Here is a 72089-nt window from a genome sequence, read left to right on the forward strand (position 1 = left end):
GTAGGCCAGCTACATAAATCACACTGGGGGCTACATGCAGCCACGGGCCACATTTTGGACAGCCCTGAACTAAACCATAACATTCATAGCAACATCCTTAAGCAAAACATCATTCAGTATCATTCCCCAAAATACTTGTTTACACAAGCAGGGGTCCCAGGCCAGGGTCTTCCATAGCACAACATATCATCCATAAGGGGTGACAGAAAATACAAACACCATCCACTAGGTCACAGAGAGTTATAATCTCCTCAGTCAAAACAAGGCATCCAAGTAAATTCCTATTTTCATCTTGACTCAAGGTCAACTTTCAAGTCCCATGTCTCTTCCTCTATGGGCCAACTACTCCCTGATCTTACCTGGATTCACACACAGGCAGCTCTCCACTCCTGCTCCTTGTCTCAGCTCACAGGGACTGCTCCACTTCAAATTCTTCATTTTCCAACATGAAGGTAGGCTCCAGGGGCTCCTGTCCTAAGTTTCTGTTTCTGGGAAAGCAAGCCTCCACATGCAGACAGCTCTCCCCTCTTGCTACAGGCTCCACAGAATCAAAGTTACCAGAACTGGGAAACAGTGAACAAGTAACTCAGGCCCCATGCATTCCTTTTAATTTGCAGATTCTGCCTACAATGCCAATTTTGTAACAACAATGTTGCTTGCTGCTCCTGTGTCTGTATAAGACCAATAACGCCAGCACACAGAAGGGCTGCTAGCACAGATTCTTTGATCTGCTTTTCTAAGGAAAACAACTTAAAGGGATTAACAATCTCACTTTTATTGAGCATACATATGTCATTCACTTAGTTTAGAGGAAAAATTCAGCACTCTAAACTTCAGAACAAGTACAAATAGAAATTACAGATACCAAAAATACAAACAGAATAAATAATACATATCAACAGACAGGCTTCTAGCAGTCTGAGCAAAGCTATACATACATAGTTAGCAGAGAGAGAAGCCCCAACATCTGGGTTTTCAAAGGGGGAAGGGGGGGCCCTTAATGACTATCCAGAGTCTCCACACCATTACTCTTCCAATGAATGAGGCCCAACAAAAGGCTAACCTCAGAGTATTTATATCTAAGGACTTTACACCTCTCCAGGGCTTCACATCTCTAGAGGGTTTCACACCTCTCAGGACCTAACTAGCAAAAGGGTACAAACAAAGGCAAGACTCAATCAAGGACTCTTGATTGCCTTAGTGCTTAGAAGCACTCCAAAACAAAAGAAAACAAAAAGTCCCACTTTGCTTGCCCTTACATTGTCCGAGATGACAATCAATTTTAGCTAAATTGTGAAGGAGAGATAAGTGTAGTTAAGTGGAAGAGTTGATAGAGCACAGGCCTGGAATCAGGAAGACCCAAGTTCAAGTCCAAGATACCACTTACTAGTTGTATAACTCTGGGTAAGTCACTTAAGCCAGCTAGCCTCAGTTTCCTTATATGTAAAATGAGCTGGAGAAGGAAATGGCAAACCATTCCAGTATCTTTGCTAAGAAAACCTTAAATGAGTTCATGAAAATTTGGACATGACTACACAATAAAAAAGGGGGGGGGAGGTGGGATAAAAGTCATAAGTACAAATAAATCTTAAGTAGTGACATTTCAATTGAAAAACACAATTTTTTCTTTTATTTTGAATTACAGTGTTACCTCTCTAGCAACAACTTTCTTTTGGAGGCCTTCAGTAGGTGTAGCTACTGATAAAGTGGTGACTATCAGTCCTGCAGAGTAAGTGGTTGGGGCATGTCTCCCTCCATAGGACTTGTTTTCTTGCATAAATGCTAGAGGTAAGACTGGTGGCCTGAGATACACTGGTCCTCAAAGGGCTCTTGGACACAAGGTCTTGGACCACCTCTACCAGGGTCTGAAATGAGGTGATGGTGATGGCTTCACTTTCTTCTCTCATGGAGTCTCTAATCTCAGTGTGTTTTACTACTTCAGCCTGCTGGCAGATGCATCTACAATCAATCAATAAGCATTTACTATGCACCTGCTATGTACTATAACTGTGCTATGGTTTGGGTATACAGATAATAAAGTGACATAGTCCTGTGCTAAAGTAGTTAATAATCTGCTGGATTACACATAAGGAACATAAACAAAATGAGTGCACAATTAAGGGAGGAAGAGAAATAATTGGGGGGGATAAGGAAAGGCCTATTGTAGGAAGTAACCTCAGAGCTGAGCCTTGAAGAAAATTATAGATTCCAAGAGGCAAAGGAGACAAGGAAGAAAGTTTTGGACATGGAGAAAAGAGTATACAAAGAAATGGGAGCAGAAGTTGAATTTCACGTACCATGAATAGCCAGCAGCTACGTTTGGCTGGGGTGTGGCAGCGTGAATGGGAGTTAATGGGTACTCATCAAGGAAAGGTGGGATGGAGCCAAAAAGTAAAGGGCTTTAACTTTCAAACATAAAAGTTTGTATTTCAATCTTGAAGATAAGGGAAATTGCAGAAGTTTCCTGAGGAGTGATATGGTTAAACCTGTAATGTAAATACAGCAATTTGCTTTGTATATTGGGTATAGAAAGTAAAAGATAGAACTTAGGGATCAATTATGAATCTATTGACATAGCCTTAATTTGGAGGCAATGAATGCCTAAACTAAGGGAATCATAGTGTGATTATATTAAATAAGTTTCTTTCAAAACTAAAATGGAAATGCCTCAGTTTATGGAAAAAGAGTTTGGACAAAGAAGAAAACTGAAAACTGTTTTACATATATACACACAAATGGGCACGTATATGTATATATATATATACACACATATGTTTATATGTATGTGTATGTGTATGTGTGTGTGTATGTGTGTGTGTGTATGTACGTACATATGAAATTGGATGATTTAACTCATAGATGAGACCCCAGGTTTTTGTTTTATCATTAGCAATGCAAGTTATATTGGTAAACTCTTATATATTTTATAAAATCATGGAGTGGTTTTGTGTTATAGAAATCCCTGCTTCTGCTCTGCATACCTACATTTTACTTGATAGGGGTATATATAAAGAGAAGTACATAATTTTAGTTCATAGATTTAGGGCAGGAAGGACCTTAGAGAAAATTTAGTCACAGAATCACAGAATTGGTGATTTGGGAATGGCCTCAATAACTATCCATTGCAACATGTATACAAAAGGAATCTCTTCTTCAAAATTGCTTGTGTGACCAGACATGTGCAATGTAGACAGGAGGTATCTAGCAGTGTGCTTCAGAGAACTGTGATTGACCCTGTGCTATTTAACATTTCTATCAATAACTTGCGTAAAGGTATAAAATAGTGTATTGTTAAAGGAATGCGAAGATCTTTCCCATTCATTAAAAGGTCCATGTGACTTGCTTGATTCACATGGAAGCCTGAGTCACATGAGCCTATGGTGAAGGAGCTTGCCGAATGAAGGAAGGGATGGAGCAGGAAGTTGGAGTGAGTCAGAGTTGGGAGAGAGATACACACAGAGCAGCTAGCCAAATGAGAGAGCGAGTGATTTTGCTTAAGAGAGCTTGTTTGTGGGAAGGCCCTAATGGAGGGAAGCCTTGGGAATGGTGATGCCCCCTGCATTGGTAATGTGAATAGACTTCTTAGTTACTATGATGGATTTCTTTGTTACTATAATGGACTTGACTTTCTGGTGTTAGAATAAATGTTTTGTGTGATCTTCCATGGATAGAGTCTGTTATTTTCTGTGATTCAGAAATATGCTGGAATATCCATAGCAGCCACTGAGGGTTTTGCATTGATGCAACAAATATATGCTCATTAAATTTTCAGATGATACAAAGATGAGAATTCAGAATCTAAAGAAGATCTTAAAAGGACAAAAACTATAATAAATTTAATTTTAATAGAGATAAATGTAAAATCTTTCACATTGCTACAAAAAATCAGTTTCAAAGAACAAAAAAGGGCAGATATGGTTAAACAACATGCTAAAGAAAAAGATCTGAGACTACAAATTCATTACAAATCAGCAATTTGGTGTAGCAGCTAAAAAAATAATGTAGCCTTGGGCTTCATTAAAAGAGGTATGGTTCCATGAATAGAAAGGGGATACTGTCCTCCTTCCTGATCAAAGCTAACCTGGATTGCTGTTTTTCATTTTGGGCATCAAAACCTACAGGGGGAAAAACATCGTTAAACTTGAGAATATCTAGAGGACAAGGATTCTAAAGGGTCTTAATTCCATCTCATACAAATGTCAGTTTAAGAAACTGCCCATGTTCAGATTAAAAAAGTAAAGACAAACAGAATATTAGTATGTTCAAATAAGTGAAAGACTTTCATTTGGAAGAGGTAATCAAATGTGGGGTGAGGGAGTTGAAAATAATAATAGTAATAATAATAATAATATCTAATGTATACATCATTACAATTAGATTTGTCCAAAAGCAGAATGGGCTGCCTCCAGAGTTGGTGGGTTCTCCCTCCTTACAGGAAAAGTGGAGTCTAAGTGACAACTCATCAGATGTTTCATGTGGTTTAAACTGGATGGCTACTAAAGTCCCTTCCAAGAATTAAATTCTGTGAAAACTAAATATTTACTTTTATTTCAAATTGATGACTAAACTTCATTATAAAATACTTTAAAAAAAATGAAACAAAATACTTCTTTCACTGCACTGAAAATAGAAATGTACTAACATAATCAATCTTTATTCTGATAATGAGGTAATGCTAATTGACCAAGTCTGAGTAACTTCAATTTATATTCTTGGCCCAGAGAATGAGATGTTGTTCACCAGGTAGTATAAATATAACTTTTTCAATCATACCATTGCAATTAATTGAAAAAAACAATTACTTTTTAACATACAAAATCATGAGTCCATCAATGCACTCTGGGTACACTGTTCTTTATAATTTTTTAGAAGTTCTAATTTTGATAGTGTCTCTCACGTGATTGACAAATAATAGGTAAGACTGAAAACCACCAACCAGATTTATAAAGAGCCTACTACATGGAAAATCAATCTGATTACAATTGAGATACTCTTCACAGTGCTACCCTCAGGAACAGATTTATCATAATACCACAATATTCTGACTTCTGTCCAGCTCATCCATCTTCATTAATTTGTTGTCAATGACTCTCATATCATCCCTGCACATGTGTGAGTTCAGCAATTATGCCATTACTATCAGAATGTGAAAAGTCTCCTGTTTAAATCACTGGTCAATGTTGGTAAACATGGACTCCAGAGTAGGTAAAATGAAGTTATTTTATCCTTCTCCCTTTTTTTGTACCAAGGTGATGCTGGGACTCAAATATGTCATCAAGGAATCAATAATTTTTTTTCTTAAATTGGAAAATTGGTATATCACTCTCTATGCACATTTTCTCATTATCATTGAAAAGAGACAGAAAATATTCTGGACCACTCCTCACTACAAAGAGTTATGTGATTTTTTCAACTGTCGCTGCAGCAAATGAAGACTTGGAGATTGAAAAGCCTTCCTTACTTTTACCACTATCTGGAGAATAGGGTACATAGCTAGAAAGAACATATATACATACATATAGATGACATACACATACAATATGCACAAACATTTTACATATGCGTGATATATACATATGATATAAACATATTACATACGCATGCATACACATGTATATGCATATACATATACACATACAAATGTATGTGTATATGTATATACATACACACATATATATGTATGTGTCTGTGTGTATATATGTACGTATGTATGAGATTGGATGATTTAACTCATAGATGAGACCCCAGGTTTTTTTTTCATTATTACCAATCCAAATTATATTGGTAATCTCTTGTATATTTTATAAAATCATGGAGTAATTTTGTGTTATAGAAATCCCTTCTCCGGCTCTGCATAACTACATTGTACTTTGTGCTAAGTTCAAACTGGGATCCTATTTCTTGTGAAATCTTCTCCTTTATTATATGTTGCATCATATTCCCTTCTGTCAAGGCATAATAAGACTAAATAATGCCAAAAGAATAAGGAACAGTTCTTTTCATTTACTTAAAACATTTGTATCTACTAGGAGAAGGCTAAAAAATGTACATGTAAGGGTACACAAAACATATTCATGGTTCTTGACATTTTATTTGAACTCACATAGTCCATGCAGACATAGTAAATATACCACCATAATGAAAAGATATTACTGATGCTTGACTTGAAGAATACCAAAGATATAATTTAAGGGATCAACGTTTAAGTGTTTATCAATAGTTTCTGAATAGACACATGTCCTACTGAACTGTGACTCTGTCAATGACATTTATTAAGCACTCACTATGTTCCAGATACTATGCAATACACCAGAGAAGAAAGGCAAAAATATGATTTTTATCCTCAAGGAGCTCACATTCTAATAGAGGAAATAACTTTACCTTTTAATATAATTGTACATTTGTATTGGGAGCCTGGAGCATCCTTGAATAGTTTGTCATGGAGGCATTCTGTTTCTTTGCATTTCTCTACCACTGGGTAGGAGTGGACTCTTGTAATTTGGCAGTGTAGCCAGATTGTCTTAAAATGTGTCAGAACAGCACAATTCTCTCTTCTGTGTGTTCTTTCCTACTGCATTCAGAGGATGAACATCATCCACATTTCAAACATATTATGAGCTCTGTGAATTGACCCAGGAAGGGGGATACATTCCCCACTCCCCACTGCCTCTCCTGTTAGGACTCATAGTTTTGGGTATTCTGGTTTCTGTTCTATTTGTCCTCAGTTTCAGGTGCAAGTAGCAATATTCACTGAACCCAGGTCAAGACATGGCAACCTTGGAGACAGAATTCCAGGCAAGACATTACTGCCAAATGTCCTGGAAAAGAAACCTTTAGAACCTGGGGTGTCTGGAACTTGAGCTCAGAGTGGAGTTTAGAATTGAAACTGAGACTGGGCTATAAAGGAAGTGAGCTTAACAATGAACCTCATCTCTTCCCTCTCCCCAGAGATTGAGTAGATGGGAGGTTGGGATGGGGATTTTGCCTAACATATTGGAATAGGGGGTGAATGTTTATATATCTGTTAATGGACCTTGGGAGCAAACATTCCTTTGTGAAAATTAATCTGTTAGTGACTAAACGTAACTGTAGTAAGGAGCCTCATCAGTCAGGGTTGGGGCAATTTGCAGATAAACTAGACACCGTTAAAACTGCTTAAGGGTACTGAAGAATCCTGGAGGTAGGGATGAAATGTTACATATAAGGTCTTCTAGCAGTGAGATCCAAGGTAATGTAATGTTAATGGGATATGAAGATCGTCCCTGACCATTAATAAGCCTCACATGGAGCCCATTAAAGGAAGCTTGCTTAGGAGAGGCTTACTTATAGGAAGGCTTTCAGACCTTTTGGTAATAAGTTGATTAGGCACTGAGTCAGGAGAGTTGTGATGCCTTCTGGTTCTGAGAAGTGTATATATACTCTGCGTTGGTATTTTGCTTTGTGGGTTAGCTCATGAGAAGGAACTTGTGATTCCCTGGTCAAGACTCTGAGTAGCCATATATTCAGACCCCCTCACTACTCAGATGTAAAGGCTTTCTCGATCTAGTGGTGTATGTAAAGTGTATATCAATATTGCTTTGATTCAGGCAGTTAAGAGCCCTGTCTGTTGGTCTTTATGCTAATTTCTCTGCTTGTATTTTCTCTGATGTTCAGGGTGTTGACTTTTCCCATGAACTAGTGAATGTAATTAAAGAAAATTGTTGACCCCTTACAAAGCTATCTTTCCTAGTAAAGCCGATGAAAGAATCTATGCTAGCAGGCCATCGTAGGTATACTAGGATGCTTGCTGTTACAGGTAATCATGCAAGATATAGAGAGTGAAAATGAAAGATAATCTCAGAAGATATATACTACTACTATGGGCATATATATGTGAATTCCAGTCCATTATGTCACCAGCACTTATTGGGAACTTTTTTTTTACACTTGTAGAAGATAGTAGCATTGTGCGATCTTGTGTAGTATCACAATTAAATTATTTTGGATACAACTACTCAGGTAGAATTTTTAGGAGAGTCATGTGGTGTTATGGGATCATAATTTTATAGAATATAGACAAGATTTAAAAATAAACCTTTCTTAAAACTATCAACTTTTTCATTGTGACCCCTGAGTGGTCTGCAGCCTTTTGCCAAACACAAAACAATGTCAATAAGTCACTCCATTATGCCTAAATTCTACCTCTATTCTTCTTCTTGTTTAAATAGATATTGCAAGCCAACTTGCTCTCATACATCAATAGGTTTGCCTTCGTTAAAGCTTAACCGTGAAGAACAGCTTAGCATAGAAATGTTGACAGTGGGTGGTTTAAAAACACCCATTAGGCCTATGTCAGTTTCCAAATGTTTTATCAATATAAATACAGGATTAGCATGACTTTTTTTTTTGGCTGAATCATTGGTAGGGAAGAGACAACAGTAAAAGCAAAGGCTACTTTGTTTTAATGGGTTGGATTGTAATGACTGGCACTTTTCTTACCAATTGGAAGGAAAATTTCTTTCTTTACTTTCTATTCTAATTATCATAAATAGTCTCAATTTAATCTGATAAAGACCTCCAGAAATTCAAAAGTGGTATTCGATCTATTTTTTTGAATATCACAGGTAAAGTAGGAGATAACTGATGGTTTTGAATAGGCACTACACTAATCTGAACTAAATGATAAAGTATTTTTTGTTATTGATGTCTCAATTTATTGCATGTATTGAAACCTTGTTTTCATTTAAGTTCTTAACGGAGAACTGTGAGATAAACAGCACATTCATTATAACATATTTGAAATGCTCCTTATATTAATAAGAATAGCTAACATCTATATAGCACTTACTGTGTACCAGGCACTGTACTAAGTGCCTTACAATTATTATCTCATTTGATATTCACAACAACTCTGGGAGATAGGTGGTATTATTATCTCCACTTTACAGATGAGGAAGCTGAGGTAAACAGTGGTTAAGTGGCTTACTCAGGGTCACAAAACTAGTGAGTACCTGAGGCTGGATTTGAATTCAGGTCTTCCTAATTCCAGGTCCAGCGCTCTATCCACTGAGTCACCTAACTGCCATATCTTAATAATCAACCATTTTGTTTAAAATATATAAAAGGAGACTGAAGACTGAATTCAAATATAAAGTCATGCAACAGGTTATGCTCCTTCAGTAGAGTGCAAGGGTGAAAGACTAAACATATTGTAGTTACTGCCTAGGCTACACTTAAGACAGCTGATTTAAAAAAAAATAGTAGTTGCAGAGGAAGAAGACTATCCATGGTAAAGCAACCCTTTCGTATTGGATGTAAGTAACGTAAGCAAACACAGGTTTTCCTTATGTTTCTATAGTGTGTGTGCGAAACAGAGAGAGATGCCCCCCAGGAAAATTCAATGTTTCTTAAAATAGGAGTTCCTTTTTGTTTTTTCTTTGCATTCCCAGCACTGAGCAAAGAGTGATTTCCTGTCTGGAGTAGGTAATTATTAGATTGAATAAAATCAAACTCTAACTGTACTTATATTCTCAATTATATCCTTAGGTTGAGGTTTGGGGTTGAGGGGTGCTTGAGACCCCAAAATACCGGACACACCAAGTCCTGCCAAATGAATTCAACTCAAGCCTTCTCAACCAAAGAAAAAACAAAGTTTATTAAAGATTTGCCATATTGTGTAGACTTTTAGGGAGTCTAATCATTTGTGATGCTTATGCCAGCTGGCCAGATCAATCTGAGCTGAGCTAGATTAAATCTGATTGCCTTCATGGAGGCAAGATGGAGCTTATATACAGAAAGATTGTGGGAGGGATCTAGGGTGGTCAAGTAGTCTGAGGTGATGAGAGGAGGGGTTTAGGGCAGACTGGGGTAATGGGGGTGAGGTCAGACTCCAGGGTGGGAAACAGCTGAAGGCTACCTGGAGATGACAGACAATAGAGAGCTAGGGTAACAGAGCTAGGGTATAGATATTATGATACAATGAAGGGTGGGAAAAATCCAGAAGGCAATCCAGACATAACCAGAGGATGGAAGGCTAGGCCAGGCTATTTGGACAGGAAAAAGCCAGAAAAAGTAGGAAGATTTGGGGTGGGGTTCATGGGGGTTCCCACAGTCTAACTCCTATCACTTTAACCTTTCGAATCATAGATTTTGATCATTTTGCCCATTTTCTTTTTAACGGATACTCCCTAGAGCTCTTGTCTCTCTTAAATTACTCTCTATTTTTTTTAATTTACTTAAACGTGTACCCATTCCTCCCCAAAAGCATGCAAGCTCCTTGAAGCAGAGTGTTTTGCTGTTGTTCATTGCCATATTGAAATACCCCACTATTGAATTATTTCCTGATCTTCTTTGAAGACAACTGAAAGTAGCTGTCAGATTGGCCTCTCCATCTATGAGAAAGTCTAGGCTTAACCAATTGTGAATTAAAAATTGTTTTGATTTATTTAAAAAAAACCCCATTGTTAGTAAATTTCTAGCCATATCCAAGAAAGGGAAAGACTTTATTTGAAAGACAGAAGTATTGTAGTTACTAGGAATGTGTAATCTATTATAGAATAAAGATAACTTGCCAGATATCATTTCAATTCAATTAAATAACCTATAAGATTAATTTTTTAAGAAAAAGATGCAGAAACATCTGTGTAGGGGGTAGAGTGCTGAATCAATAGTAAGAATGACCTGAGTTCAAATTTAGCCTCAGACTCTTACTTGCTCCTATGTGACTCTGAGAAAGTCACTTAAGATCTCTCAACCCCAGTTGCCTCAAGTGTAAAATGTGGCCTGTAATATTGTTTACCTTTCATGGTTATTCTGAGCATCAAATGGGATAATATATATAAAGTGTTTTTCAAAACTGAAAGCACTATTTAAATGCTATGATAATGATGATGATGCTAATCTTATATTGCTAACAAAGTGTATTTCTTTTGAAACTTCTTATGTTAGTACAGATGCCTGTATTTTAAATCAGGCATTGTTTTTCACATTCAATAGACAATGAGCTTATTCAGTAAATGCAGGCGTCAGAACATTATCATGTGTTACACTTAACACCATGTTAGTTTCTACAGCTGAATGTGGGACTTCTGCCATGTGAATATACATAGGAGACAGATAATTACTATATATGGCTCCTGGAGAAAAATCTTGTGACACAGTTGGTCTCCCTGGGAACTATGTTCACATATTACAATGCTCGTTTCTTTATTTTAGTGCTCTTCATGAACCAGGAGTTTATTGGGTTTTTTGAAAGAAAAAGACATCCTTTTTCTATTGCTTGTGCCACCATAAAGATGACTCAAAGGCATAAAACATTTTATATGGAACAAGAATCAACAAAAACACAAGTTGAACAATAAACTCTCTGCTTCCTGGCATCCTATTAACCTGCACCCTATAAACCAGCACTCTCAAGCATCTACAGCACAAAGATGTGTGATGATACAGCTTGATCCTGAGACACTAGAAGGTACTGAAGGACCTTCTGTAGGATCAAAGATTAAATTATGTTCCATATAGTTATACTGCTAATTAAATATTTACTGAGTAATGGCTATGTGATCAGCACTGTAGCATGGATACAAGAGAAACAGAGAATATCAAACTAAATGCAGCCATAATTTTAGTCATTCTTTTCAGTTTAGTGCCCTCTTCCTTCCCCATTTGTCATACCCTGACCAGGAAGGTTTTCATGTTTTCTCTGCTAAATCCATCATTAAAACCTATCCATAGGAAAGAGTATTGGATTTGGAGCCAAAGTCTGGTTTCATATTATAGAGCTCTTTATATCATTTTTGTATCCATGGGCAAGACACATCATCGATCTGGCCTTCCTTTGCTTAATTGGTAATAAGAAGGGTATGTCACCTCCAATGTACCTTTACCTCTAAATTCTGTAGTTTTCTTTTCACAATGAAGTACAACTGACAAAAATGAGTTCAAAGTACTATTCCTAATAGACCTGAAAATTTTAAGATCAAAGATCTTAATGTGAGCAGCATTTAAAGGAATAGTACGAGTTAGAGCTTTATATTACCTGAAATAACACTATGGAAGTAATGAATTCTTCAACTTATTCATTTGTAGGCATGTCCTATTGACATTTCCCATTCCCTCAAGTAGGTTATAGTTGAGTTGGGAAGATAAACTACGTAAAAGCAGAAAAAAACAATTGAAGAAATATCTAATATTTCAAATATCTATGATTTTTTAAACTCTTCAATCACAGTACAAGACCCATTCAACATTAATAGCTGGCTTCCATATGTTTCTATGCATCTCTTCCTGCTTATTTTTTTTTTGACAGATGAACTTCTGGTAATGAGTCCCTTGGAAAGCAGATAGAGTTGTAGACAGTAATATGAAGCATTCTATTCAAATCACAGAATTTTTAAATTGAAAATTCATAGGATAAATGAGGCAAAGATGTTCCTCTCAAGAGAAGACCTTGAGATCATCTGGCTCTGAAACTTTTGTTGTTTTTGTTGTCATGAATCTTGTTAGCCATCTAGTGAAGCCTATGGACTTCTGATAGAAATGAGTGCATAAAATAATAATAAGATTACAAAGTAAACAGTGAAATACCATTATCATTTTTAAAAAAATGTTCATTAACTGGGGCAGAGCCAAAATGGTGGCATGAAAACAGGGACTTGGTTGAGATCTCCCCCAAAGCCCACCAAACACCTGTAAAAATGACTCTAAACAAATTCTAGAGCTACAGAATCCACAAAATGACAAAGTGAAACAATTCTCCAGCCCAAGACTGTGTGGATGGTCACTAGGAAGGGTCTATCCTACTGTGTTTGGAGCAGAGCAGAGCCCATGGTGTTCCTGGCCAGAAGAGACCAGGCTGGAGCAGACTGGGTGGAACGGGCCTCAGGGCCCTGAATCACTGAGCGGTGGCCGTTTCTAGACTTCTCAACCTACAAACACCAAAGACAACTTAGGTCAGTAGGAAAATTCTTTTGGACCTGGGTGAGAGAATGGTGTGGTCTGACTAACCCCAGGGCATCAGAGGTCACTGCTACTGCTGCTTCCAGAGGTGCAGGCCCACAGACACTGGGGAGAATCAAGCTGCTGATCAGAGCAGGAGTTCAGAGATCTCCATGCTGGCACTGAGGCAGGATGAACTTGCTTTGCCCTGCTTGGATCTGGGTTGCAGTCCTGGTTGGCAGTTCATGGGGGAGGGAGAGTGCCGGTGTGGTAGAGTTTGTGATGGACAGGGAGTGTTCCTGGTAGTTGCACAGCAGAAAGGAGTGCTTGCACTCACAGACCAGGGCCCAGTCCAGGAGAGGAGTATCATACCACCTCATGATAGAAGTAGTCCTGAAAACAGCAGCACAAAATCCCAGAAGTTTGGAACAGAGCACTCTCCACTCTGGAAGCAGTCGTACCCAGACAAAGAACTCAAAAGTCAAGTAATTGGCTGGGAAAATGAGCAGACAGCATAAAAGGACTCAGACTATATACTCTTACTTTGGTGACAAAGGACATCAAAACATACAGCCAGAAGAGGTCAACAAAGTCAAAGACCTTACATCCAAAGCCTTCAAGAAAAATATGAATTGTTCTCAGGCCATGGAAGAACTCAAAAAGGATTTAGAAAAGCAAGTAAGAGAAGTAGAGGAAAAATCGGGAAGAGAAAAGATAGTGATGCAAGAAAATTATGAAAAACAAGTCAACAGCTTGCTAAGAGACCCCAAAAAATTACTGAAGAAAATAACACCTCAAAAAGTAGACTAACCCAAATAGCAAAACAGCTCCAAAAAGCCAATGAGGAGAAGAATGCATTAAAAGGCAGAATTAGCCAAATGGAAAAGGAGGTCCAAAAGATCACTGAAGAAAATACTACCTTAAAAATTAGAATGGAGCAAATGGAAGCTAATGAGAAATCAAGAAATTATAAAACAGAAGCAAAAGGATGAAAAAAATGAAGACAATATGAAATATCTCATTGGAAAAACCACTGACCTGGAGAATAGATCCAGGAGAGATAATTTAAAAATTATTGGGCTACATGAAAGCCATGATCAAAAAGAAGAGCCTAGAGATCATCTTTCAAGAAATTATCAAAGAAAACTACCCTGATATTCTAGAACCAGAGGGGGGAAAACAGGGAGGGTGAAGATCAAATTGGAAAGAATCCACTGATTACCTCTTGAAAAAGATCCCCAAAGGAAAACTCCTAAGAACATTATAGTTAAATTCCAGAGTTCCAGGTTAAGGAGAAAATATTGCAAGCAACTAAAAAGAAACAATTTGAGTATTGTGGACACACAATCAGGATAACACAAGATCTAGCAGTTTCTATATTAAGGGATTGAAGGACTTGGAATATGATACTCTGGAGGTAAAAGGAGCTAGGATTAAAACCGAGAATCACCTAACCAGCAAAACTTAATATAATACTTCAGGGGGAGGGTGTAGTCAGGAGCACTTTTGAAAGGGGACACGGTCAAAGGAGAAAACTGAATAAAGGGGACAGGATAAGCAGGAGGGAAATATAGTTAGTCTTTCACAACGTGACTATTATGGAAGTGTTTTGTTTGCATAATGATACATGTATAACCTATGTTCAATTGCTTACATTCTCAAGGAGGGTGAATGGGGAGGAAAGAATGGAGATAATTTAGAACTCAAAGTTCTAAAAACAAATGTTAAAAAAATTGTTTTTTACAAGCACCTGGGAAATATGATATGCAGGCAATGGGGTATAAACATCTATCTTGCCCTACAAGAAAGTAAGGGGAAAGGGATGGTGTAGGGGAGTGAGGTGATAGAAGGGAGAGCAGACTGGGGAAAGGGGCAATCAGAATACATGCCTTCTGAGGGTGAGGGGAAAACTGGGGATAAAATTTGCAACTCCATATCTTGTGGAAATCAATGTTGAAAACTAAAAATATATTTTTTATATGTCAACTGTGCTCTGAAATTTTAAAATGTTTATTTTAGTGCTATAGATACAAATAAATCAATATGTACTATTTACTTTTGACAAGAAAGAAAGAAAAAGTTCATTAACCCCAAGTTAAGAAGTCTTAATCTAGTCCAACTCCCTCATTTTACAGATGAGGAAACTGAGGTCCAGATAGGTAATATCATTTGCTTAAGGGCCTTCAGTAAGAAAAGCTGTAATTTCAAAACAAATCTGATTGCAAATTTAGTGGCTTATTTTTTTTTCAATTACACAGATGATTTGATAGAAGTCCAGACAGAAATGACTTACCCAAGGTCACATAACTAGTTAATGGCATAGGCATGGGACTAGAAACTTTATTTAACCTTATCTCATTCTACCATGTCATCAGTATATTTTACAATATTCACGTTCTTTGAACCCTGGGATTCCATGTACAGTATATAGGGTAATTATTTAACAGACTAGCTAATTAGCCATGACTCCTCATTCCTTAGCTATGTTGTATATGAGTTTACTCTATTATGAAACAGGGAATTTATGTATTAGCTCTTCCATTTCTAAAAACAAGGGCGCTGGGGAGTAGCACAATATTTCCATTTTCTTATTACTTACCCTGTAAGATAACAAAAATAAAAATGTACTTACTTTAAAGACATGTTCCTAGTTCATTTTAACTGCTAATCTAATGATTCAGAGGTGGGGGTCAATTTCTTTTTACATGCTATCAGAGATAATCTATTTTAATCCACAATTCACTGTGAGAATTTCAATTTAAATAGATATAAATGACAAGAAATAAGATACAACTCATTTCTACAGAATCAAAAGCAAATATTCCAACAATATATAAAAAAATAATACAAAGGAGTGTGGGCCACTGTTTCATAATAGATTAGGACATCTACTACAATATTTTTCCTTCATTCAAAAAGTATTTTTCAATGATTCAATCTATATTTTGTGATATATTTTATTTGTTTTGTTTGTTTGTCTTGTTTTACTCAGGAAAGGGAGTTTTCTAACCTCTCTTTTTTCATTTTTAACTACAGCTATGTCCAGATAGTACAGATAATGAATCTTGAGGAAGTGGTTGAATTATTTGAAATCACACTGCTTATCTCCATTAGACTATAATCAAATACTATATTTTACATAAATAGAACTTTGGATACTGTGACTTCAAAAACATGGGACCACTTCATTGTTTTCATTATTTGAAATATCTGAACCAAGCTTTATACAAGATGTCCCCATATTTATGAAGATGACTCTGAAGTTCTAAGTTTAAGATGCTGAGAGAACGATAATTTCCCTGATAAAGAATGATCATTATGAAAAAAAAAGGTGTTGGGGAAAAATGAGTTTGGTTTCAGACCTACTGAGTTTGAGGTAATGGTGGTATATCAAAGTGGGCATTTCCAGAAGTCAGTGGAAAATATTGTTAGGTTTTCGTGGCCGTGGACAACTTTGTGAATCATCCATAGAGTTGATATTTAAAGCTATAAGAAGAGATGAAACACCTGAATGAACGACTTTAGAAAGAGAGGGCATTTCTAAAACCTGAACCTTGGATGTTTCAAACATTTAGAGTAATGGAGGAAAAAAAAACCTTAAGGGAAAGAATCAGAGATAAAATGCTCTGATAACGAGGAAACACAACATCAAATAGCATTAGAAAATCAAAGCAAAGAGGGTTTTTACAAAGGAAACTGACATTGTCAAGTGTTACAAAGAGGCCGTGCATAATAACAACTGAAAAAAGTGATGCTTATTTGTTTTCCAGCACATTAATACTTTTAATATTCTATTTTTCTAATTAAATATAAAATATTTAACACTATTTTTTTACATTCAAGTTCCAAATTATCTCTCTCCCTCTTCCCCCTCCCCTTCATTGAGAACACAAGCAATTTGATATAGATTATATTTGTGCAGTCATGCACACAATATTTATGTATTAGTAAGGTTGTGAAAGAAAACACAGACCAAAAAATAACCCAAGAAAAATAAAGTTCAAAAAAGGATGCTTTCATTTGCATTCAGCCTCCATCAGTTCTTTTTCTGGAAGACTCATCATAAATCCTTTGGAATTATCTTAGATCATTGCATTGCTGAGAATAGCTAAGTCATTCATAATTGATCATCATGCAATATTGCTGCTACTATGTACAGTGTTCTACTGGTTTTGTTCACTTCACTTTGCATCGGTTCATGTAAGTCCAGGTTTTTCTGAAAGCATCTTGCTCATTATTTCATATATCAAGATTGTATTCCATCAAAATAATGTAACACAATTTGTTTAGCAATTCCTTGATTGAGGGCCATCCCTTTAATTTCCAATTCTTTGCCATCACACTCACACACACATACACACACACCACCACCCCCCCACGCACACACACAAACAGCTGCTATATAAATATTTTTGCACATACAGATCCTTTTTCCTCTTCTTGTTATTTCTTTGGCACCTGGTAGTGACATTACTGGGTCAAAAGGGATGCATAGTTTTAGAGCCTTTGGGCATAGTTCTAAATTGCTCTCCACAATGTTTGGGTTAGTTCACAACTCTACCAACAATGCATTAGTGTTTCAATTTTTGTACATCACCTCTCACATTTCTAATTTTCCTTTTCTGTTCTATTAGCCAATCCAAAAAGTGTGAGGTTATGCAACAGAGTTGTTTTAATTTGCATTTCTCTAATCAATAATGATTTAGAACATTGTTATATGACTATAGATAGATAGCTTTAGTTTTTTTTTCTTCTGAAAACTGCTTGTTCATATCCTTTGACCATTTACCAACTTGGGGGAAATGATTTGTATTCTTATAAATTTTACTCAGTTCTCTATTTGAAATATGAGGCTTTTATCAGAGAAACTTTCCATAACTTTTTTCACCAGTTTTCTGCTTTTCTTTTAACCTTGGTTGCTTATGCGTGTGTATGTGTGCACATGAACAAAACTTCTTAATTTAACGTAATTAAAATTATCCAATTTATATTCCCCAATGCTCTCTATCTCTTGTTTGGTCATAAATTCTTCCTTTATCCATAGATCTATTAGGCAAACTATTCCATGCTCCTTTAATTTTCTTATGGTATCATTCTTTATTTCTAAATCACATACTCATTTTGTCCTTATCTTGGTATACAGCATGAGATCTTGGTCCATACCTAGTTGCTGTCAAGCTTCTTTCTAATTGAGCCAGCAATTTCAGCATGTTCCTCACCTCTTCAAATTGATCTCTTACCTCACTAAAGCAGTTATTCTCTCCATTGGTACAGATAATATAATACCTTGATCTCATTCGGATGACTTTAGTCCAGCAAATATAATCAAGCTTAAACAGTCTCTATAGTGATTGAGGAAAATGACTCCACTTTTTAAAAGTTTGCTTTAAATTTACTTAGTCTTTCTTTTAGATTCAGATGGTAAAATATTATAATATACTGTTTAGAAAACCCTACTTGGAGTCAGTGAGAGCTGAGTTCAAAATGAGTTTCAGTTACCTGATGTGTAAAATAATGATGTTATATTATAACATTATAGATAAACTAGCCTCAAATCCCAACACTCCATATGCAAGTTTATTTCTAAGAAGTATTGATTAAGTGAGCTTTTTTTCTTGAATTGAGTCTATTTCAAACAGGCTAGAAGTGTGGTGGGCATTCATGAACCCAATTCCGACATGAAATTTGACCTGCTCCATTTTTTTTCAATCTGGGACTAATTGCTCTTCCTGAAGCACTCAGATAAGCTCGTGCTATCAAAGGTTCACCATATCCTTGAAGGACTTAATGTAGACCTCTGATTAGTTTATACCTATTGAACCTCAGAACTCCAGAATCCAAGCAATTTGTCAGCTTCAGCATCCTCTATTAGCAGGGATTATAGATGCTAAGTATTATATGAGGAGTGTAAGTATATCTAGACCATGCCATCTCCACTCTGATCACATTCGATTCCCTCCTGTTGGAAGTAAATGAACTTTAGCCCCTGATTCCCTAGACTCTGATAGATAAAATTTCATCTACTTTTGCCTGGAATTAGTATGTATGTATGTATGTGTGTATGTATGTATGCATGCATGCATGTATATGTGTGTATCACAGTTTCTGGCACATAGAATGAATTTTTAAAATTATCATTGTTAATTATTTTACTTAATATCTTAGTGTCCCTTGCAATTGTATAAAACTAAGTTATCACACTGGAAGAGGGAGTTCCCTCATTAGGTTTCCCCATACCAATGTAACCGCAGGGTTGTTTAAAAAGGGGGATAATGATACTTATAAAACATCCCTCATGTTTATGTGGAACGTCTTGCAAATTTTAAATCTATACTAATGGCAGGTATTATTACTGGAGCCTGACTTTTAAAAACTGAGCAAATTTGAAGAATTGTAATAAATTATCCATTAAATAATTAGATAATTTTTCAACACCATTGCCTGAGCAAATACTAGAATATTTGCTGAAGATAGTGAAAATGTACCTTCTTTGTGTGCTTTCAATTTGTGTAACACTGAAACACCTTTGATTTCTAAAACATTTCAATTCTAAATCCAGCACTTATGATCCTAGTAGTGCAAATAGGACTTTTACAGGAATAGATTTCAATAATTATGGAAAAAGGAATACATTTCTAAAAGCTAATTAAAATGTTCTCACCTGTACACTCTTATACCCCTACTTACTTTTCATTTATATTTAATAACAACATTGAATTCATGTTCAATAATAGCTGATCTTTATATCGTGTTTCAAGATTTACATGACCCCTCATAGGTGGCAGAAGCAAGAGAGTGTAGTACAAGAAACAGCCAAGTTCCTTCAACATCCCTCTCCAAAAAACTTTAAAATAATGCCTTAAATCAAATTCTTGAGTGACAAGAGTTAATTTAAGTTTGGGGAGAAAAACTCAGTCCAAGACAATTTAGAAGGTGGAAAGGAAAGATCTGTGCCACTGGGGTGGGGGCTGGCCAGAAGAGTACCTGGAGACATTACCAGCTAAGGGCCTTGGAGACAGCAACAGCAGCAATTGTAGTTTTGGGAGCTTTCAAGTCAGAGATAGTAAGGGGATCTGGCAACTGGTCAGAAAGAGATTATAGAAGACCTCTATATTAGCACTGAGTGTAGGACCAGATGCTGTTTGGAATCTCCACTGCCTATACTTACTTCTGGGTCACATTTCCAGGGCATAAAGTGCTTACAGTCACAAGACAACAGGGATCCAGAGGAACAGTATCACTTTCAGTCATAAGAGTGCAGAAGCCCTGAAGAGAAGTATCACTTGTAGAAACAAAGGACCAGGAAGCCTTTTTTTGGGTAACAACCAAAGGACAGAACAGAAAAGTGGTGACCACACTTGCTCCCAGATCATACCACTTTGGAAGCATGGAAAACTTCCAAAACTCAAGAACCAGTTCTCCAAACAACAGTGGGGAAAAGCCTGAAGCTTGGCACAGAGCTCAATCCCTTGCCCCCACTTCAGAAACAGAGTTCAACTTTAACATAAAGTTCAAAGTCAAAAAAAATGGCTTGGAAAAATGAATTAACAACAAAAAATACCCTGACCATAAAAATCTATGGTGACAGGGTAGATCAAGATAAAAGTACAGAAGACAACAGTATTTGAAATAGCTAAAAGCAATGCATCAAAGAAAAATATTAGTGGGATACAAGCCTAATTAAAATCTCTGAAATAGCTAGAAAATTATTTTCAAAATCAAAAATTTGGGAAAGAAATAAGAGTAACAAGGAAATTTTGTAAAGACAATAACAGCTTGGTTAAAAGACAAAATAGCTTGGTATTATTTCCATTATGGAGTAGATGGAATTGGGAGGGATTCTGGAGCTTAAATTAGGATCAAACAAATATTTCTACTTTGCCTTCTAGAAGACATTTTACTTTGTGTTACTTATTTATACATCATTGGTTTTCAAAAAAGGGTTTAAGGTGGTCACATAAAAATAATAGTCACAATTGTTATCATGTTCTTATTGGGCCTCTTTTTACAGAAGGTATTAGGTTGCTTATCATTTGAAGAATTATTGAATAAGTTGTGCCGTATTAATGTGATGGAGTACGTTATGCTGTAAAAATGATGAAATAAATCATTTCAAAAAGACATAGAAAGATTTATTAGAAATAATGCAGAGTGAAGTAAGAAGAACCAGAAGAACAATTTATACAATTTATACTTTCACATTGGTAATGTAAAAATAAATATTTGTGAAGACCTCCATATACTGAATAAGGAACACAAAGTAAAATGTCTGCAGGAAGACAAAGTTAAGTAGAAATATTTGTTTATGGCTAAATTCAAACCCCAGAATCCCTCTCAATTCCATCTACTCCATAATGGAAAAAATTCCAAAAAAAACCCCTTTATTATTTGGTGGGGGGAAATGCTCCAGAGTCCTAGAGTTAGAGATTGATTGTTAGATCTAGTAGGGTACTTCTATAGTTGAAGAAATTGAGGCCTAGGGAAACAAATGGTTTGGCCAAGGTCACACAAATAATTAATAACAGAGTCAGGAGTGGAATATTCGGTCTCCTATAATCTAGTATAATACTCAGACCTGAAAGGCTGTTTAGTCCAGCTCCTTTATTTTACAGGCCCACAGAGGGAAAGTGACTTGTTCATGTTCATAGAGCTATTAAGTGGCAGCGATAAAATTTGACCTCAGTACTCTGACTCCAGAACCAGTGCTCTTTCCACTACACCACACTACAAGTACACTTCCCATAGTGATATTTTTTGGGAACAGACTAGTTCAGACATGATCACCAAGGGAGAAAAAAGAAAGAGGAGAAGAGGACTCACAACACAACCTTGGAGGCCAACTAAATTTAATGAATGGAAAAAATCAGAAAAATCAACAAAGAAAAATGAGAAGAAATTATAAAATAAGATGGTGGTTAGCTAAGAGAGAGCCATATCATAAAAGCCAAGGGAGAAGATGGTGTCCATGAAAAATTGCAGAAATATCAGAAGGATTTGGTTTGAGAAAAGTTTGTTGTATTTCAGTTTGTATGTGTGTATACATGTGTGTGTTTGTGTTTATGTGTCTGTGTGTGTGTGATCTTTGAATAGAGGTGGCACAGCAGATAGAACACTGAGCTTGGAATCAGAAAGGCTTCATAAGTCCAAATTCAACCTCAAGATACTTCCTGTGTGATCCTGGGCACATCATTAAATGCTGTTTGCTTCAGTTTCTCATCTGTAAAATGAGCTGGAGAAGGAAATGGCAAATAGCTCCAGTATCTTTGCCAAGAAAAGCCAAAAATAGGGTCACAGAGAGTTGGGCCTGATTAAATGATTGAAGGTGACTAAATGGTATCAATTACTGTAGACTACTCTTGGAAGTTTGAATATGAAAGGCAGAAGTGATATAAGATGATAGTTTGAGGGAAGGGGGGGGGGGGGCGCAAAATAATGATTGTTATTGTAATTAAAGATTAGGAGAGGCCTGGATATGTTTACAAGTGGCAAAGAAAAAGAGCCAATAAGGAATAAAGGCATAGAGAGAGTAAATAAGTAAATGTTGACAAATGTTGACATTTTATCCTTTGACCATTTTTGCTAAACATTTATTAAATGCCTAATATGTGGCAGGCATTGTGCTAATCAGAAGGGATATGAAGAAAGGCATATGATAGCTCCTGTTCTCAGTGAGCTCACAATCTATTCAGTAAGATATCATATAAAAACCTGAAAAGGTGGAGGGGGATGATTACCCTGAAGTGGGACACAATGAAGTCCTGTGGCTGGTATAGGAAAAAAAAAAAAAAACAGCTGAGAAGGTGTGAGTTTCAGAGCTCATTACAATGATAAGGTGAATTCCCTGAAAACTTTTCTTAAATAGTATAAGATCTCAGAGGAGCTCTACAATGTTGGTTATCCATCTTCTTCAGTCAGAGGGAGCTAAGGGTCCCATGGTTCAGAGATACAGAGGAGAACTGACTTTAAAAGCTGATTTGATATTGAAGATGAGGATGTTCTGAAGACTCAGAAGTCCAGGAAAGTAGCTGAGTAGAAAATGATTAGATGAATTCCCTGGATGTAGGGAAAGGAGGAGATGGAGGTGAAAGGAATGAAATATCCATGGTGAAAGTGGTTGAATATCCCACAACAGATGGGATCCAGAAAAATAAAGAGGATTGCCAGCTCTGTAAAGGGCAGGAGAAGGCCCAACATGCTCTAAGGGAGATGAGAAAAAGGGGACAGAATGGGAGGATTAAAAGGCATTTTGAGGTACAGTGTAAGGGAAAAGGAGGAGGTAGCAGAGGCGGTGGCGGCAGCGGTGGCGGTGGAGGAGGAGGAAGAAGAGGAGGAGGAGGAAAGTTGATTTCTATTTCCTCTTTAAACTAAGAAGTAATGTCTTCATCCAAGAGTGAGGATGAAAATTTGGTGATTTGGTTTCTGGGATGTCTGGAGAAAGCTCAATGTTTGGAATAATTGCTTTGGATTGTGATAAAGAGTCAATTAGGGAAAAATAAAAGGATGGTTGTATGGTAATGAAGGTACTGTTAAAATTAAATAGCTGACTGATTCCCAGTCAGCAAGATTTCATGACTTTTTCAAGGAACATTTAGCAGGTTGTGCTGCTAAAAAATGGTAAACGAAAATAAAGGTAGATGTTTAGGGTTTTGTAAGGCATGCCCATGATTGTAGGAAGGACATGAAATTCAAAGATAGGTAAATATATACTGCTGATTAGTTAAGTAAGTCAAGGTAATTAGTCAAGACCATCAGGGTGGGGAAGATTAAACCAGAAAGTGTATAATTCAGAGGAAATAAGGAATGACAGGTTATCAAAATGAGTTATAAGAATATATTTAGGAAAAGTAAGGCAAAAATGATTGAAAGAGGTAATAGGGGTAGCTGTGTGACCGTAGACAAGTCCCTTAACCCTGATTGCCTGTGAAAAGAATGGTGGGAGAGATAAGTTGTCAGATACAGGAATTTCAGAGTGCAGTATTATGAAGGCAGAAACCTTAATGGTATTCGACAAACCAAATCACACCATCCCTATATGTGATTAAAGTAAAGATAGAAGTAAAGTAAAGATAGAAATTATGGACAGCCCAAGTACATGGACTTCCTGAATTACAGAAAGAAAACTCACTTCCTCTTATACACTATGACATTCTTTTTGGTTGTTTGTTTTATTGCTGTGTTTTGGTTTTACATTAAAAATATTTATAGATTATTCCTATTTCATGAGAGGTCTCTTATAACAAAATGAAACCCTCAAATAAACTAACCATGCAGTGACTTCATTTGAAAGTTCATGCAACCTGTGACATCTGTAGCAGCCTCACATTTGTATTTTTTTTTTAATTAAGAAATCTATCTTCTCTCCTTCCCATCCCCTACACCAATGCTTCACAAACTTTTTCTACTTGGACCCCTTTTTGCATTTCAACAGTGTTCCTTTGCATCGAATGACCTGAGAGCATGCACAGTGTGAAGTGCACACACTTTGTGTTCAGAGTCAAGGCTACAGTGAAGTTGTGTGATGCATCATGGGCAAACACTGCCAGAACCACCTAGGATTCATTACATTTTGATTTTGAATTAATTTTTGGTTGTTGTGCATTCAGGAACATTTTACTATTGCCAAATATTTCATGACCCCATATTGGGTTGTGACTCACAATTTAATAAGCACTGCCTACACCATTGGGGAGGGGCAGAATAGAAAAAAAAACAAACTTCTTGTAACAAATATTGAGAGTCAAGCAAAATAAATTCCCTCAATGAATCTGTAAAAAATATGCGCCTCATTCTGGTTTCTAAATCCATTCAAATCTCTGTAATTGCTAACATGTTTTCTAAAAATATTTAGGAAATATTTTTTGTGGCGGAAAAGAAAAATGGAAACTCACTAGATGTCCATCAATTGAGGATTGACTGAACAGCTAAAGACATATGGATTTGATGGAGTGGTATTGTATTGTAAGAAATAAGGAAACATATCATTTCAAAGAGACATGACAAGACATATGATCCACAGAGTGAAAGGAGCAGAACCAGATGAACAATTTGTCAATTTATGCAATAACATCAACTTTGTACAAATGAAAAATTTAGGGGACTTTTATAAGCTGATGGAGAATGAAATGAAAACTATAAGATCAATTTATACAATGACAACAATACTTTAAAAAAAAACACTTTGAAAACTGTAAGTACTATAAGTACAACAACCGTTCATAATTCCAGAGGCCATGACCTTCTTTTTTTGTCATTTGGTAAAAACTATGGACATCTGGCATTCTCCCTCTATGTCTTTTTGATGGCAATACAAATCAAGGAAGGCAGTTAGCATTGGAATGGATTCCACTAGGAATCTGATGGAAGTGGATCCAACAAAAGTTACAAAGAATGGAAAAACAAAACAAAACAAAGAAACTGAATCTGTTTCAATATAAAGTATTGAAGAGATTTCCATAGATGAGATCACTTCCCTCTGAATGCTTAAGCATCCCTTTGTATGATTGTTTCACTACTTACATTTCTTTTATGAAATGAGGGAAATAAAAAGTATTTAAATGTTTAATATAAGCCAGGCATTGTGTTAAGTGCTGGGAATATGAAAAGAAAAATATATCTTGCTCTCAAAGAGCTTCTATTATTTTATCTTATTCTGAGCTTAACAAATACAAAGGAAGCATTTCCAAATAGAAAGTACAATAGCAAAAAAAGAGACTCATACAAGAAAATTTCATTACTTACAGTCAGTTTTTCTTTTTAAATGCTGAATAAATTCAGAGTCATTTTGTTTTTCTGTCTTTCATTTTAGTGTTGCTTCTATTCTCTTCTGCGTATTTTTAAAAATACTTTAATGACCGTCTTTTCCTTCCCTTATTTTGTTGAGAGAGCATATCTACTTCCAGTCCCTGTATCCTTTCTCTCTTCACTCCTTCTAATTAAGAAAAAGAAAAGAAAATGAAATTCCTTGCAATAAAACAGTGTAATTGAAGAAAACAATATACCCGCCAGTGGTGCTAATCCTGATTAAAGATCTTCAACACCCCCCACCCCCAGCATTCAATAGGTCTCAGGTAGAGCTACTTAAGTGAAGCTTGATTGGGAGAGGCTTGTTTATAGGCAGGCCCACACCCTTTGCTAAGTAGGTGCTAAGCCCCGCGGCCCCTAACAAAGTATATATACCCTGTGGGTAGCCATTAAGCTCAGAATAGAGAGAGCTGGGAAGAAGAGAGAACAGAGAGACAGAGAACTGGAAGAGCTCTGAAAACTGCAAGGGCTTTCAGAATTGTAGGAGGAGAGGACACAGGCAAGCAGACAGTTAGGATTCGTCAGCGAGTGTTTATGGGAAGGCCCTAGCAGAGGGGAAGGTTACAGGATGGCTTGGCTCCTTCCTGTGATATTGTATTTTATTTTATTTTTTTTTTCCCTACCGTTCCATCTTATGCATGAAAAAACTGAGGCAACAAAAGCTAAGCAATTCATTATGGTTACTTAAAGAGTAAGTGACAGAGATGGAACTTGAACATAGTCAAATGCATTTGATTTATTTTGTAACTAAAGACAATTGTAGTAATAATGGTAGGACTATGTTTTAAAATATAGTTAGTGGAGAGTAACCTGGCTTTGGAGTCAGGGGACTTCGGTTCAAATACAGCCTTTGTCATTTACTAAAGGCGTGATTTTGGCAAGTCCCTTAATTTCATTGGGCCTCAGTTTCCTCATATTTTAATAGGAGGCAGTACAGTGTGATTACCTGGATATTAAGGTTCCTCTCAGCTCTGAATCAATTATGCAAGGATCTTAGTTGTGAATGAGATTTTTTACTGCCACTTGAGTGGTTGGGCCTCTTCTGGCTGACAACATTGTCTTTTCAGTTAAGTTATTTTTTTTAATTTAAATTTATTTATTTAACATATTTGGTTTTCAGCATTGATTTTCACAACAGTCTGAATTACAAATTTTCTCCCCATTTCCACCCTCCCCCCCAGTCCAAGAGGGCATATATTCTGGTTGCCCTGTTCCCCAGTCAACCCTCCCCTCTATCACCTCCCTCCCCTCTCATCCCCTTTTCCCTTCCTTTCTTGCAGGGCAAGATAAATTTCTATGCCCCATTGCCTGTGTATCTTATTTTTTAGTTGCATGCAAAAACTTTTTTTTTTGTTTTTGAACATCTGTTTTTAAAACTTGGAGTTCCAAATTCTCTCCCCTCTTCCCTTCCCACCCACCCTCCCCAAGAAGTTCAGCAATTCAACCTAGGCCACACATGTATCATTATGTATAACCCTTCCACAATACTCATGCTGTGAAAGGCTAACTACATTTTGCTCCCTCCCAACCCATCCCGCTTTATTGAATTTTCTCCCTTGACCCTGTCCCCTTTCCAAAGTGTTTGTTTTGATTACCTCCACCCCCATCTGCCCTCCCCTCCATCATCCCCCCCCCTTTTATTTTTTTTTTATCTTCCTCCCTCTTCTTTCCTGTGGGGTAAGACACCCAACTGAGTATGTATGGTATTCCCTCCTCAGGCCAAATCCGATGAGAGCAAGGTTCACTCATTTCCCCCCTCACCTACCCTCTCCCCTCCTCCCACAGAACTGCTTCCTCTTGCCACCTTTGTGCGAGATAATCCACCCCATTCTATCTCTCCCTATCTCCCTCTCTCAGTATGTTGCTCTCTCATCCCTTAATTTCATTTTATTTCTTTTAGATATCTTCCCTTCATCTTCAACTCACCCTGTGTCTGCTCTCTCTCTTTTACATATATATATATATATATATATATATATATATATATATATATATATATATGTATATGTATATAAAAACACACATATATATACATACATACACATACATACATATACACATAGATATATACATACATACACATTCACTTATATATATATACATAAACACACACACACACACACACACACACATATATATATATATATATATGCATATTCCCTTCAACTACCCTAATACTGAGGTCTCATGAATCATACACATCATCTTTCCATGTAGGAATGTAAACAAAACAGTTCAACTTTAGTAAGTCCCTTGCAATTTCCATTTCTTGATTACCTTTTCATGCTTCTCTTGATTCTTGTGTTTGAAAGTCAAATTTTCTATTCAGTTCTGGTCTTTTCACTGAGAAAGCTTGAAAGTCCTCTATTTTATTGAAAATCCATGTTTTGCCTTGGAACACAATACTCAGTTTTGCTGGGTAGGTGATTCTTGGTTTTAATCCTAGCTCCATTGACCTCCGGAATATCGCATTCCAAGCCCTTCGATCTCTTAATGTAGAAGCTGCCAGATCTTGGGTTATTCTGATTGGGTTTCCACAATACTCAAATTGTTTCTTTCTGGTTGCTTGCAGTATTTTCTCCTTGATCTGGGAGCTCTGGTATTTGGTGACAATATTCCTAGGAGATTTCTTTTTGGGATCTATTTGAGGAGGGGATCGATGGATTCTTTCAATTTCTATTTTGCCCTGTGGCTCTAGAATATCAGGGCAGTTCTCCTTGATAATTTCTTGAAAGATGATATCTAGGCTCTTTTTTTGATCATGGTTTTCAGGTAGTCCAATAATTTTTAAATTATCTCTCCTGGATCTATTTTCCAGGTCAGTGGTTTTTCCAAGGAGATATTTCACATTGTCTTCCATTTTTTCATTCCTTTGGTTCTGTTTTATAATATCCTGATTTCTCATAAAGTCACTAGCTTCCACTTGCTCCAATCTAATTTTTAAAGTAGTATTCTCTTCAGTGGTCTTTTGGACCTCCTTTTCCATTTGGCTAATTCTGCCTTTCAAGGCATTCTTCTCCTCATTAGTTTTTTGGAGCTCTTTTGCCATTTGAGTTAGTCTGTTTTTTAAGGTGTTGTTTTCTTCAGTGTATTTTTCATTATTTTTTTGGTCTCCTTTAGCAAGTCATTGACTTGTTTTTCATGGTTTTCTCGCATCCTTCTCATTTCTCTTACCAATTTTTCCTCTACTTCTCTAACTTGTTTTTCCAACTCCTTTTTGAGTTCTTCTATAGCCTGGGGCCAGTTCCAGTTCATGTTTTTCTTGGAGGCTTTTGTTGTAGGCTCTATGACTTTGTTGTCTTCTTTAGGCTGTATGTTTTGGTCTTCTTTGTCACCAAAGAAAGAATCCAAAGTCTGAGACTGAATCTGGGTGTGCTTTCGCTGCGGGGCCATATTCCCAACCAACTAACTTGACCCTTGAGTTTTTCAGTGGGGTATGACTGCTTGTAGACTAATGAGTTCTATGTTCCACGTTTGGGGGGGAGGTGCCAGCTCTGCCACACCAGCACTGCTCCTTCCCCAACCCCCAACCCGAACTGGGCTTAGATCTTCAGCAGGCCGTGCACTCCTGCTCTGATTCGCCACTTAATTCCTCCCACCAGGTGGGCCTGGAGCCGGAAGTAACAACAGCTGTAGCTGCCCCACCTCCGCTGCCCCTGGGGCTGGAAGCCGAACCGCGAACTCCTTCCACTCCCACAGCTTTTCCCACTAACCTTCTCCGAAGTCTCCCAGAAGAAGTTACCAGACTCCGAGGGGTCTGGTAACTGCTACAGCTCACATATTCAGGGCGCTAGGGGCCCCATCCACCCAACTCCAAGTTTGGTTGTTCCACACCACTCAGACTGGGCTCTGCTCCACTCCGTTCCCAGCTCCCAGCTCCGTGTGGGATAGACCTCACCCAGAGACCATCCAGGCTATCCTGGACTGGAGCCCTGCTTCTCTCTGCTGTTCTGTGGGTTCTGGCATTCTAGAATTGGTTCAGAGCCATTTTTTATAGGTTTTTGGAGGGACTCGGTATGGAGCTCACTCTAGTCCCTGCTTACCCACCACCATCTTGGCTCCGCCCCCCTGATATTGTATTTTAATTTCCTTACTGTTACATTGAAGTGGACTTACTAGTTTTGGGGTACAATTGTTGCTGTGTCTAATTGGAATTATTGGTTTGGGGATTTGATCCTCTGGCATCTGAATAAATGTTTTACTTCTTCTGCCTTCTATATAGAGAGTCTCTTATATTTTACAATTCTGAACTATACAGACATATTCATGGTCACCATTGATATAGTGAATCTTGCCTTACTGATACACCACCCCAGCAATATCAGAAAATGCATGTGAATTTGTATACCTTAAATCTGTCACCTCCCCATCAAGACGTGAGCGGCATACTTCATTGTGTGGAATCATGCTTGATCATTGCTCTGATTCGAGTTATTAACATTGTCAAAATTGCTTTTCTTTAAAATTTTTTGATTATTAGATGCTGATTCTACTTACTTTACAATATTTTATATAGTTCTCACCAGATTTCTCTAAAACTGTCCCTCATCATTTTTAAAGTATAATAATATTCCATTGGGGCAGCCAGATGGTGCAATACATAGGGCACTGGGCTTAGAGTCAAGAAGACCTGAGTTAAAATTCAGTCTCAGATACTCACTAGCTGACCCTGGGCAAGTCATTTAACCCTATTTGCCTCAGTTTCCTCATCTGTAAAATGAGCTGGAGAAAGAAATGCCAAACCACTACAGTATCTTTGCCAAGAAAACCCCAAATGGGTTCACAAAGAGTTGGACGCAACTAAAAAAGGACTGAACAACAACAACAAATTCATTACATTCATATGCTATAACTTCTCCAACTATTTCCCCATTAATGGACAACCCTCTTTTTACAGTTCTTTTCTGTAACAAAATGATCTGCTATAAGTGTTTGTACATATAGAGAAGAATTTACATTCTAATAGGGGAAGAAAAAAAAATATTTTAAGTGGCAGTAGTTGCCAGGAAGGGGTGTATTGATCAGATAAGTCTCAGAAATGGTGATTGTAATCCCAGGACAATTGACAAAACAGGAGAAGAATACTGATATTTTTAAAAAGTAAAATATTTGACTCAGGGTGAAGTTCAGGTCATCCAAATGGCTTTGAAATTTCTAAAAGGCAAATTAGTTCATTTTTCCTTTTCTCCCTCCTCTTTAATTCTGTATAAACCCCATTGTTCCTTTGCATTATGTATCCAAGACATATACATCAGTGTATGAACTTTTAGTCTATTCATTCCACTGTAATTTAGCCTGAGCAAAAGGCATTCTCCATATATATATATATATATATATATATATATATATATATATATATAATATATGTATACACACACATATGTATGTATATATACACACATATATATAACTATACATATAGTTTTATATATATATATATATTTATATATGTAAATTTCTCTGGGGGGAGGATCAAACTCTTGAGTACTTTTGGAGGCTCTACAATGTTGTAAGACTTAGTACAATCAACACAGTATCATCTTCAAATGATACATTTTTAACTTCTTTGTATGTGTGTCATGGACCCTTTTCCAAATAACATTTTCATATACACAAAATAAAGTATATAAGATTACAGACAAAATCAATTGAAATATCATTAGTAAAACTTTTTTGTTGAAACAAACCCAAGTTCAGAATACCTGATCTAAAGGATCTAATTGTCAGAGAGAATCCACCTTTGCTTGGATTAAGCCCTGAAGCTCTTCTATGACAATGAAAATTATATTTGGCAAGAATTTTTCCTGAGTTATATCTCATCTGTCATTAATAACCAAAGGTTAACTGAATAGGATAATTTTTATTGTTACATGTTTTGGAGACATAATTTTATTGTAAGTATGGGAGATATTTTGCTAGCAGAAAGTCATGAAGATGGTGATTTCCTATATTTAATGGATTTTTTAAAAATTATTATAATCATTATTATTATTATCATTTTATATCAATATAATAGTGAGCTTTTTTATTTTTAAATGTCATAATCTTGCATAATGGTGAAGAAGGTCACTCTATTGTGAATATTAATTAGTAGAGTCTGCCTATTTTAATGCCCTTATTGAGAATGTGCCAACAAAACATGGCCCTGGAACTTGGTTTGGAATTATAAAAGAAAGGAGATTTTTAGGGGAGGCAGGAAGTAGCTTATATTTGGAAGGAGGCATGGTAAGGGGAGATGTAACTAGGAAGGAAATTGTTTTCTCTTTGCTTTTCTTATCTCAAAGTGTTCTTTAACTGAATGATTTCATATATATGTTTTTTCACATCTCAATTTTTCTTTATCTACTATTGTTTAATCATGTCAGTCATGTACAACTCTTTGGTCCATAGGGTTTCCTTGGCAAATACTGGAGCGTTTTGTTGTTCTTTTGCCACAGGATTAAGGCAATCAGAGGTTAAATGTTTTGCCCAGTCACACAGCTAGTAAATGTCTAAAGTCACATTTGAACTCAGATCTTCCTGATACCAAGCCCAGTGCTCTATTCACTAAGCCACACAGCTGTCTCCTAGGCATGCAAGGTTAACTATCTTGCCCAAGGTCATACACACAGCTAGTAAGTGTCCAAGGTCAAATTTGAACTCAGGTCTTTCTGACTCCAGGCCCAGTGTTCTATCCACTGAGCCAGCCAGCTGAAAACTTTTCTTTATACAATTTAAAGCCATACATGAAGACCATTTTGAATTACTGAATGATAAATATGCATATGTTTACCACATATCAAGCTCTGTGTTTTAGAACTGTGGTAGAGATTTGCAATATTGAGTCTCTCATAACTTATGGTTTGGCTTAACAGACAAATACAGGGAGCCAGGTGTGGAGAAAAATCTATTATGACTGGTTATAGACAAGGAAGTCTACATTTTGGGGGGATAAGGAGCATAAGCCCTTTCCAAAAAGGTTTTTTAAGTATTAATAATAGTGTTCTATAAATTAATGAGGAATATGACTTGCTTTTCTTAGTTTTCCATCATTAATTGTCAAAATATTAGTAAAAAATAAAGTATTGGGCTTAGGTTTGCTACTAAGCATGGCATCTTCTCCTAGGGTTGGAAGAACAGACTTGTGAAAATGCAATGAAGAAAGGCCGAGGCCTAACTAGTGAATAGCATGCCACAAAGATTTGACACTGTTTTTAAAGGTTAGGAAAGGCAGTTCATTTGGGTGATACAGTACCACGATCAACTTTCAAGCACTATTGGAAAACACTTGATAAGATAGGTAAATGAAGAAAGTGCACACAAAAAAATCAGACATATCAATAAGAAAGAACACAACTGTTATATAAGCAATCAACTCACTCTAAATGCAAAACTCATATAAATATCATACGTGTAAACCATCATATACAACCAAGTATGGCTTAATGCAAATAATGATGCTCCTGAAGTGGTCCTGTAATTTAAATTTGAACTACATATTTCCATTGGATGGAACCAATTACCATATTTTACATAATTATAACTTTTAATGCTGGGAATTCTAATAAGTGAGAGCATTTTAGGGAATTTCTTCTTCCCTCTAATCAGAACCTAGATTTAATTACTTTAATTACCTTTCCCACCCTCATATGCACTTGATGCCCTTTTCCTCCAATCTCTAGCCTCTATTTTTCACCTTCCTGTTTTTTTTTCTTACTTGAGATAAGTCTGCAAAAACTTTTTGATTTTCCTGACTTGTATCATTACAATGCATCAAAATAATCACATCAAAATAATCAAATCATTCAGGATTGTAATTCTTTTGATTAGATCCTCAAATTACAAGGTATCTCTTTTCCATTTTTAAATCAAAGAATATCAGATTTCTACAAAATTAATAAATCTGAACGAACAATACAATTCTTTTGTTGACTGGTGCCCTAAGTACAAAGTTTATTTCTCAGTAGGATGATAATTTGTTCAACAGAGAGGTCTTTTCAAACTTTTCTATGTATTCAATTTATTTTAAATATTAATAGACTCACAGATTCCAAGATGAAAGTGATTTTACGGATCATCCCAATTTCTCATTTTATAGATAAGGAAACAAAGACACTAAAGGATTAAATGATTTACAAAGAAAAAAATTGTATCTTATTGTGCATATATGATGTAACAACAACAACAGAAGAAGAGACTCAATAAAGGCAATGCAGACACATCTAGAGCTAACCTCTCTTTGTGGTTCACATAGGGATTATTCTATTTTAAAACTTCTTGGGAAAATGTATTTTTATCAGGCTGGGAAGTTTACACTGTCTCTCTCTACTATATAATGTAAGCAGGGATTCTGACAAGAAGGTACACTGTTCATTAATGTATTCTTCCCAATTCTCAGAAAGGACAGAACTGAAATTATTCTACTACTACACTGCAAAGGATCTGACCTCTCAACCAGATAACCCAAGTATTTTTTGAGTGTACTGTAAAGAAGAAAATCACTCATTATTTGGGCACATCACGTGGATCATCACAATACAAAGGGTAACATATTTTTATCCAGGGGAATAATATTTTATAACTCAATTCCTAAGGAAACAGTTTAAGTTGCAGTCACTAGGAGAGTGAAATTGCTTAACTTAAAAATCAGTACTAAGTATCTGTACACCTAAAATGTATTGCTGTCATTGATTTGTATAAATTTTGTTCCTTACCCCCAACAGAATGCAAGCTCCTTGAGCTTTATTTTTGCCATTGTATCCCTAGGGCCTAGCAAGCTGCCTGGCATAGAGTAGGCACCTACTAAATTTTACTTGAATTGAATACCATCAGGATTAATAATTACTGACCTATATATAGCACTTTTGCATTTACAATTCATTTTAGTTCAAAAGAATATTATGAAGACCAAGTGACATACTGGACTTTAAACTATAACTGTTATTATCTTTACTTTTTAATTAAGAAAATTGAAGCTCAGGAGGATTAAATGACTTGTACATGTTCACAGAGTAAACATCTGTGACAGGATTTAAACTTGGGGCTGATATTTTGGACCTATGTACCTAGTTGTCCTAGGGGTACAATTGAAAGAGCATTGAGTCTGGAGTCAGGAAGACTCATCCCTCTGAATTCAAATCCAGCCTCAGACAATTACTAGATAGGTGACTAGGTGACTCTGGGCAAGTCACTTAACCCTATTTGACTCAGTTCCTCATGTATAAAAAAAGCCATAAAGGAAATGGCAGACTACTCCAGTATCTTTGTTAAAAAAAAAAAGATTCACAAAGAGTCAGACACAACTGAATTGCTTCAACTACCACCATTAATATTTTGTCTTTAGTAAAGTCTAGTCTATCAATGCTAACTCCCATATAGAACGGATAAAAGTGAACTGTGTGTCTGTATCAGAGGAATATTTCAGAAAGGGAAATTAGAATTCCCATTCTGGTATATGTGCCAGTGTGCAAAGATATGAGAAAATTAATTTAATGCAAATTTTAGCAAATTTATTAAGCATCAACATGTATAGGTATCTAGAGGGCACAGTGAATAGAGTGCCAGGCCTGGAGTCAGGAAGACCTGAGTCCTGGCCTCAGACACTTACTAGCTATGTGACCCTGTACAAGTCACTTAACCCCATTTTCCTTAGTTTCATCATCTCTAAAATGAGCTGGAGAAGAAAGTGGCAAATCTTTGACAAGAAAACCCATAAAGGGGTCATGAAGAGCTGGACACAGACAAAAAAAATGACTAAACAACCCTCAATCATCTATGGGATTGTGGCAAGAATGACTCAGAGTAGGTTAGTGATACAGATAGAGACTTTGTTTATAAAATGAATAGGAATATATATATGCATATATATATATATATACATATATATATATATATGTAAAGAAAGAGAGAGAAACTATATGCATGCTCCGTGCCAGGCACTATGCTAATCTATATTTATAGAGAGATATACATGTATTTACATATTGCATATACAGATGTATATACACATATACATATGCATATGTACACAAATGTGTATCCATACATATACATATAGATACACACCTATATAGCTTTACATATTTTACCAGAGATCCACTTAGGATAATGAGCTATTCATAAAGAGAAAATAAATGGTATTTGTGTGAATTGCGTGAATTATATTAATCAGTCAAAGCAGTTGTTCCTATTTTAGCAGTGATCAATGATGTACAGGGAAAATGGAGTTTGATAGTGAGTGACAATGAGGAAGACCATTTCTGTAATGCAGGAACATTTAAAAGGAGTACATATTTAATAGGGTATCAAAGTAGAGGTCTTTCTATAGACAGATGTTCATATGAAGATACAGAGACATGAGAGAGGGTACCAAGAAATGTAAGAAAGGAGCAGAAAAGAAATGATTCCAATTTGCCAAAAACATTTTCCTGTGGCCCTGGCAAGTTCCCTATGTGCCAGTGAAAGTTATTTTGCCTATCATGCTTAGCACACTTCCTGAAGGTTGCTGGCATTTGTTTTCTGTACTTAGCAAGAAGTAAAAGCAGAATGATTATACTCCTTGAGACTTCACTTCCAATTTCTATTCAATAAGAATTTAGTAATCCTTTGTTATGTATAAATCATGTTGCTAGGACTTTAGCAGATACAAAATCACTAAGACATGGTGCCTATACTTGAACAACTCACAATCCAGTAGGAGTAATAAAATATAAATAACTAAAATGCAAAAATAGAACACAATGAATGACTTGTTATTTTTTTTTTTCATTTTTGAACTGAGATTTCATTGGCATAAAGAATTTCCCAGTGAGAAATCCCCTTCTACCAATGAATACTGGTTCCTCCACTGTGATTTGGAGATTTAAAGATGGTTTGGGAGGGAAAAGTTAAGTTACTTACTCAGAGTCACACAGCCAGTCTGTTTGAGAAAGAATACTTGAACTCAAATCAGCCTTACCAGTTCAGTCTACTATGCCACATTGCCTCTCATAGACCATAAAATATTTAAACAATTTTATATGGGAACATAATGAATGGATAATTCTGATGAGAACATTCACAAAATACTTCATAAAGCTGTAGCATTTGAATTACACATTAAAGAATGGGTAGGATGTCAGCAGGCAGGGTGGAAGAAGGTCATTCCAGGAATAGGGAAAGTTGGGGGAAAAGTGGCAATGGTCAGAAGAGTGAGGACTAGTCAACTTGACTAAGGGTTTAAAGGGGAATAATTTAGTCTAAGACTGTAAAAGTAGGTTGGTGTAAGATTCTGGAAAACCATGAGTACCAAGCTTTATAATTTGGCCTTTATTTTGTAGACAGTAGGGAGTCATGGAAGGATTCTGAGCAGAATGACAAAATGATTAGATGGCAAACAAGAAACAAAGCTCTCACACTTTACAGATGATATGATAATATACTTAGAAAATCCTAGTAATCAAGAATCAACTAAAAAATTACTTGAAACAATAAACAAATTTAGCAAAGTTGCAGGATATAAAATAAACCCACATGAATCCTCAGCATTTCTGTATATAACTAACAAAGCCCAACAGCAAGAGATAGAAAAAGGAATTCCATTTAAAGTTACTGTACGTTATAAAATATTTGGTAGTCTACCTGACAAAACAAACCCAGGAACTCTGTGAATACAATTACAAAACACTTTTCCCACAAATAAAGTCATTTCTAAACAATTGGCAAATATCAGTTGCTCACGGGTAGGTGGAACTAATATAATAAAAATGACAATTCTACCTAAATAAAATTATTCAGCACCATACCAATCAAACTACCAAAAATTATTTTACAGAGCTAGAAAAAAACAATAACAGAAGGAAGGAAAATGTTAAATGTTGGAGAATATGTGGGAAAATTGCAACACCAATTCATTGCTGGTGGAGTTGTAAATTGACCCAAACATTCTAAAGAGAAATTTGGAACTATGCCAGAATGGCTATAAAACTGAATACCCTTTGAGTTAGCAATACCACTTGTAGATATCTATCCTAAAGAGGTGATAAAAATGGGAAAAGCACCCACATGTACAAAATATTTATAGCAGCCCTTTTCATGGTGTCAAAGAATTGGAAATTGAGGGGATGTCCATCAATTGGGGAATGGCTGAACAAGTTGTGGAATATGAATGCAATGGAATACTATTGTGCTTTAAGAAATGATAAGCAGGTGGACTTCAGAAAAAATCTGGAAAGACTTACATGAACTGATGCTGAGTGAAATAAGCAGAACTGGGAGAACATTGCACATGTTGTACACAGATACATTGTGTGATGACTGACCTTGACAGACTTAGCCCTTCTCAGCAATGCAAAGATCTAAGACAACTCTAAAAGACTAATGATAGAAATTGCTATCCACATCCAGAGAAAGAAGTTTGGAGTCTAAATGCAGATGGACACATATTATTTGCTATTCATTTCTTTTGTTGTTTTGTTTTGTTTCTTCTTTCTCATGGTTCCTCCCATTAGTTCTAACTCATTAACATTATGACTAATGTGAAAATATCTTTAATATGAATATATAAGTAAAGCTTGCTTCAGACAGCATGCCATCTTAGGAAGGGGAGAGAGGAGGGGGTGGGAAATTCAAAATTCAAAATCTTACGGAAGCGAATGTTAAAAACTAAAAATAAATTAATTTAAAATAAATTAAAAAGAAAAGAAAATGAGAACAAACAAAAAAAAAAAAAACAAAATGATCTGGCAGCAGGGGGAAGGATGAATTCAGAGGAACATTCTCTTATTCTGGAACCAATAGGATTATTTAGCTCAGGCAGCTGCTTGTACTCTGTGCCTACTGCCTATGACAATTACCTTCAATTCATTTACATTATCAACAGAGGCACCAAATCCTCCCCTTATTCTTTTAAGTATCTAAAATGCAATGAGCCTGCTATGCAATTTTCCTACTGTTGTCCCATAGAGGAAAATGACAGAAGTAGAAATGTTTTGTTGTCACTCTTTTCTCTACCTTCTAACTAATTAAAGCTCTAACATCAGCCTGATGTTCAAAAAAGTCTTGTCATTACCCATACCATGAACATAATTTTTCAGAACTTTTATTTTTGTCATTGGTCAATGCAACCATTTGTGATGGATGACACTTAAGTCTTTCTTGCAAATAAGAGAACGTTAATGTATTACATTCCTTAGCCGCCTAGAGATGCTTATCTTTTTTTTTACTTTCTCTTTAATTATGAACTTATTTGAAGTGACAAAACCAACTAAACTTACAAGTACAACTGTATGAAAAGTCTAAGAATTAGATATCTATGGAAATTTATCAGTTACCTTTCCCTATGTCCACGTCTCTATTCTTTGTCTATTTGTCAGTGTAAGTGCTTATGTATCTTATATATTCATGTCCTATAATTTCATATTTCTTTTTATATAGCTTTTATGTTATCATTTGCATTTCATAATTAGTATTGTAGCTATAGGATCATAGATTCTCAAATTTGGAAGTGGCCTCAGATGACATTTAGTCTTAATGCCTTTCCAATATCCATAACAAATGGTCCTCCATCCTCTGACTGATGAGTTATCTCTTTCTCCCTAACAGATGTATTCCATTTTGGAGTAATTTGATATAAAATCTATATTTTCACTACTTCCACTCATTGCTTAAACTTAAAAAAAAAGATTCATTTAAAAAGTCTAATCTTTTTACCCCATAATATACTTGCAAATATTTGAAGGCAACTATCCTGCTTCCCCCACCCTCAACATAATTCTTTAGGATAAAAAGCCAGAATTATTTCAACCTTATAAAGAATGATTTTGGGTTTCTCTGCTACCTGATATATTTCTCCTAAATTTGCCCTCAAATAATTAACATTCTTTTAAAATGTGGTGCTCAGAACTAAATATAATACTCTGACAGAGGCAGAGTACAGTAGAATGATCACCTTACTCATTATGGATGCTATGCTTCCATCCAAGAAATCCAAGATCAAATTAGAATTCTGGGAAGCTATTGCCATATTGTTGACTCTGGTTAAGTTCACAATCCATTAAAATCCCCAGGTCTCTTTTTTAAACATAAACTCTTAACTATTCATATATTAATCATGTACTCAAGCATTTTTTTAACCTGTGTATTTCTTCAAAATTATTTATATTTAATGTAATCCCAAAAGACTTTTTTCCTTAGTTCTTGCCTATTGATATAATTTTTGGCTCTTGAGATTCTGTCATTCACTATCTTAGCTGCTCCTTCAAGAATCATGCCTTCTATAAATTTGATCAATAATACAAATATGCTTCAATCAAAGTCATTGATAAAGATGCTAAACCAGATTTAATCCTCAATGGATCCAGGACAATGAGCCTTTTGTTGCAACTTTTACATCTGGTTTTTATTCTGTTCCAACCAACACAATAACTATTCTATCATTAAGGCCTTATCATGATATTTTCACAAGCATATCATGAGAAATTTGCATTTTAAATGCATGGTCAAAATCCAGGTATGCCATACATCATTAACAGGATCTAACAAGGGGGAAGGGCTTCAGGAAGTAAAATTAGTTTAGAATGCCAAGGTGTCTAATAATGTTCACTATTTTCTTCTCATCATGCATACAACCCATCTATACAGATCTCTATTCTAACATATTTTTAGGAATTGAAATTAGTCTCAATAACCTTTCATTCAATAACCTATCACACTTTACTTGAGGTATCCCCTTATGGCAATGTAGCCAAGTTCAGCAATTTCCCAATTTTTATGTATTTGTGTTACTGCTCCTTTTCCTCCAATTAGAAAATAATGTTTAAAAAGCTTTAACCTAACAGTTCTTCCTCTTTCTTTTGATAACATTTTTTTGGGTATAAACCCTAAAATAGAAATAATGGCTGAAAGGGAACATTCAAATTTATTACATTGCCAAGTAGTATAGGATTTCTTTCCACAAGATACAACCAATTCATATTTCTATTATCATTGTAGAGGTGCCCAAGGTTTACCACCACTGCAAAATCTTTAAATTTTAATTTTTTTATTTATTTTCCTCTCTTTGATAGATATAAGAAGGTAATTCAAAATTGTTCTTGATTGTTCTTTCATATTATTATGGAGCCTAAACATTTTTAAAGTGATTATTTCCCATTTGCATATAATCTTTAAAAAGGTTTCTGTCCATATAATTTGACAATTTATCCATTAGTGCTATCTCCCTCTTTCATCCTAAATAGAGTTAGCAGTTTTACTTTCATTAAATTCATTAACATTTTAAACTTTGACAGAATGTAAAAATGTTTTAAATATAAAGAAAAGTAATTTTCTCAAGTTTAATATGAAAGATACATAATATATACACATTGAACACTATATATATATATACTATACACAATATATACTATATATGATAGAGTGTTGTATATAAAGACATCCTTTACTATACTTCAAAATTTAATCATTTTGCATACTATAATTTAATGTGCAAAGAAGCTACTTTCATTTTATTTGGTGGGATTAAAATTGTTTTTACCTTAGATGTTAAAAGGAAAGGACAGTTTTATAGACCAACAAAGTTCACTGTTTGTTCTTAAGAAGCAAATAGACCTCATTAAACTTAATTGTTAAAAAGACTTCATAAAATCACATTAGAAGCATAGTGACCTATCATTTCATTGATTTTAAGAAATCCAGGAAAGGGAATTTCCTTTACCAATGTAGATTTGTACCTTCTCTGCAATGTCTAGGCTTTGAAAGTTTGACCGCTCAGGGTGACACACTCAGCACATGTCTGAAGGGAAACTTAAGTTCAGGTCTTCCTGGCTCAAAAGGCCAGCTCTCTATCAACTATATCACACTGGGTCTCTCCACTTTGGAAATTGAAATTAAATTAATGTTATTTTTAGTTAAAGCAAGTAACTCAATTTAATAGATTATTTCTAACTTGATAGAAAAAACATGCACTAAAAACCAAGCAACTCAAGAGTACACTATCCACATTTCACAGATCAAAATTAACATTAAATCACAACTCCAGGCTCAGCTTCTCTAGAAAACATCTTCTTTCTTTAATATTGATCCTACTAATTCACCTCATACATATTTATAATTAGGAGACATTTGTGTATTTCCATGTATTTAGGTCCAACCTGAAATTTCATCAATAGAGATTGACTCCTTGGAGTCAAGCCTTCAAAAGTTACCTACAAATTTTATTCTCTAAGCAAATACTCATAGAAAGATGCAGATTTAGAATAATATTTAAAGAGGCCTTATAAGTCATCTAGTAGACCATGCCTCCCTCTGGCAAAGAAGAAAATCCAGACCCACAACAGAGTTTATTTTAATCAGCTATGACTTTATTAGTAATTGTTTACCCTGACTTCAACTGTGAAGGGGAAAAGAAGGAAATAAGCACTTACATAGTGATAACCACATGCCATACACCGTGCTAATTGCTTTATAAATACTATATGATTTGATCCTCACAATGACCCTATGAGTAGATGTTCTTATTATTTCCATTTTAAGTATATATGAACTACATATGCAAATATATATATATATATATATATATATATATATATAATACATATATGAACTAACAACTCCAAAGAACTAGAATATAATTAAATACAACTAGCAGATGTTAAATATACTATTATTATAACTATGTAAGTTTTTTTTTTTAATTCAGAGAGTTATCCAAGATCTTACATTTTTTTTAACAAGACCATTATTATTATTGTACTCCTTATGTATAAATATTCTGGTCCATGGAAATAACTGGTTGATAAATTAGTTTTTATTGCATGTTGTCATATCTTTGGAGACTATTTAGTAATAAAACCAATTTACATTAGCCTCTACAGTTAAATCACATATTTTACTATTGTCTTTGTATCCCCAATCCTAGTAGTAGTAGTAGTAGTGGTAATAAAGATTAATAATCATAATAGTAACAGTAATGATATAATAGCTTTTATATAGCACCTACTGTGTGCCAGGCATTGTGCTAAGAGCTATGCAAATATTATCTCATGTAGGTGCTTTTCTGTCATGACTGAATTTTAACAAAAGGATAAGCTGAGGCAGGTCTCTTAGCAAAATAACATTTATTAACAAGGGCATGTTACCCATCAATAAATGGGTCAGTGGATTAACTCCATTTATGCAAAAGACCCCAAGCAAAAGCATAGTTCCCCTCATATAAGTGTTGGGGAGTACAGAACAAAGAACAGAACAGCGTAGATGACATCATGGAATTAAGAAAAACATGATTGTTTACAAAGCTTAAGGACAAGGTATGATTGGTTGAAATTTAGTAATAGGGGCTAGCAATGAGCCCTGAGGCTAAGAAGTTCTCATTGAATTTAGGTGTAAGACAGCAGCCCAGACTTTTGGACAGCAAACTAAACATTCTTGCCGGATAGCTTGGTGGAGTAACGATATCAGGCCCAACTCCATTTCTTTCATACACATTCACCAACTTTAGCAAAATTCCTTGAAGCAAGAAGAGCTCAGCAATTAGTAGGAGAGCTGGATTTCTAGAACTGATCCATTGCAGGCCAGCTGAGAGAGTTCAGAGTTCAGAGACAGTTCAGAGACAAAGAACCATAATTTGTCATTATGGGACAAAATTAGTTACAGAGCAAAAGCAATTACTTGTAAATAAGATCAATGAAAAACTGATACAGAATCAATCTTAATCTTCTAAATTATTATCTTCATTTTGCAGTTGATATAATTAAGATGAACAGAGATGAAGTGACTTTCCCTAGGTCATACAGCTGGTGCCAGAGGCTGAATCTGAAATCATGTCTTCCACACTCCAGGCCCATCACTCTAACTAGTTGTCCCTGCAGAAATGCCTAGTATATAGTAGAAGTTTAAGGTATGTTGCTTGATCTATCTTCAATGAATATAGAACTATCTATCTTTTAGCCATATTTGAAGGACCACTTACAGAAACAGACAATATGCAAATAGATTTTTAAGATTAGACATAGTATGTACTTATGCAAGTATTTTTTATTATTACTTTAGACAAGTATATCAAGCATAAAAATAAAATTAGCTAGAAGACATTTATTAAATACATTTAGACTTGCATAATTTGGCTTTTCATTAAGTAAAGGATGAAAAACTCAGTATAGTAAATTCCCAGTTAGTTGGATCAATGTTTCTATATAAATTTAGAATTGAAAATAGTTGTAGATAGCCAAAAATATGTCAATTCAATACTTCATTTGAGTATATTTATCTGCAAATAAGACAGTATCCATTTGTACATATGCATGTATATGTTTATGGTCTGCATGGTCTTCTTGTCTTCTCTAATTTAATGCTTCAAGTTCTTAATAGGCAAGGATGTGAAATTGCCTTAAATAAAGATAGATAGCCAGTACAGCATTTTACCCTATAGCTTTGGTAGAAGAGTTAAATTGGATATTCTCTCTGATTTGATCTTTTCTGCTGGGTGTGTAATCAAGATTTGAGAAAAAGGGGTTCTGGTCTTAAATCTCAAAATTAAGGTCTCTTTATTCTATGGCAAAATTAAAGGGCTCTTTTTCTGATACACTTTGTATCAGACTTTCATCTTACTATCCAATAGGATAATAGTAATGCCAAAAGTAACCTTGGGAAAATTCATTTTAGAAGCTCTCTTTCTACTGCCCCAGAGAAAAAAGTGATTCATATTTGGAAAATCAGTATAATGCAATCAAGGAATCCCTACGGTCTCATTCTTGACCTTTAAAGGCAAAGCACATTTGCAGAACAGAAAGCTGAACAGGAAGTCAGCTTTTAGACACTCACCTAGGTGGCAGCTGATGGCTCAAAGGCTAGACATTGCTCATTATGTATGTTTCAGTGTCTAATGGAATAGGTGCCCTTTGAAACCAAAGGTCACATTAAGAATTGAAACATATAGTGGCTTAAAAAATACATCTTCTATAGACACATAAATATGAGCCAGGCTTAAAGCATTAAGCATACCTAAAATAAAACATATTAAGATGAAGCAGCACCTAGTGCTGAGCCTTTCAGACTATAGGCACTTACAAAGCCTCTTCAATGGAGAACAAAAAGAAATGCTTCAAGCATTTTGGGAGAGAAAAAGTGATGTATTTGCTAATTTCCTTTGATATAGAAGAGGAAGTGATTTGAAGTGGACAAAAATGCCCGGCCTCATTATTATAATGGAGCACCAAAAACTGGCAAGTTTTATGAGTTCCAACTACTATGACTATTTTTTCCCCTTTAGTCTGAAACAATATTTGAAAGAAGAGCGAATATGGTGTAATAGAAAGAAAGTTTGACCAGGAAATATGAAAACTTGGGTTCAAACTACATCTCTGATAAATATTGGCTTAACTGTTCAGTGCTTTTGGCAACTCTCTGAAACTCTAAGTTGTCTAGAAAGTCCAGATGTACACTAGGAGAAGCAGTTTCCTCATTTAAGAGTTTTCTATATCAAATAGTTCATAGATCCAGTCCCTATCCCTATGTCTGAAAACAGTACCATATATCTAAAACAGGATACTTTAAACTCTAAGTTTTCAATCTATACCCAGCAAATTGGCAAAGAGGAGAAAAGATGGGAATAATCAATGTTTGAGGGGCTGCAAAAAGACAGGTATACTAGTACACTACTGGTGGAAATGAAAAGTAATTGAACCATTCTGGAAAGATTTGACAAAGAATTAGACTAAGAAACTGACTAAGATGGCTGTTCCCTTTGACTCAAACCCTGTTGCCACTAATATAGATAGATGGATATATATATATATATATATATATATATATATATATATATATATATATATATATATATATGTATATACATATATATGTATATACATATATATACATATATATACACATATACATATATATGTATATGTGTATACGTATATACATATATATGTACATCAAAGAGGTCAAAGATAGAAAGAAGGGTCCTATATATACCATAACATTTATACCAGCTCTTTTTTTGTGCTAGAAAAGATTGGGAAATAAAGTTGATTTCCACTTGTTGGTAAAGAGCTCGAGAAACTATAATGTTATAAGAACAATGTTGCTAGCAACTGTTGCGGAGGGGAAACACCAACAACAAGACCAACAACAAGAGCACATAGGAGGGCTGCTAGCACAGGTTCTTTGATCTGCTTTCTAAAGAAAGTAACTTTAATAGGTTAACAATCTCACTTTAATTAAACATACATATATCATTCACTTAGTGCAGGGGAAAAATCAGCACCTTGAACTTAAGAGAAAACACAAAAGAAATTACAAACAGAGAAAATATAAACAGATCAACAGACAGGCTTTTGTCTGACCATAGCTATACATGCACAGTTACCATATCTAGGTTTTCAAAGCCGAGGGTGCTCCTACAGCTACCCAGAGTCTTGTCTGGTCAAATTACATGACACTTTTCCAGTGAGTGAGCCCCCAAAAGCAAAACGCCAACCTCAGAGCTCATATAGCCCTGTTCAGGGCCCTAAGGTCTCAGTGCCTACTTAGCAAAAGGGGTTTGGGAAAGATCTTTAATCACTAGCACCATATCATATACATTATTTCCAATCAATGACTCTTGATTCAAACAAAGGCAAGACTCAAAGACAACCAATTGCCTCAGTACTGAGAAGCACTCCAAAACAAAAGACAACAAAAGGTCCCACTTTGCTTGCCATTACATTTAAAAGGCAAGACTCATCAAACATACTTGATTGCCTTAGTATTCCAAAAGAGAAAACCATAAAAATAAAAAGCCCCACCCTTCTTACCATTACAAATATAAGAATAGAAAAAATACTAGTGTTCTATAAGAAAAATAGATATAAATAACTTGGTATATAGGAAGATATAGCAACTGAAATGAAGTGAAAAAAGCATAAATTGGAAAGCAGTACGTACCACTAAACAAAGTAAATGGAAGGAATAAACAATGAAACAACAGAACAAAATGTTGTACAATTGAAATGATCATTTTGACAAAATAATGATTAACTAATAATTAATGACAAAATAATGATATTAAGATATTAAAGATATTAAGATATTAAAATTGGACTGAACATCCTTCTTTGCAGGAGTAAGGGACAATAGATGTGGAAATTAAGTATACTGACATTGGTTAATTGATGTTTGGCTAATTGGTTAATAAAAGATGTATAACTTTTTTCTTATTATGTTTTGTTCTGAGTTGCTTAAATTTGAAGGTGATATAAGGTAAGAATAAACATAGAAAAGATGATGAAAAAAACAAAATATGTCGAGAAAAATATAACTCTTAAAATGTAGTATATAATTGAGGGTAGTAAAGGTCATGTCCTGTCAAAGACATAGAGTATTGATTCTTTAAGGCCAGGAGCTTGTGACTTATTGTTTGATATGGGATGGAAATAAAATCTCAGTTCAGGAGAACATTCGAATTTCTCCTGGTGCTTGGCAAAACACAAAGTTGGGAGGAAAACAACAGGTGGAAAAGAAAAGGTTGAAGAGATCACCCAAGATTGTGCCAAAGAAGTATCTTAGATTATTAAGGGTCAAATACTGCTCAGCCTAAATCACAAATTTCAGGTCACTTGGAGTGGAACAATAGAGAATTATAAGAACTGAAATTAATATGAATTTTAAGAGTATTAAAGTATTGGGGACAGAGGCATCCAGACAGAGGTCCAAGGCATTAAGTGTAGTAGGGTTATTTTTGTTTGTTTGTGTGTATGTTTTTAGTAGTCCACATTTAACTTCCTCATTCCTCTTGACATAAAAATACCTACTCCAACACTTGGAAGGCTAGTTTTTTCTTTAAAATATAATAAGGGGCAGCTAGGTGGCACAGTGAGTAGAGCACAGGCCCTGGAGTCAGGAGGACATGAGCTCAAAATGTAATGAAACCATTCCCTAAAATTAATTATTCCAGGAGGTTCAAAACAATGATGCAACTCCCTATACATTTTTTTAATTTAAAAAGCAACTCAAGATGATTATATTCATTTCTCACTGTCACTCTGTCCCCTCACTAAAAATTATTGATAATTGATGCTTTCTTTTGAAAAAGATTACCTACTGTTTTATATCACAGAACACTATATGGCAGATAGGCAGCATGGTGAGGTGGATAGATTACTGATCTCAAAATTAGGAAGTACTGTGTTCAAATACTGCCCCCAACACATACATGTTATGTGATCCTAAGCATGTGTCTAAACCTCTTATTGCTCTAGGCAACTAAAACTACAAGTCACAAACAAGGTGCCTACTTAACTTCATGCTAACAAATTCATAGAGGTAATTTCCTCACCTTGGAGTGCCATAAACCAGTGAAATCACCAGTCTAGTCATCATCCCTATCTTCTACTCACATTTAATGATATGGACTTCATCTAGCACCAATCAAAGTTCCCAGCATTTTGCACAGTGATCTACAACTAAAATGTACTTTATAAATAATCCTTCAATTGGATTCTGATCTGTAATTTATTTTTCTCATTTTCTCTTTGATTATATATGCTCCAACATCTTTCCTCATCTATAAGATGATATATACCAACATCTATATCTCTTGCTTTCCTTTTCTTCTAAGACACTCAGTTCTCTTCCTTCCCTTCATGAACTCTTGTGAGACTTTAAAAACATGTCCTGAAGTATATTGTGACAAAGATTATTTATGAGAATTCATTGCAGTCAATAGCTTTTTTGCCAACAGTTATCATGAAAATAATCTCTTCTACCTCTTCTTCAAAACCCACTACCACAAAGCTATTATGAATGTCAATGTTTAATAATTTAATCAACAGAATAGTATCATTTAAAACCATTATATCTATCCCTCTCTAATTTAACTTCCACATAGTTAACAAGGCTTGATATTCGTCAATATCAATGTCAGTCTTCTGTACAACAAATTGCAATGACTTCCTATTACCTCTAGGACCAAGGGCATTGAAGCCCTTTACAATGTCTTCAAATTGCCTTTCTAGGAATAATGCACATAAATTGTCTCCCCACTATCTATGGTCCAACCAAATTGTCATGCTTATTGTTCCTCACACATTGCATTTAACCTTTCATCTCTATGCTTTTGTACAATTTTCCCTTCATGTACGGGAGGTGTTTCCTCCTCACCTCCACCCAGCTAGGAATCCCTAAATTTATTTTAATTCAATTTTACTTTCTTGAATCAGTGAAAATAATCTCTCTCCACCCTACTTCCCTCATTGAAAAAAAGAAAAAAAAAGAAAAAAAAAACCTCCTCTCTATGTCCATCAGTTCTCTATCAAGAAATGGGTAGCATGAATCCTTTGTAATCATGGCCAGGTATTGGATTGAATAGAGTTCCTATGTATTTCAACATTCTTTTTCTTTGCTATATTGCTGTCATTGTTTAAATTATCTTCCTAGTTCTACTTACTCACTTCACTTTGTATCTTTTCATACAATTCTTCCCAAGTTTCCTTGAAAAAATCACCATAATAAAAATAGTATCCTCTAAGTTAATATACCATAACTCATTCAGTCATTCCCCAGTTGTTGCATACCCCCTTGGTTTCAAATTCTTTTCCACTTCTAAAGGAGCAGCTATAAATATTTTTGTACAAATATATCCTTTTCCTTGATCTCTTTGGGGTGTAGAGTAGCACTGGAATTGCTGGGTCAAAGAGAAACCACACTTTAATATATTTGGAGGAATTGTTCCAAATACCTTTCCAGAGTGAATGGATCAGTTCACACAACCACTAACATTGCATTAATAGATTTATTTTCCCCACAGTCCCTCTAGTATTTGTCATTTTACTTTTTTGTCAACTTAGCCAATCTGATGGTTGTTAGGTAGAAGCTCAGACTTCTTTTATTTAGCATTTCTCTAATTATCAGTATGAGAATGGAAATAGGGAGTAATCTGAAGATCTTCAATTATGAACCATGGCCAAGTCATTGAACCTCTCTTAATCACTAAACCTTCTTAGTGTAAAGCCTATTAAAGACACAGAACATTTACAACATAAACCATTACCCTCAAGTGCCAAAAAATATAAAACACAATTGCTAATTCCCACTTTAAAATGTTTTTTAATTTCCTTAAATAACCTACTGAAGAAAGCAGCTATTAGTTAAATAAATAAGCCATTAGAATTAAGAATAGAAAACTCAATAAGATGCAATTTACTAATTTCCTGATTAATTGTGACATCTTTAACTAGATACAAAGAATAGAAAAAGGTGAACAGAATGGAACTTTTCCAATGTCCAAAAGAATTCAGATATGTATAGGTAGGCATAAGGAAATTAAAATCATAAATACTTAAAGATATAACTTAACAAAACAAATAAAGAATGGAATAACTTATCAACATATATCGGTAACTAAATTGGATAAAATTTAATAATGCAATAGTTATTCCTAGATTGAATATTTTTAGGTGATAGTGTTTTATGAAAAATACTTATGCCTTCCTTGGTCAATTACACTCACATACCAATAATCACATGTCACAATAAACAAATTTTATTTACTAAGAACACAGACTATTATGTCACTAGTCTATTATTTGATATCGTTATATCATGTCCAATTTTCTTGCAATATTATATTCATTTCTCCGGACAAAAAAAGAGTAAAAATCCATCTTTTCATTCACATGCTATGTTTCCGTAGTGTATGTAAAATTGCAAGCCAAACTACTTCCTATTGTTGTAGTAATCTATTCCATTTTTTTTCGCTTCACGGATCTTTCATTTTGCTCAGTTCCCATGAATTATAAATCTGATTAAAATGATTCATTATATTAAACTGCCTGACTAAAGAATATAATTCATTCTATCTCACAATTTATTCTATAATTAGAGATGCTAAAGATTTTAAGATTTTGTGTAAAATTTGAAATATATAATTGAGTATATCTTAAGGGGTATGATTTAATGGAATGACCACTGGATGTGGAGTAAGCAGAGTTTTACACTCAAATCCATTTTCTGACACTAAGTCAATTAACATCGACAAACTATAGTTTCCTCATGTTCATAGCTTTTTGACCCTGGGCAAGTCACTGAATGTCTATTTCAGTTTCTTCTTCTTTATAATGGGGATAATAATAGCATCTACCTTGCAAGGTTATTGTGAGGATAAAGTGAGATAATATTTGTAAAGCACTTTGAATACTTTAAAGCTTTCTAAAAATGTTAGTAATCATAATTATAACAATTATAATTATTATCAATATCATTATCATCATCATCATCAACAACCAAAAGGGAATCGTAAGAAAAGCAACATTTATCTCACAAGGTTGTTTGTAGAGACACATTGATTTGTAATACAGGATACATGTATATGCTTATACATATATAGTACATGTCAGTTATTTAATATATGCTTATGTTATGCCAAGCTCAGAGCACAACTAGCTTGCTGGCCCTTAGCTCTGAAAAACAGGATGTCTCCTAATAGAAAAAAGAAAGGAGTGAAAAGAGGGGTGGTTTTGGCTTGGGGAACCTGACATCCTAAAAGATGTTTGATGCCCAGCTTGAGAATTGATTGGGTCAGGGGACCAAAGGTTCAGGATGTTGATACCACTTTCTTGTCACTTAAGTACAAACAGACAGGAATGGGTGCCAGCTACTCTCCATGACTTGACTGGTAGATAACCAGCTGGGTAACTCAGGTAAATCAAACTCAGCTGAATCAACTCAAGGTGTCTTCAATGCTTAGCTTTATTGAGTGTCATTTTTCTGCTATGGCTAAGTAAATCTTTTCTTAACTATTGAATGATGATTGTCCTATTTTGTTTCACTATTGAACTTAAACTACTAGCACGATATGCTAAATCAGCCCCAAATCAAACTATCTGTGTAAAATAAATAATGTTTCTCTATCTAAAGCTCACAATTTTCACCTTAGCACATAAATACCTAGTCACTTAGCAGGTTGACTCACTCACACCAACTTGCCTACCCATTATTAAGGTGTGGTTCCCAGAGAAATACCATAACCACTGGGCTACACTAAAGCCATCTCTGGGGCTTAGGCGGAAACCCTATTAAGGGAAAATATAATCCTCTATTAACTATGCAAACTCTTAAGCCCCCATCAATGAATTTCTATTTATACAACCAACCATTCACAAAAAAATGACATTAAAATTTTAAATATATAAAAAAGAAGTAATAGTATCACAAGCATTCATATATTAAAGCAAGTGAAAAGATAATTGATATATAATAAACACATAAGCCTGGGTTTCTCAAAAACTCACTCAGTATCTATAGGATAGAGGGCATACATACTTACAGGAACTTGGCATAAAATCACACAAGGGAGGAAAGACTGTGAACCATTGGTTAAACACAGGTCTGTATTTCAGGCTTTGATAGCTTCAGCTCCATTCATGAATATCTCCCCAACATAAAATAACTTCTCTACTAACTACCTTACTTTGGTCCTCACAATCCTCTGGGTAGATAAATTTATACTTGAATGAAGTACTTACAAATTCTTTTAATTTAAAATCATCCTTTAAAGGATATTTAGAAACTATTATTTCTTAATCCGAATGAGTTTCCTTTCAGTCAGAAAACTGTAAAATTTATCTTTCCCCTTTTAATACAAACCAGTTTTTTAGCTCTTTTCTTAACAGAAAGGTGTGTCCAATCAGAATGGAGCTCACAGAAAACAGGTCATGTTGACTCTCTGTTCAAGAAAAAACAGCTTAAAGAACTCTTTTTATATAGCACAATAGTAGCAGTATCTGTCTTTTCTCTTTCTGCTTTCCCCCCATTCAAACCAGAGTGGAGGGAGACAGTAAAGGGGAAACAACCTGCTGAGAAGCTTCTCTCTAAAGCTTTAGTTGGCACTGAAGGGCAGTAATTGAAACTGTGGTCTTCATTCAGCCAATCAGGAATCAGCAGCCAAAACCTTGTAATCTCACTGTTCTTTCTGTTGCCTTCTTCAAACAAATCTAACAATCTATTTTGATCCCCATTTCTCTTCTCTTCAGTTGTATTCTTCAGGATTCAGTTTCAACCTTAGGCTTTTCTTCTACTTCCTATGGATTTCAATGGCTTAAATCAGAGCCTCCTCATTCTCAGTAAATCACTTAATGTACAATAAGTCAAATAAATCACCAAATTTATTCTATGAAAACCATATTTAATAATACTTAAATATCTACTTAATTATGACTTCTCTTTCTAATTTTTTACCATATTGTCATAAATCATTTTATGCAAATGCGCTGAGGGACCAATAAGATCCTGCATCATTTAAATACTTTAAAGTTGGACCACAGTCCAATATCCCATTTTGTATCAAAAGACTGTTCTTCATATTCATATTTTTCTTACTTTTAATAAATAAAATTCCTTCTCTGTCCCTTTATTGCATCTATCTGTTCACATATATAAGAGAAAGTATACTAAGTGACCCATGAGTTGATTTGAGACTTTCTGTTTTTGGTACAGCTCATTTTACATCTGGAACTGCTCAAATTCCATCAGAAGGTAGTTCCTTTATACTTTAGAAGGGTGTATGGTTTGGGGGTTTTTCTTGGCATTTAGGGGGTGAAACAAAGTTCTTTTCATTCTCCATTTTGGCCCTACAAGTTTGTAATGGTGGCAATCTATTACATCCTTTAAAACATTGAATTAAATAGTCTACTTTGCACAAAAGTTTTTTTGGCCCTTTCTAACACTAAAATATCCCATTTTAAAAGGACCTAAGAGGGACAATATATTGCAGTAGAGGATTTTCTATACTCACTACTTCTACTCCTCTCTTCTTACACCTCAGTTTTTCACAATCTTGTTTCCAACTCCATCACTCAATTGAAACTGCTCTGTCCAAAGTAACCAATGATCTGTTCGTTGCCAGAGCCAACAGTTTTTATTCTGTCTTTATCCCTTTTGGCATCTCTTCAGCATTTAATAGTGTAGTGCATCCTATCTTTTCCAAGACTGTTGTGATGATACTCTCATACTTTACTACCTATCTGGCTTTTTTCCCCAGGCCCCTTTACTTCATCATATCTTACTCTCTCCTCATGGATATGCTCCAAGGCTTAGTTCTTGGCCATTTTCTCCTTCTCTGTCTCTATAACCAATGATCTCATTGGCTCCCATGTATTCAGTGATCTCTTTGTAGGTCACTTTCAAATCTATATAGCCAGCTTTAGTCTCTCTCCTGAGCCCCAGTCCCATATTAACAGTCTATTTAGACATTTTAAACTACACCCTTTAGTCAGCTAAGTTTCTTCCTTATTTCCTTCCTCTGTCCTTCTTCTTTCCTTCCTTTCTTCCTTCCTTCCCTCCTTCTTTCCTTTCTTTCTTCAAGGGCACTATTATCCTTTCAGTCTCTTATCCTTGCAGTTGCTTAAGTTCATAACTTTTGAATCATTCTCAACTCTTCATATTTCTTCATCCCCAATATCAAAATCAGTTGTCAGCTCTTGTTGACTTTACCTTCACAATATGTCTCACAGCTGCCTCTTCAATAATCACATGACCACCACTCTGGGTCAGGCCCTTTTCCCTACTCTCCTGGACTATCATAATAATCTCCTAATATGTCGCCTGCCCACTATTATTTTATGTCTCCAACACATCCCCCATACAGCTGCTAGAGTGATATTTCTAAAGTACAGATCTGCCTATGTCATTCCATCACTCAAAACAAATAAAAACATCTCTAGGAGCTTTCTATAGCATCAAGATCAAACATAAACACCTGTGTTTGGCATTTAACACCCTTCACAACCTCAATCCAGTCTACCTTTCTCAACATTCTGCACATTCTTATAATAATTATTCTATTACAATTATTACAATATTCTAGTTAAATTGTCCTATTTGCTATTCCTTATAGAAAGTATTTTTTCTCTTATTTCCATTGCTTTTTGGAGGCTCTCCCATTTTGGGAATTTACTCTTTCCTGATTTTCACCTCTTATAATCATTAGATTCCTTTGGAATTCAGCTCAAGTACCAGAGGTGGCCTTTATTGATATCCCCAGGTGCTAGTTCATCCTGCTTTATGTGTCTGTACATACATACATGCATATGTGTATATACATATATACACATACACAATTATATACACATATGTATATGTTTGTGTTTACATTTATGTGTAGATGTTTCCTCTGATTTAATGTAAAATGAGGGTAGAAACTGTTTATTTTTTCTCTTTGTATCCCCAGTGCCTAGCATAGTTGGGGAAACATAAGTGCTTAATAAGTGGTTGTTGATTAATTTCAAATTTCATGACTCCACAAATCCAAAGTCTTCAGAAGAAATGGAGTACTACTTGGACAGACTTGTACCTGCCATACGGCACCCCTAATCTAACTCCCTATGACAAATGTATCAAGAGGTATCTTTAGGGAAATGAAAAATGTGAAGGTTCCTGTAGTGCTAAAGCTTTCAGAGGTTGAAGGACTTTTATTTTTTAATTAAAATTGTGATGCAAAACTACAGCAGCTGGAAATGTTAATTTTCATCATTTGCCAAAATTGATAAATTTGCATTGCTTAGCCTAAAACATTCCCTCTAACTTGGGTTTTATGGCTTATGAACTAAAACTGACAATCAGAGAGCACCAATACCACTGAGAAAGACAAATGATCCCATGTGGGGAGTGATTCAGAAGTTTCACTCTGACACTAGCCATATCCACAATGAAGTGCGCCCCATTATATTGGGTAAACCAGTGGAATCAAAATCAAATAGAACCACCAGAGGCCACTAAACCATTCATAAAATCACATATTAGTACCTCCAATCTAGATAGTTTTAGTACCACTGGAAACACTGGAAGAAGCCAAAATTCAGTTTCAAAAATGATCCTGAAATGTTTCAAAAAGCAGAAGCAAAGATGATAAGTCCTTTGATCCCTCCTTCTCCATGTTGCATTTGGAAATTGTGCCATCCATGTATAATTCTTCCCCTCTATTACAACTTGAAATCACCAACCCATAGACCCCAAACAGATCCACAGTTACTCTTTGGAGCTATAAATGACTGTAATAAATAATCTTCACTCTACGATGCTGTCAGCACTTTCTACTGGGGCTCCTCAATGGAAGCTGCCCATCTAAGCCCTAACCCCAACTGGAGAAGAAGAGAGGAATATTCTAGAAGTTGTTTGTCTTAGAGGCAATTGGTCCCTGGATCCAGCATGCATCTCAGTTCTTGCCAGATTCTTCCCTCACAGAAACTTGTCTAGTGATATAGGATTTACTATTTCTCTCAGAGTTCAAATGGGTCTCTGTGCCCAGTATCAAATTGAATGAGAGTAAATTCTTTTGTCCTCTCTTATTCTCCTAATACCTCAGCAAATCTGGAGCTGTGCTTTCCTACATTGTACCTTATAAATTAGACATTTGTGAGATGGTCCCAGCAGTGGATATGGGCATCTACCAGAATAAAAGCTCAGTCAAGTTCCCATTCCCATACAACTCCCAAAGGACCCTTAGGGCCATGGATTCAACTGGGCAGGGGTATTCAAATTACCATAGCTTTGAAGGTAGAAAAGTAAGCAAGGCTTCCCTAGAATTTCCATGAACTCTGTTGTTCGGACATGTCCAACTTTTTTTTGCCCCATTTGGGGTTTTCTTGGAAAAGATCCTAGAGTGGTTTGCCATTTCATTCTCCAGGCTTACTTTACAGATCTAGAAGGGGGGGGGGAAGGGCTAAGTGACTTGCCCAGGGTCACACAGCTAGTTAGTGTCTTGGGTCATATTTGAACTCAGGCTTTCCTGACTCCAGGCCCAACACTCTATCTACTTTGCCACCTAGCTGTTCAACAACATTATTGCTATGGACTAGGGAGAAGAAAACTATGAAACTTTCCTTCAGTTTTTTCTTTTCCTTACTTTCCTCCTTGACCTTCTGTGGTGTTAATGTGATTAAAGATCTTCCTGTCCATTAACCCCATTAATAGGTCTCAGGTGGAGCTAGTTAAGGGAAGCTCCATGGGGGTTGGGGGCCCTTGTTTGGAGGAAGGCCCATACCCTTTTGCTAATTAGGTCACAATGGTTGTGAAGCCCTTGGGCTCTAAAAAGAGTATATATACTCTGAGGGTAACCTTTGAGCTCTCTCTCAGAACTTCAGGAGGTGAGGACTTCAGGCAAACAGAAGCTAGGATTTATGAGTGAGTGTTTATAGGAATGCCCCAGCAGAGGGGAAGGTTATGGGATGGCTTGGCTCCCTGTTGTGATATTGTGTTTAAGTTCTTTGCTGTTATAATGAAGTGGACTTGTTGATTTTGGGATATAATTGCTGCTATGTTGAATTGGAGTTATTGGTTTTAGGATCTGATCCTCCAGTGTCTGAATAAATGTTTTACTTCTTCTATATGGAGAGTATCTTATATTCTGTAATACAAAACTATACAGTCATATTCATGGTCACCATCAATATTGTGACACTTGCCTTACTGATACACCTTCACTGAGATTAAGACCCCTAAGGAAGTTGTAAAGGCAGCAAAATGTTTTTTCTTTATTTGCTTTGTTTTCCCATTAACTCATTGTATGATCCTGGAAATCCAAATAACTTTCCTATGACTCAGTTCCTTCCTTTGCAAGATGAAAGTTATAGCTTTGCCCTCCCTCCCATGGGTGCTGTAAGTTTCAAATGAGCTTTACATGGGTGAAATTGTCAGTTGAAACATTAGCTCATCAGTGTAACCACTGAGGTGTTGGGAAGGTAGTAGGCTGCTGAAAAAAATAGTGAGGCAGCTACAGGGAACATAACAACTAGAGCGAAGTGGACAAAAAGCAAGGAGAGCTGGTGCACTAAGATGTACAGTGGATAGAGCACCAAGCCTGGAGCCAGGAAGATCTGAGTTCAAATCCAGCCTCAGACACTTACTAGCTATGTGACCTATGGCAAGTAACTTAACTCTGTTTGCCTCAGTTCCTCATCTGTAAAATGTAAATTCACTAGAGAAGAAAATGGAAAATGACTCCAATATGTTTGCCAAGAAAGCCCCACTGACAAAGTCTATGGAGTCAAGTAGAATGAGACACAACTGAATGACTGAACAACAAGAGGAATTATAAAAGCAAGGGGCACATAGCAGAACTCTGAGGGTGGTTTTTGAAAATGGTAAGCCCTAGGAGGATGGTTACAGATTAGCTACTGCAGGTGAGAGCTCAGAAGAATGAAGAAAAGATAAGACTGAAGGGCTTCAAAATGGGGTGGGAAGAGGAGGCAAAGGAAAAAGAAATACACTGCTTGTTTGGCTATTCCGTCTTCCATAAGAGCTAGAGGATGAGGAGAAGCAAGAGTGACAAGAAGAGAAGTAAACCTGTAGCTTCGTAGAGGGAAGGAGGATAGTGGGAGAATCCCTTGAAGGGAAGATTTGCTAATAATAATTAATAGCTGGCATATATAAACAACTTTAATGTGTGCAAAGCGATTGGCAAACATTCATTTGATCTTTAAAACAACCATAGGAGGTAGATATTATTGTTATCTCCATTTTATAGATGGGGAAACAGGCTGACAAAGATTTAACTGACTTAGGTAGGGTCACAGAACTGGTAAATATTTGAGACAGAATTTAAACTCTGGTCTCCCTGAGTCCAGGTCTAGCACTTGTATGGTGATGTGAAGGGCAGGTGAGAAAAGTCTATGACAGGGAAATCTGTTGAAGACTATGTCCTTCAAAAGCTTACTATAAACCACAGTATTTAGAACTGGAAGGAAACATGAAGATTATCCAGTTTAAGAGTACTTCATATTACTTTGTCAGTCTAGCAAAGCCTGCAGAATTCCTTCCCAGAATAATGTAGCTTTTGTTTTTAATAATTAAAGAAATGACAAATCTCAGTTACTAATCCGTGAAAATAAAGAAATAGATATATATATAGATATAGATAGATGTATATAGATATAGATAGATATATATATAGATATATATATATAGATATATAAATATATATTTGGCCACTCCAAGTTCATGTACTATGAAATCTATCAATGGACTCTTTGGAGGTCTGTGGGACCCACGTTAAAAATCTCTGATCTAATTCCACCATTTTATTTCATAAATGAAGAAATTAAGTGAATATTACAGAGGGGGCAGAGCCAAGATGGCTGAATAACAGCAGGGACTTGCTTGAGCTCTCACCCAAATCTTTTCAAACACCTGTAAAAAAAATGACTCTAAATAAATTCTAGAGCTACAGAACCCACAAAATGACAGAGTGAAACAAGTCTCTAGCCCAAGACTTCCTGGATGGTCACTGGGAAGGGTCTATCACACCATGCTGGGCTGCACCTGCACAGGCTGGGTGGAGCAGGCCTTAAGGCACTGGATCACTGAACTGTGGCAGTTTCCAGACATCTAAACCCACAAACGTCAAAGATGACTTAGCAGGTCAGTGGGAAAACTCTGTGGGACAAGGGTAAGAGAAGTGTGTAGTCTGGCCCTAGCCCTGAGCAGTGAAGGTGGCTGTAGCAGCAGAAGCCATGGGGGCAGTAGCAGTGGCTAATTCCAGAGCTCTACGCCCCATAGATGGTGGAGGGGATCAAGCTTCAGATCAGAGCAGGAGTTCGGGGATCTCTTTGCTAGCACTGAGGCAGAATTCTCTGCTTTGCCCTGCTTAGGTCTGGGCCACAGTCCTCATTGGGGGTCCTGGAGTGAGGAGGAGCACTGGTGTGGCACAGCTTGTGGTGGCTGTGGAGAGGGAGTCCTAGAAGTTCCAAGGCAGAAAAGAATGCTTGAAGTAACTCAGACCACAGCACAGGCCAATAGAGGAGTAAACACCTCTCCTTGGATCATTCCACCTCAGAAGATCTGAAAATTTACAGGTTCCTACAAGTACTTCAAAAAACAGCTGTGCAAAACCCCTGAAGCTTGGGACAGAGCACTTTCTACTCTGGAAGCAGTCATACCTTGACAAGGAGTTCAAAACTTAAGTAATTGGCTGGGGAAAAGAGCAGACGGTGTTAAAAAAAACTCACACTATAGAATCTTACTTTGGTGACAAAGAAGATCAAAACAGCCAGAAGAAGACAAAAATGTCAAAGATACTACACGCAAAGCCTCCAAGAAAAATGTGAATTTGTCACAAGCCATGGAAGAGCTCAAAAAGAATTTGGAAAATCAAGTAAGAGAAGTAGAGGAAAAATTGGGAAAAGGAATAAGAGTGACGCAAGAAAATAATGAAAAACAAGTCAAAAGCTGGGAAAGGAGACACCAAAAAATACAAGAGAAAATAACAGCTTAAAAATAGACTAACCCAAATGGCAAAAGAGGTCCAAAAAGCTAATGTGGAGAAGAATGCCTTTAAAAACAGAACCAGGGAAATGGAAAAGGAGGTCCAAAAGCTCACTGAAGAAAATAATTCCTTAAAAATAGAATGGAGCAAATGGAAGCTAATGACTTTATGAGAAATAAAGAAATTATAAAACAGAACCACCAGAGTGAAAAATTAGAAGAAAATGTGAAATATCTCATTGGCAAAACCACTGACCTGGAGAATAGATCAAGGAGAGATAATTTAAAAATTATTGGACTACCTGGAAGCCATGAAAAAAATAGCCTAGACATCATCTTTCAAGAAATTATCAAGGAAAATTTCCCTGATATTCTAGAAACAAAGGGTAAAATAGAAATTGAAAGAGTCTACTGATAGCTTCTTGAAAAAGATCCCAAAAGGAAAACTCCTAGGAATATTGTCACCAAATTCCAGAGTTCCCAGGTAAAGAAGAAAATATTTCAAGAAGCCAGAAAGAAACAATTTGAGTATTGTGGAAACGTAGTCAGGATAACACAAGATCTAGCAGCTTCTACATTAAGGGATCAAGGGCCTTGGAATATGATACTCCAGAGGTCAAACAAGCTAGGCTAAAACCAAGAATCACCTACCCACCCAAAATGAGTATAATTCTTCGGGGAAAAATGGATTTTCAATGAAATAGAAGACTTTCAAGCATTCTTGCTGAAAAGAGCAGAGCTGGATAGAAAATTTGACTTTCAAATATAAGAATCCAGAGAAGCATGAAAAGGTAAATGGGAAAAAGAAATCATAAGGAATTTACTAAAGGTAAACTGTTTACATTCCTACATGGAAAGATATTAGTAACTCATGAGACCTTTCTCAGTATTAGGGTAGTTGAAGGGAATATATATATATATATATATATATATATATATATATATATATATATATATATATATATATATATATATATATATATATGTGTGTGTGTGTGTGTGTGTGTGTGTATGTGTATATATATGTGTGTGTGTGTGTATGTGTATATATGTGTGTGTGTGTATATGTGTATATATGTGTGTATATGTGTATGTATATGTATATATACATATATGTATATGAATATGTATATATACACATATATGTATATGTATATACATATATGTATACACGCATATATATGTATATATACATATACATATATATGTAGACAGAGTGTACAGGGTGAGTTGAATATGAAGTGATGATATCTAAAAACTGAAATTAAGGGGTGAGAGAGGAATCAGGAGAAGGACAAAGGGAGAGATAGAATGGGGTAAATTATCTCACATAAAAGAGGCCAGAAAAAGCTGTTATAGTGGAAGGGAAGATGGATTAGCTGAAAGGGAATGAGTGAACCTTACTCTCATTAGATTTGGCTTAAGGAGGGAATAAAATATGCACTCAATAGGGTATCTTACCCTACAGAATAGTAGGGGGGAAGGGGATAAGAGTGAGACTGATAGAAGGGAGGACAGATTGGGGGAGGGGGGTAGTCAGAAGCAAACACTTTTGAAAAGGGACAGGGTCAAAGGGGAAAATTGAATAAAGGGGGACAGGATAGGATGGAGGAAAATATAATTAGTCTTTCACAATATGACTATTATGGAAGTGTTATGCATAACGATACATGCATAACCTATATTGAATTGCTTGCCTTCTCAAGGAGGGTGGGTGGGGAGGGAAGAAGGGAGAGAATTCGGAACTCAAATTTCTAAAAGCAAATGTTAAAAATTGTTTTTACATGCAACTGGGAAATAAGATATACAGGCAATGGCATACAGAATTCTATCTTGCCTTACAAGAAAGTAGGGGGAAGGGGATGGGGGAGAAGTAGGGTGATAGAAGGGAGGGCAAACTGGGAAAAGAGGCCATCAGAATATATGCCATCTGGGGATAGGGGGAGGTGCAAGATGGAGAGAAAATTTGTACTTCAAAATCTTGTGAAACTGAATGTTGAAAACTAAAAATAAATAAATTAATCTCAAAAAATAATAATAAATGAAGAAATGAAGACAGAAAACAGAAATAAAAGTCTCATAGCCAAATCTTCTAGACTTAAAATGGGAGAAAACATTTTAGAAGACAATAGGGTGAGGAAAGGAAATCTAGCACCAAATACAAGCAGCAAAAAGGAGGGAAACCTTGCTGAGTTTTCTAAGTAGCCACTGTTGCTCTATAGTATTTCTAGAGGAAGTGAATCTTCCACCCTGGGTTGTTGATTTTTTGTTTGTTTTTATCTTTGTTTTTAATATCTTGTGGTAAGGATGACATGCTCAGTCAAAGTCTAAGCCTGTGGCCCTCAGCAGTTCTACCATAGGACCAGAGAACTGATCATAGTCAATACACAGTGATCAGCTTTGTGGTATTTCATCTTAAGATGCCAAATCAGTTGTCTACTTATTCTTTTCAGGGTCAAAAACACTGTACAAAGGAGATGTTATGATATAATTAAAAGCTTGAGTGGTTTATGAAGAAAACCCACAAAGGTAGCTGAGTGTCTGAAGGCTATGAAATCAGCAACATGGGTCTGGGAGAGAATTTTGCAAGAAAAGACTGAAATAATCACCTACAAGGTGTTTTTCATTTAGGGGAAGAAAGCATTTATTATTGGTAATATAGAGACCACCAAAGACAAGCTGCATAGTTATGGCCCAGGAAATTATTTCAGAGTAATATGCAGTGCAGGAAAGTTCTCAAGCTACCAAGAGCAAGGATACAGAAGGACCTATAATAATTGTGCAGAAATATAGTGCCTAAGGTCATATCCATGTAAACTGTTGAAGATCAAGGCAGAATGAAAGGAAGACAGACACATCTAGACCTGTTTCTAGTTAACAAAATACAGCTGATGGTAACTTTACAAATGAATTTCAGGAAGTCCCTGGACCTCTAAAAAAAGTGGGGTGTGAATAGCAAGAGAAAGAGTTCTAGAAAAGATGTGGGAAAATAAAAAATGTAGATTCAAGGAGGCAGAAAAAGAAAAGACAGTCATAAGAAAAGAATAAGAGGTGTGCTAAGAAGACTTCTTATCTTTTTTACGAGCAAGAAATGTAGGAAGTATGTCTTAGAAGTAAAAGCTCTGTCTGCAGTCCAGAAAAAGGGAGAGAAGATAGAATCTAGGATAATGAAGGGAAATACCAAAGAGAATGAAGATAAGAGGCTTACCTTAGATGAAAAACAAATTTCAGAAGTTGGAAATGCTGGAAAGAGGGAAATGATGGAAACCACGAAAAAATTTTAGATATATTTTTATTTCATTAATTATTTCCAAATTGCTTTTCAAAAATTTTAACATTCATTTTTAAAAATTTTGAGTATGAACTTATCTTCCTCCCTCCCACCTTCCACCCCTTGAAAAAGCAAGCAATATGATGTCAGTTATACATGTGAATTTATGCAAAACACATTTCTATATTAGCCATGTTGCAAAAGAAAACATATGCACAAATATACCCTATTTTTGTCCCCATAAAAAGAACTGCTTTGTATTTTGTACAAATAGGTACAAAATAATTGTACTTTTTGCTTTTCTTTGATCTCTTTGGGATACAGACATAGTAGTGGTATTAATGGCTCAGAGGATATGCACATTTTCACAGCTTTTCGGGGCACAATTCCAAATTGCTCTATAGGATGGTTGAACTAGTTCCCAACTATAGCAACAGAGGATTAGTGTTCCAATTTTTCTACATTCTAGCATTTGCCATTGTCCTTTTCTGTCATGCTAGACAACCTGATAGGTGTGAAGTAGTATTTCAATTTTTTTTTTATTTTCATTTTTCTAATCAATAGTGATTCAAACATTTTTTTTCATGAGATTGTTGAGAGCTTTGATTTTTTTTTCCCTGAAACCTGTCTATTCTTAAGATTTCATCATTTATCATTTGGGGAATAACTCTTACTTTTTGAAATTTGGTTCAATTCCTACATATTTGGAAAATGAGGCCATTATCAAAGAAACCTAATGTAAAAATTTCAGCTTCCAGCTTTTCTTCTAATTTTCAGTACTTTGGTTTTGTTTCTGAAAAATTAAATTTCATGTAATCACAATTATTCATTTTACTTCTTGATTTCTTCCACATCTCTGGTTTGTTCATAAATTCTTCCCTTATCCAAGGATCATACTGGCATATTTTTTCCATGATTGCCTAATTTACTTATGATATAACACTTCATGTTTAAATCACATACGCATTTTGAACTTATTTTGGTATACAGTGTGACATGTTGGGCTATGCTTAGTTTCTACCAAACTGCTTTCCAGTTTTCCCAGCAATTTTTGTCAAATGGTAAGTTCTTGCCCCCAAAGTTTGGCTCTTGGGGTTTATCAACACTAGATTACTCTAATTTTCTACTTTATATTGTATACCTAATCTATTTCACTGACCCACCAATCTATTCTTTCAGCCAGTACCAGACTGTTTTAATGATTATAATATATTTATCATGTTTTATGATATATTTTGAAAGCTGGTAGTGCTAGGCTTCATTCCTTCACATTTTTCATTGATTCTCTTAACGTTCTTGACCTTTTGTTTTTCCAGTGAATTTTATTATTTTTTTCTAGCTCTAGAAAATATTTATTTGGTAGTGTGAGTGGTATGACACCAAATAGGTCAATTAACATGTAAAAGTATCATTTTTTATTATATTGGCTTGGGCTGCCCATGAAAAGTTAATATTCTTCCAATTATTTAGATAGGTCTTTGTGTAGAAAGTATTTCATAATTGTCTTTATGTAATGCCTAGGCTCATCTTGGCAGGTAGACTTCCAAGTATTTTATATTGCCTACAGTTATTTTAAAGAGAATTTCTTTTTTCTATCTCCTCCTGCTAGGTTTTGTTGGTATAGTTTTCCCTTCTGAACTGCAACTTTCCCCACTGCAGTTTCAATATATCATGGGTCAGCATGAGAAATTAAATGGTGATTTTGGGGGAGTTTTGTGGAAGCCACAGATGACATGCAAGAGCCAACAGATGACAGAAAAAGGTTTAGAGACTCAGAAATGCATAAAACACTTGTATAGTATTGTTTAATATCAACCTAATTTTAACAATAAGGTACTGTAAACACTATAAAATAAAAAGAAAAAAATATGAGACTTCTTTTCTGGTACAAAGAGAAGACCAAAAATTCTTATGGAGATTTCCCAATTTATTGGGGGGAAGGGGATGCTGTACCCCTAATCCTCAGGATGTGGAAGGGATAACTGTAGTAGGAAACTGAGACAATTAGAAAAGGTAGGAAAACCAGGATTCAAGAGACTTGGAATAGGAATTCAAAGGAAACATGAAAGGATTTGTTAAAATCTTGGAGATACAGCCAAACACAAAATAAAATAGGAATACGCGCTTCAGTTCTTAAATACCCATGATTCCAAGGTTAGTAGTCATTACCTCATTTCAGATCATAACTCTTGCACACTTTAATCATCTTCATGCTTTGCTAGAATAAAAAAAAGAAAAGGTACAGTTAAGTAGATAAGCTTCTGTTTCTAAGCTACTTAGGACATGGGTAGACAAGTTCTCAAAAGGACAGACCAGGTCCATATAAGAAACATTACCACTTAAGATCTGCTAAAGGTAGGCCTCATGAAGCAAAGCCTTTAAGAATCCAGGATTAATCCAATGCCAGGATGAGACACGAGAAAAGGTTTTTAATGGGTTAAAAAATCTTCATATATAATTAATTTAAGAGCATAGTAAGCTATAGGTGAAACTTACGTTGTTCTGAGAAAAGAAAAACTGGTCGCAATTCTTATATAAGAAGCAAGGGTGAAAACAGAAAATTTTTTTATAAAGCATCACTAGAGTCACAGTTTTGGGTTTTTTAAATTTTATCATTTTTATATAGTATTTTAGTTTTCAACACTGATTTCCACAAGATTTTGAGTTATAAATTTTCTCCCCATTTCCACCATCCCCCCCTTCCAAGATGGCATATATTCTGATTACCTCCTTCCCCAGTCAGCCCTCCCTTCTTTCACCCCACTCTCCCCACCGCATCACCTTTCCCCTTACTTTCTTGTAGGGCAGGATAGATTTCTATGCCCCATGCCCTATATATATTGTTTCCCAGCTGTATGCAAAAAACACTTTTTTTTAAAGCATCTACTTTTAAAACTTTGAGTTCCGAATTCTCTCCCCTTTTCCCTTTCCACACACCCTCCCTAGAAAGCCAAGCAATTCAACATAGATCACACATGTATCATTATGTAGAACACTTCCACAGTGCTCATGTTGTGAAAGGCTAACTATATTTCCTTCTATCCTATCCTGTCCCTCTTTATTCAATTTTCTACCTTGACACTGTCCCTTTTCAAATGTGTTTGCTTTTGATTACCCCCTCCCCCATCTGCCCTCCTTTCTATCATCCCCCACCTTTTTTATCCCCTTCCCTTTACTTTCCTGTAGAGTAAGATACCCAATTAAGTGTGTATGTTATTCCCTCCTCAAGTTGAATCCGATGAGAATAAGATTCACTCATTCCCCCTCACGTGCCCCCTCTTCCAATCCAACAGAACTGCTTTTTATTGCCACTTTTATGTGAGATAATTTACCCCATTCTATCTCTCCCTTTCTCATTCTTTCAATATATTCCTCTCTCAACCCCTTAAATTTATTTCATTTTTTAGATGTCATCCCTTCATATTCAACTCATCCTGTGCCCTCTGTCTATATTCACTTCATCTCCCCTAAGACTGAGAAAGGTCTCCTGAATTACACACATCATCTTTCCATGTAGGAATGTAAACATAACAGTTCAACTTTAGCAAGTCCCTTATGAACTCTCTTTCTTGTTTACCTTTTCATGCTTCTCTTCTTTCTTGTATTTGAAAGGCAAATTTTCTATTCAGCTCTGTTTTTTTTTTCATTGAGAAAGTTTGCAAGTGTTCTATTTTACTGAAAATCCATATTTTGCCTTGGAGCATTATACTCAGTTTTTCTGGGTAGGTAATTCTTGTTTTTAAATCTAGAGCAATTGACCTCCAGAATATCATACACCAAGCCCTTCAGTCCCTTAATGTAGAAGCTGCTAGATCTTGTGTTATCCTGGTTGTGTTTCCAAAATATTCAAATTGTTTCTTTCTGGCTGCTTGCAGTATTTTCTCCTTGATCTGGGAGCTCTGGAATTTGGCTACAATATTTCTAGGAGTTTTCTTTTTGGGATCTATTTCAGGAGGTGATCTGTGGATCCTATCAATTTCTATTTTACCCTTTGGCTCTAGAATATCAGGTCAGTTCTCCTTGATAATTTCTTGGAAGATGATATCTAGGCTCTTTTTTTGATCATGTCTTTCAGGTAATCCAATATTTTTTCAATTATCTTTCCTGGATCTATTTTCCAGGTCAGTGTTTTCTCCAATGAGATATTTGACATTGGCTTCCACTTTTTCATTTCTTTGGTTCTGTTTTACAGTATCTTGGTTTCTCATAAAGTCACTAGCTTCCACTTGCTCCAATCTAAATTTTAAGGTAGTATTTTCTTCAGTAGTCTTTTAGACCTCCTTTTCTGTTTGTCTAATTCTGCCTTTCAAGGCATTCTTCTCCTCATTGGCTTTTTGGAGCTCTTTTGCCATTTGAGTTAGTCTATGTTTAATGTTTTGTTTTCTTCAGTATTTTGAGGGGTCTCCTTTAGCAAGTCATTGACTTGTTTTTCATGGTTTTCTTGCATCACTCTCACTTCTCATCCCAATTTTTCCTCTACTTCTTTTACTTGCTTTTTCAAATCCTTTTTGAGCTCTCCCATGGCCTGAGACCAATTCATATTTTTCTTGGAGTCTTTTGATGTAGGCTCTTTGACTTTGTTGACTTCTTCTGGCTGTATGTTTTGGTCTTCTTTGTCACCAAAAAAGGAATCTAGAGTTTGAGTTTGAGTCTGCATTTGAGTCTGAGTTCATTTTTGCTGCCTGTTTATATTCCCAGCCAACTACTTGACCCTTGAGCTTTTTGTCAGGATATGACTGCTTCCAGAGTAGAGAGTACTTTGTCCCAAGCTTTAGGGCCCAAGCACTGCTGTTTTCAGAGCTACTTCTGCTCCACCATCACCCAGGTTCTGTCACAGCAGCACTCTTCCTCCCCCAAGAACTGCCAACCAGGACTGCAATACAAATCCAAGCAGGGCACAACAAGAGAATCTGCCTTTGTGCCCACAAAGCTCTCCCTGCACTTCTGCTCTCATCCAATGCTAGATTCTTCCCACTGTGTGCCAGGGACTTGGGAAGCAGCTGACACTGTAGCTCTGGAAGCAGCCTCAGGAGTTTCCTGCTGCCACCTCCTCCACCACTGCACCACATCCACCACCCCCAGGGCTGGTGGCCAGACTGCTCTGAACTCTATTCTGCAGTTTCCCTGTAACCTGCTCTTTGGCATTTGTGAGTTGAGAAGTCTGGTAATTGCCATAGCTCACTGTTTCATGCCCCCAAGGCCTCTTCTGGATGACTGATTCTGGGTCTGGAATGTCTGGGCTGCCTTCTGCTCTTAGCACCATGTGATAGACCCTTCCCAATGACCATCCAGGCTCTCCTTGGCTGGAGACCTGTTTCCCTCTTCTATTTCATGGGTTCCACAACTCTAGAATATGTTCAGAGGCATTTTTACAGGTGTTTGGAGGGATTTGGGGGAGAGCTTAAGCAAGTCCCTGATTTCCAGATGTCATCTTGGCTCCCTGTGCACAGTTTTTGTTTCTTTACACTGGCTGATAGAGAAAGACAGTTATCTGGGATTGAGGTTTTCATTTAAGAAACAATGTGGATTTTTGAAAAGCATGGATTTTATTTTTGAAGATGTATGAATATAGGTCACTATCAGAGAGAAAAAGATTGCAGATGCAAATGCTTGTGCCCCCATTAAAGAAAGGTGAAGGATATACAAAACACTTTTTTTTCCTATCTACAATATAAACAGGTATGGTGGGAGAGGATCTCAACTGCATATTAGGTAAATTCAACAAAATTCAATTCAACTAATATTTATCTGTTAAAGTGATTTTCTTAAAGCATAGATCTGACCTTGTCACCCATCTACTCAATAAATATCAGTGACTCCTTATGACCTCCAGTACCAAATGCAAAATACTCTTGGTATTTAAAAGACCCTCATAACTTAGCCTTCCCCTATCTTTCTACCTTGCACTCTTCCATGTCCTCTTCCATCTAGTGGCATTGACCTACTTCCTGTTTCATGAACAAGGCACTCCATCTCTCAGCTCTAGGTATTTTCTGTGTTTTTCTCACATGCTTGGAATGTTCTCCCTTCTCATCTCTACCCATGTACTTCCTTCAAGTACCAACTAAAATCCCACCTTCTACATGAAGCCTTTCCCAGTCTTTCATTACTAGTACCTTTCCATTTGTTCCCTATGTACCTCGTAAAGAGGCTTGTTTGTACTTTTTTGTTGTTATTTTCCCCAGACTGTATGTTCCTTGAGGGCAGGGGCTCTCTTTTGCCAGTATTTGTATCCCTAGTTCCTAGCACAGTGTCTAACATATAGGAGATGCCTAATAAATTTTCATTGGCTTATTATTAAGCCCCTAATATGTATGATATTACTGTTCTATAGCCTTGGGATAAAAGGTATAAATTAAATATACTTTGACCACAAAGAGCTTATATTCTACTGGGAGAATGCCACATGAACACAAGTAAATTTTTTAAAAGTATCTACACAGTAACAAAAATAATATATAAAGGAAGAGAGTGATAACCAGAGGATAAGGAAAAGTTTCATCTAGGTGATGAGGCATTGCATTCTGGACACTAGGGAGTACTTCCACAAAGCCAAAGAAGTTGGAGGAAGGGGTGTTGTGTATGAGGAATAGGTAGTAAACCAGTTTGACCAGAACAGAATGCTGTACATGAAGGGAAGCAAGGTGAAATAAGACTAAAAAGGTAGGCAGGATCCTATCTCTCTTGCTTCAAGAGTCAGCTTAAGAACCACCTTCTACATGAAATGTTTGTGTATGCCCTTCCCTTCCAACTACAAATTCCTCTACTCCTAGTCCACCTTGTATTTATTCTTTGCACTTATGCTGTATGGATTTATATTGTTGCCTCTCTCATTAGAATATAAGGTTCTTGAGAATGAGGGTTTTGTGGGCAGCTAGGTGGCACAGTGGATAGAGCACTGGCACTGGAGTCAGGAAGACCTGAGTTCAAATCCAGACACTTACTAGCCATGTGATTCTGAACAAGTCACTTAACCCTGATTGCCTCCAAAAAATGATTTAAAAAGAAAATAAGAATTATTTCCTTCTTGATATTTGTATCCTCAGAAGCTAGCACAATGTATGGCACCAAGTGGGTCCTTAATAAATGCTTATTTATTTATTGATGGAAGTAAGAGATTAAAAGGAAGCTGACTAGAAGGCTACCACAATTATCCAGGCCAGAGGTAACTGGAGACTAGGTTAGACTGGAGGTTATGTGAGTTGAGACAGTGGAACAGATGTGAGAGATGTTTTTCAGGTTAGTCAGTCAATAATCAGTCAATAAACATAAGACTTGGGAACATCTTGGATCTGTGCTTTGAGAGAGAGGGGAAAAGGCAAGGATGATTCCAAGTTTGCAAATCAGATTAAGTGGAATAAAGGGGAACAGAAATTGTTAAGTATGAAAGAAAGGCAGATTGGGGGGAATATGAGTTCTATTTGGGGTATATTAAATTTGAGATGCCAGTGGGACATCCACATATAGATGTCCAATAGGTAGTTGGTAACATAAGACTGGAGTTCAAAGGGACCTATGGACAAAGATAATTAAAATGTGAACTGTGGAGTATAACATTTAAAATTTGTCTAAGATTTTAAGGACTGTGAGACACTTATTTAAATATATCAGTTAACAAGCATTTGCTAACTGTTTTCTACCAGTCAACCAAAAAGTACTAATTAAGCTTAATATATCAGGGACAGTGCTAGGTTTTAGAAAAACAGTTGAAATTTTTGATCATGGAAGAATAAAGCCCAAAAAGCATTTCTCAAAAACCCAGAAATTGGACAGAGCAATACAGAGCATTGGCCCTAAAGTCGGATGATCTGGGCTCAGATCCCAACTTGTATATTTATTATCTGTGTGACTTTGGACAAGTCATTTCAACTCCTTGGGTCTCAGTTTACTTATGTGTACAATTAGATGATTTGACCAGATGATGCTGGAGGTCTCTTTCAGCTCTAGATATTTGGTCCTATAAACTTCATGGTAGATCAGGAATAATCATTTGCATCTATTTATTTATTTGTTTGTTTCCATATTTCCTCAAAACAACTGTATAAAGACCAATAATATACTATCCCCAATCCATGGATGAAGAAACTGACGTCTGAGATAAAAATTTATTCTCTTTATCATCTGTCTGTCTATTTAGATCAAGGCAAAAGAGGCCCTGCTTATTTTTCAAACAAATAAAAAACTTTTTAAAATAATATAAAGAAAGGTCTCAAAAGTTAAGATGAAAAGCTAAAGAATTTGAGAAGTAGAGGAAATATTTCTACTTGATGAATTAATCAATGGCAAAAATAGATAGAAAAGAGAAAGGTGAAAATAGAGTATTCTAGACATAGCTAGGGAGCAAATGATGGAGGTCAAATTTTTTGAACCTTAAATTTCCTCTATATCCTTCAAGAACAAAACCTAGATACTAGAAGATTCCCTGGAACTAAGTTACTCATTATTCTTCAAATTCCTTACACATCACCACTGAATCCCCACTATTTCTTTTATTTATTTGTTTGTTTATTCATTTTTTTTATTCATTTACTTATTTATCTATTTATTCTTAGTTTACAGCATTCAGTTCCAGAAGCTTTTGAGTGTTACATTTTCTTCCCCTTTCTCCTCTCCCTCCAAGACAGCATGCAATATATGTGTGTGTGTGTGTATGTGTGTGTGTGTGTGTGTATATGCATGTATATATATGTATATGTATTTATATACACACTCATATTGAACATATTTTCACATTAGTCATATTGTAAAGAAGATTCATAACCAATGGAATGAACCACGAGAAAGAAGAAACAAAACAAAACAAAAAAGAGATAGAGCAAATAGGATGCTTCCATTTGCATTCAAACTCCATAATTCTTTCTCTGAATGTGAATAGTGCTTTCCATCATGAGCCTTTTAAAGTCTTCTTAGACCC

This window comes from Trichosurus vulpecula, chromosome 1 (genome assembly GCF_011100635.1).
Source record: "Trichosurus vulpecula isolate mTriVul1 chromosome 1, mTriVul1.pri, whole genome shotgun sequence".
In the NCBI taxonomy this organism is placed as follows: Eukaryota; Metazoa; Chordata; class Mammalia; order Diprotodontia; family Phalangeridae; genus Trichosurus; species Trichosurus vulpecula.